The 60,948-nt window shown below is 38.9% G+C and overlaps 1 protein-coding gene across 3 annotated transcripts; it reads right to left on the bottom strand.

The window, feature by feature from the left end:
* Positions 1 to 9,779: 9,779 nt before the first annotated feature.
* On the bottom strand, positions 9,780 to 50,288 carry pmepa1 (prostate transmembrane protein, androgen induced 1). 3 transcript variants are annotated; one of them, XM_005453614.3, is made up of 6 exons: positions 49,662 to 50,288; positions 29,392 to 29,421; positions 20,823 to 20,977; positions 18,274 to 18,327; positions 17,818 to 18,176; positions 9,780 to 17,412 (listed from the first exon to the last, which is right to left on the bottom strand). In XM_005453614.3, exons 1-6 carry the CDS (start codon positions 49,756 to 49,758, stop codon positions 17,100 to 17,102), a joined length of 1,008 nt encoding a protein of 335 aa, XP_005453671.1. In that variant the 5' UTR covers positions 49,759 to 50,288; the 3' UTR covers positions 9,780 to 17,099. The 3 variants fall into 3 exon arrangements, with proteins under 3 accessions (XP_005453671.1, XP_005453672.1, XP_005453673.1); XM_005453615.3 differs by lacking the exon at positions 29,392 to 29,421 and having other exon boundaries at positions 49,662 to 50,286; XM_005453616.4 differs by lacking the exons at positions 29,392 to 29,421; positions 49,662 to 50,288 and adding an exon at positions 22,987 to 23,436.
* Positions 50,289 to 60,948: the final 10,660 nt, after the last annotated feature.

The following is a 60,948-nucleotide window of genomic DNA, read 5'->3' as shown; positions in this document are numbered from 1 at the left end:
ATCACCAAGTGCTACTCACAGGGGGGTTATCTGAACATCTGTTCTTTTTTTTCTGTTTCTGTATTGTAATAAAAAAGTTGAAATTCTGTTGCTGAAGTTATATTGATATCGTGTGTTTTATACAGTGCTGTATCCCAGACACAAACAGCTACATAATATAGCCCACTGTATACACTATAGTCAGTCTTTTGCTATGACCTCACAAAAAGTTAACTAATCCTGTTTTTAACACAGAGGTTGGTACATGCAAAATATCATGTAGACAACAAGACAATCTGTACCGCAATCAGGTCACCTGGACTGTGGCTGTGTGAGGCCACATGTTTTTGTCCCATGGTACACTGGAGCTGTTGTGTAAGATATGAAGATAATGACAGGGACTGAAGTTAATCATCACTAACTTGTTTTTGACACCATCTTTGATTGAAAGAATGTTTCTAAGAACACTCAAACCAAGAGACAAGTAACAGAAATAAATTTTCCACCAGAGGCCGGTTAACCAGTAAAGACTCATAATCAGTGACAGATCATCCAGAACAATTATTGCAAAATGTTCCACTCATCTCCACGTATGAGCACTTAGACATTAAATAAACACAAAATAGGTTACTGGGGAAAGTTTTTGTTGTAGCATTTCCAGCAACCAAAGTGAATTTGCAGGTAAACATTTTTATTCAGGCTGCAGTTCAATTGAATCGTACAGTTGCAAGAAAAAATGGTTAACGTTTACTGCTAAAAAGACCACTTCAATTCACTTTTTAAGTTAAATCAAGGCCTTATGGTGTTATTATCTGAAGAAGAAACAACAAGATAACACATGCTGCAGTTTCCATAAAGAATTCCCATTAGAGTCCCACTAACTAACTGCAGGATGATTGGATGTGAAGTCCATACAACTCCTGTAAATGTACAACAAATGTACACAGGAGACACAGGTTAACAGACACATGATTATTTACTCTTTTGGCCTACAATGTTCCTGCACCAGGACCTGGTCATAACACAAGCAGCCAAACAGCAACCTCAACAGGCAGAAATCACGACAACGCAGAAATACTAAAAACTGCCAAGTCAGTCCACGTGTTTAAATGACCAGGTTCCCTGCATTAAAAAGATTACCTGGTTTCAAAGGATAGTTTCTCACCCTTAAAAACCCCTTTCAGAATGGTAAAGTTTTTTTTGTTTTGTTTTTTTTTACCATTTTTTACCATTACTCATTCATCTGAATACTGGACTTAGAGGAATGATTGCTGATGTATGGAAGCCTGTTTCCGACACTAAAAAACAAAACAAAAACAAGTATCCATAACTCAAAATTTCGAGTTATTTTCTTGAAATTTCGTGTTAATAACTTGAAATTTCGAGTTAGCTCTGCCAATCAGTAATCTACGTGAATGAGGTCACTTTCTTGTTACCCGGAAGCATATGGCGCAGAGTAACACGCACTCAAAACCGGATCACAACAAATTGGTGCTTTCGCGAGTGCGTTTGCTGATAGTAACGCCATGTGATTCAGCTAATAACACAAGGATTTCATCATTTTTGAAGCCACGCTGAAAATAATCAGATATCTGTGCATTCATGACTGGCTGTAATACTGGTAGCTTAGCTGTAGCATTTCTACCTGAGGGCTTCAGCTTCCGGGTAACAAGGAAAGGACGTCATCCACGTAGATTACTGATTGGCAGTGCTTTTCTCAAAATTTTGAGTTAATGAGTCGAAATTTTGAGTTAATAAGTTGAAATTTCGAGAAAATAAGTCAAAATTTTGAGAAAATAAGTCAAAATTTCGAGTTATGGATCCTTTTTTTTTTTTTTTTAGTGGCGGAAATGGGCTTCCATACTGATGTATCTAACAGGCTTAGCCACCACAAATTCAAATCACTGATTGACCGCTTGACTGTGTTGGGTACCTGACTGTTCATATAGTGAACTGCCACAGGTCCAAGGTTTGTGCTCCAGTTTTGGTGAATTAAATTCTAGTGTCTGTGCATTGAACCCCTACAGGTTATGACTGCACATTGCCAACCGAGCATGCTAGTGTTAAATGGTAATTTAGCATTTTTCCCTTTCAGTGTCCAAAGCAGAATCCAAAAACAATATTTATGGGAGCTGTGCAGGACATTCACAAAAGATACCAAATGGATGTTGCATTGTAGTTGTTTTTTTGCTTTAATATTGAAGTGCAGCTTTTTAATTTTGTTTACATTAAAATCCCTTTCACACTCATTCTTATAAACCTGCCGTTTTTTTCTTTAAATTGTTTTATATTTTATTTTATATAAGGTTTAAGGAAAGTGTCCGTTTCATTACCTTACAGTGAAGTCAGCCATGTTTTTCAATTGGAAAACAGGTTCTGCACCATGCACAAAAACATTTTATGTAACTTAATTTTGGCATTAACAGGATTGTTTGTCTGATTGTGTTGTTAGCGATTCATCTTCCTTGAGACAATGATTTATTCCTTATGCTCTGCCAGGACTGGACCAGTTGTATATTCTTGTTTTTCAGCAGCCTAATCTGAGGAAATAATTACCTCACGACCACGCAGAGGCATACTTCGACTGTATGTCTCAATCTGTTTTTGTGCACAGCTCTTATCTAATGTTCTAAATTGTGTAAGCTATTTTTACATCTATAAATTCTTATCATTGTGGCCTATCTATAATGTTCCTTTTGTCCATGCTTTTATGATTTTTTTTTTTATATTTACAAGTTTATACATGTAAGGCAATGATTGATTTTGGGTCAACCATATAATACAGCTGCACAAAAAATAATGAATAAGATTTAAATGTGTTTTATTAGTACACAACACAAACAGACACATATACAAAAGGTATTTTGTTCAAATATCAACTCTGATGTAGATTGAAACTTTTGGCTTTCTCTTTGGTCTCCCTGGTTAATTAAATGTGTAAATGTGACAAATTTAAAATGCATTTCATGATAGAAATGTTCCACATAGTTTGCTGATATGTTAACCAGAAAAACGTTACGGTGCATATTAAATTTGTGGTCGGAGTTTCTTGTTGTTTAGTTTGTTACCTTTAAACCTGCAGCTTGCAAAGTTTTTGCATGGCATGAATAAATAAAGTTCTGCAAAGACACAGACTGACACAAAATTTTGCCAGGTGACACAAACAGAGGAGAATACAAAATGCTGAAAATGTGAAGTAAAAGCCAGCTGAGATTTTCCAGGAGACCACTAAAAATCTGCTAGCTTATTGTCAGTGTTTCAACTTCACTGCAGACACAAAAAGAACAAACAAAGGAAAGAGTCTGAAACTTTGCTTCACATCTGAAGGTTCACGAAGGTTCTGGGTTTCACTTTTCATTTTCTCTCCGCAAGCCAAAGACATATTATAGGCGCACTGATGGATGTGGGCAGACGAAGTTCACAGAATAAGGTGCTGTAATTATGTATGGGTAATTATGTATGTATACTGTAGTGAAAAGCACTATAAAATTTCCATTCCAAAAATTTACTAAGGAGTACTTATGTATTTATTTATTTATAGTGTGACAGGGCACGCTGTCCTGCCAGGAGAAGCTGATGTCAGTAGACTTCATGTTCAGTGCAATGAAATGTAGGGTGGTGGTTAGTGTCACAGTGATATTCACATTAATTGCTTTTCCAGGCTAATATGTCATAATGATGATCAGTTCTGTTCAGTTCACCTGCTGGACGTTTTTATCTTATTCCTCTGTGCTGCCAAGCTCCATACATGTCCAAAAACAAGACATACTGTAAATGGCTCCATTGAACTGATTGCCGGAAGCACACAAACACAGTCGTGTTTTCATATCCATTAGGGGACATCTAATTGGCATAATGCTTTCCCTAGCTGCTTACCCTAACTCTAACTCTAACTTAATTGTAACAGTGACACCAAAACCACATTATGAGTCTCAAAAATGCCTTCAAACTCGTGGGGATGTGGATTTTGTTCTCATGAACGGCTGTTGGTCCCCACAAGTATAGTAAACTTTCAATTTTGGTCCCCACAAAGATATGATAGCATAGTGCACACACACACACACACACACACACACACACACACACACGATTCGGTGATTCGGTGATTCAGTGATTCGGTGATTTAGATCTTCAGTATGTATCTTTATACTCCTGTCTTCAGTCTGCTTTGGGCTGTTACAGCATATTGAAAATATTAGGTTTTGAAAAACAGAGTTAAACTTCCCTTTTTAACCACAGGATCTGTGTATAAAATATAAATAACAATAAAAATATTTATTAATTGTCCAGTGTTAATGGATATACCAAATAGAAAACATTAAAAATGTGATAGAAACTGAGCCAGAGTGACAAAAAGACAGTTACGCAATGACAAGTAGCAGCATCAGAGGGGAGGTGAGGCCTTATCAGTTTTGTGTGTGTTCTTGTTTAGTGGCTGCACAGATGACACAGTGACATCACTGCTGGGCCACTCACCCTCTCTGTTAGACGTCAGCAGGAATGCTTCTGCGCAGTGATTGGTCAGTGCTCACAGGGAATTCCGATGACTCTACGTTTTGCTGAAAAGTCCAGTTCACATGCAACATCTGCCCACATAACCTCCCCAGCGTCATTTGTAGACTCCATCATGAAAATTTGGTTTGCTTAGATGGATGACGATAAGGTATTCAAATGCTGTGTTCTCAGTTCAACATATCATGGTTTACAGTAGTTGAGAGTTTCTTCTAGTTCCTCGCTGCTCCAATTTATTGTTAATTTTCTGTTTAATTTCAATTCATACCAATTCGTACCTTCCAGGCATTGTGTGTGAGTCATTTCTTTAACCCTCAGACCCAAGGATGTCTTTTGAGCCTCATAATTTGTGACAGCTTCAGTTCTTTTCAGTGGTCCTTTAGAGTGAATTCAGTAGTTCGTTTCTGCATTGAAGGTGTCTGTAGATGCTATCTCTCGCAACCCAGGGGGAGATATGTGCGTAAACACAGTGACTTGTTCCCTCTGGGTCGGTGAAAAGGGTTCATTGGTTCAGTTCATATATAGCAGCATCTTATTTACAAATGATGAGAAGGCAGAGCTTGAGATTGACTCGTTGACTGGTGTGGTGTGAGGAGTAATGGGGGCATTGGATTGGACCGTAATGGTGAAGATATAGCCAGCTTTCAATTTATCATTTGATCTGAACTGGGCACTTTATTAAGTATGTCTGTTAAACTCATCATTAACTCAAGTGTCTAATCAGCCATTGACATGGCAGCAACTCACTGCATTTTGGCATGTTAAGATGACCTGCTGAAGTTCAAATTGAGCATCAGAATGAGGAAGAAAAATGATTTAAGTGACTTTGAACTTGGGCTGGTCAGAGTGTTTCAGAAATTGCTGAGCTGCTATGATTTTCCCACACAGCCATCTCTAGAGTTTACAGAGAATGGTCTGAAGATGAGAAAATATTCGGTGAGCAGCAGATCTATGGATGAAAATACCTTGTTGATGCAAGAGGTCAGAGGAGAATGGTCAGCTTTGAGCTGATAGGAAGGCAACAGTAACTCAATAACCACTTGTAAAAACCAGGATACACAGAAGAGCATCTCTACACCTCGACATCAGACCTTGTAGCAAATAAGCTACAGCAGCAGAAGACCACATCACACCACTCTTGTCAGCTACAAATAGTAAATTGTGCCTATGGTTTGCACAGAATCAGCAAAACTTGACAACAGATGACTGGAAAATCTTAGCTGGTTCTGACAAGTCTCCATTTCTGCTGGGACATTTCAACTGCAGGGTCTGAATTTAGAGTAACATGAAAACATCGATCCATCATCGACTGCTGCTGCTAAGATAATGGGGAAACATTATCTTGACACATTTTGTACCTTTTAGCATTGTTTAAAGGCCACTGCCTACCTGAGTATTGTTGCATCCATGAGAGCCATCTCTGAGGCTGAGAGGTTGAAAGTCTCAGACATCTGGGGGGAGCTCAGAATAGAGCTGTTTGTCTCTTATATTGAACCAGATGAGTTGCTTTAGGCATTCAGACAACACTAAAATAGCTGGCTTAGCCTGCTGCCACCATGATGGCTTCTGATGGCATAAAGGATCCACGAAAAAAAGAGCCTTATGCTTACTTACTCTATGACTTTGAAAACCATGGCTTTTTAATTTAATCATCCTATGTTCTCTGCAAATACTGTCAAGTCTTGCTAAATACAAGTTAATGTTCATTTAGTAAATTATCACGTCAGTTACAGCAAAAAACTGTACTTTATGTCTTGACTCTCAAAAAAGTAATAAGCAGATAAATCTGCTTTGACATAAACTCTTTCATTGCTGCACACACACATTGTGCTAGAACGTTCGTGCCAAAAAAAATGGTTAAAGGCTGAAAATATCAACTTAATCTTATGAACAGCATCCAGATGATTTAATAAGCTACATTAGTCTTTTGAACATAAATGGCTTAAAGAGAGGATGTCAAGGCAAAGTTGACAACTTGAACTCCCTTCTGCTAAATTCTGCACACAGATTTTAAAGTTTCTGTTTTCAAAGTGTTAAAGTGCCTAAATAAGTTCAAATAAGTTGGTAAAAGAATAAAGTGTAGCGTTTTTCTTTTACATGTCACTGCAACTCTGCTGCTTTCCCCACCCTCGTTCAGCAAGTTGTACCACAGGGAAAAAAGAAAAAACACAGGAGAAAGATTAAAAATAAATTTATGCCACCTGTCAGAAATTGATCTTTGATTTTTATTTTAAATGACTTGCTAGAAACGAGGAAAGAAGAAAGGAGATAATAGTTTTGTGAATTCACTCAAATGATCCTTACTTGATCCCTGGAATGACTTTCAATAATCAACCCTCATTTCTTCATCACCTCATTAATTGTTCCATCTCCATTTTATGACGTATCCGTAACTCATTCAGCCTTTTTCTGCTCTCGTAGGCCATAAAACAAACTGAATAGTGTTTGTTCAGTAGGCTGACTGCCAAGTGTGTAGCAAGACCGATAGTAGAAAGAGAAAGAGAGATAGGAGAATGACTGACCCTGCAGTATGAGGTGAGAGCTGATGTAGAAACTTGGCAGGAACAGAAAAGAGTGTAATCTAGTGTAAGTTGTTGAGTCATTGGAATCTGTTCGATAACTGGTTCAGGTTCATCTGGCTGGGAGTCACTCAGTGATCAAGAGGCTGACAGCTGACAGCCACAGATCAAAGGGCAGAGCCGAGCCTTTAATGTCGACTGTGACAAGTTTAGTGCATTTTCAAGTTTACCCTCATTTTAGCCTCACCCTATCAAGTCTCAAGTCCTCCTGTGCATCTAAGTTAGGCTTTAAAACAACAAGACCAAGTGGGTCTTAATTAAATTCAGATAAATTCAAGCATCAAATCAGTCTAGGTTATTGTACTTGGCCCTGAAATCTTAGAAACATGGTGTCCAACCAAATGCTCACCCTAGATGACATTACCTTATTCGGCAGTAAAACTGTGAGGAATATTTTCTCATTAGTTTTGACCAGGATATGTCCTTCAAGGAAATATGTAGGACTGCTTTCTGTCATTAGAGCAATGTTCCAAAACTTAGAAACATCCTGTCCAAGAGTGACATTGGAAAATTGGTCCATGCACTTGTCACTTGAAGGCTGGACAATTGTAACCCTTCTATCTTGCTGTTCTAAAAGCCTTCAGTTAATCCAGAATGCCACAAGAGTACTAACAGGGCCTAACAGGAATGAATGCAGATTTAAGGTGCTTCTGCGGTGGTTTCACATTACACAATTTAAATACAATTTTTTTGAAATGTTTTTTCCAAACTTTTTTTTAACCTCCTAGGACCTGGCGTCCACATATGTGGACATCACTTTTTGGGTTATTTAGACCAAAATACTCAATTTTGCTCTACAAGGGCCTGATATCCACTTACGAGGACATTATACTGCTACTGTTCTATCAAAATTTTAAACGAATATCCTCATATGTGGCTCTGATTTTTCATAAAAACAAAAATGAGGTAAAAAAATAAATCTGGTAATTCTTTGTTTTTACATTCATTGGGCCCCAATATGCCCAAATATCAAAGAGAAATTAAAAATGCATGCCGTGGAAGAGTTCGGTCTTAGGAGGTTAAATTAATTTCAAACATGTTCAGGTGAAGCATCAAGTAAATACAGATATGTTCATGTCAAGTCTCACAGTTTTTGAGATCAAGTCTCAAAGCATGTCTTACTTGTAGACAAGCGTTTCTGAATGCGTGTTATTGCTACTTCTATTACATAAACGTCTGAATACTTGATGACATGGTAAATAATTGCAAATGTTTATAGTCTAACCATGCATGGTGGATGCCTTAAAACTGCATTCTATTGGTCAGCAAGGATCACTTTTCAGGTTGCAAAAAGATATTCCGCTGTGCAAATGATCCTCTAAGATATTGATAAGTTAAAGGTCTCAGTCACAATGACCATGTGGTTTATTATGTAGATAAGTAACATAAAGCAGGGGATGTTTTAGGGTGTGTTCGTGTGATTGAAAAGTGGCTTTGTATTTCACATCCCATTTGGTTTTAAAACATCAAGATGGTAATGACAAAAATGCTCATTTTGAGCCTTCAAGTTAATTTAGGGGCTCAAGTTAATTTGAGGAACGGATGCACATTTTCTTTGTTTACTTGTTTTGTCATGTTTTGTTTTCTTTGTAATGGAGAGTGCAAAAGGCCCGTCGGAGCCACCTCAACAGGCAAGGTGGTCTTCCGCAGGGAATTGTCATCCACCATCAGGCCTTCCTGGCATTGGTGATCCTGATACTGGTACTTTATAAAAACTGAAAACAGACAAACACATTTCCAGCCAAAACACTCAGGGCGCTTTCTGCAGCTTAATTTAAAAAGACCCAAATGAAAATGAAAGCCTTGTTGCTGTTTTTGGCATTCAGTATCCTTGCTATTAGCAAGGATACTGAATGTCAAAAACAGCAACATACCAAAGTGAGGAAACCCAACCATTAAACTGTCTTAAAACCTGCACAGACATTTTATTTACAACATATTTTCACAGTGCCATCATGCAGCAGACACAGCATGTTCAGAGTATCTCACATGTTTTTACTAACATGCAAAGTCTAAAAAACAACATTTTTATAAAAAGTCTGACACACTTCCTCCTTTCCGTGCTTTCATGTATTTTCAACAAATACAAACAACACAATCAAAAGGCCTGAGTCTCCCTGGTGGACCAGGTCAGTGAACACTGACCCCTTAAACACTAATAACTAGAGATATAGTAAATCTAACAATCATAACCATGATGTGGCCATTGAGCCTTGAACTCTAATTCAAGTACGCCATCTGCTGGATACATATTTACAGAAACTTAACGCCGCAGATGAAAATAAAATGTGTTTCCAGTGTCACACAACAATTAAAAGCTTTGATAATTTTTTCGCTAATTTGGATGCCACATGATGACAGTAGGATCATATTTGTGTTTAAATATCACAAAACCAATCATTTATATTGCAGAGTACCTTCTGTCAGACCAATGCTTCAGCCTGAATCAAAGTACAGTCAACAGATCTGCTGCATGATGCTATCACATCAACATGGAACAGGAGCTAATCTAAGGAATGTTCCCAGCAGCTTTTTGAAATGTGCATACAAACCAAATCTTGTATGTGTGCAAAGTGTCTGTGCATGCGTGTGTGTGTGGTGGATGAATGAATGAATGTGTGTCAAAGGCTCCTTTCTTGCAAAAAAGAAAAAAAAAGAAAGCCTCCAAAAATTAATAAATACAAAATAAATAAGCAGAGGAGACTCGGGTGAATTTATAAAACTTTTTATTTGTTTTTTTAAATCGAAGGCTAACTGAAATGTGTCTGATTCATGTTCTGTGACAACAACAATAAACCATTGTCTTGTGTTTGTAACAGAAAAGAAAATAACAACATAGCAAACCCAGCAACACATAGACCATCCAATATAAATTAAAATAAACTGTCTTAATACACAAATAAGCAGTTATTATCACTGAGAATAAGCAGGCCTCTATATAAGTGCATGAGCCATGCTGTGACAGATAACAGATTGAAGTTAAACCCTCAGCTCCATGTTCATTCTTTTTATGAACCTGGTGCTAAGTTTGAGTGATGGTAAAACCAGCATTGCAGAGAATAAGTCAGAGTTCCCACATTTTTATCCAACATCTGGTCCTGAGTGAAGATTTCACTCCGAAGCTGCTGATTATTTGTGTGCAGTTTTATTTTTCTGGACACAATCGCAGCATTTTATCAAGCTTTTCTAAAACATCTGGACCAGCTGCACGTAGGAATCCTTACCAGAACAAACTGGTCTATTGTACAAGCCCCACAGTTTACATGCTTGCAGGATAAAACTCAAGGACAGGTGGAAGACTTCTACAATAGTCACTGCGGTGTAAGATACAGAGGCTTATTTAAATACGAACACATAACATAACTGCGAACAAGAGTGCTTTTGTATACTTTTTCTTCGACATTGTCAGAGGTGAGGCGCCATGCAGCGCTGATTAAAAGAGCAGAGCAAGCAGAGAAAAATGCAATGATACAGAAATATGAAAGGAGAAAATGGTTTGCTTGTACGCCTTTTGCCAGTCTACTTGTGTTACTTAAATCATCCTTTCTTTTAAAACTGATCAAACATATAACAGAAATTGGAGGAAAAAAATATTTTTCCCCAAAATCTAAAAAAAAAAAAAAGTTCAAGCTTGACTGAACTTTTTTTCTTTACAGTGGTCTCGTCTTTGGAGATGTCTTAAATAATGTCACATATGAATCTGGACTGTGTGGTGTGTGATTCTTTGCAAGCAGCCAGAAATGTTAAAAGCAAATATTGCGTCTCATTAAATTTCTGAAGAAAAACATTAATTTCAGCTGTTTTTAGTTACATTTCCAAACATATAGAGCAGCAATAGCAACAGCAATGTGAAAGACACTTTTCTGTTTGTTTTCACAAATTTAGCATCTATTATGGTGATTATGGAAGTCCAGCTTTACCAGGAAAAAGAAAAGGGAAGAGAAGTTGGAATGGTAACATAAAAACAATAGAAGCAGCCACACAGGATTTGCAGATATCTGCTTTTCCACATGTTATTTTTTTGTAGTATTTTAAGGACTTTTAGTCCATTTTAGCTTAGAAACACTGAATGTTTTTTTTCCCTCCATTTTTTTTTCTTGGCCTGACTGGGCTTCCATACATCACAGCTGTAACGTGTTAAGATTTTGTGCTGTCCGAGGTTTTGCGTTGAAAGGCAACAGTAAAGGATTTTTTTTAAGTGTAAGTCTCCGATCATGCTGGACACCAGAAGGCACACATCTAGACGCTGGGTCGAGTAAGGAGACGCGATGATTAGCCGACAGAATGGGTTACGAGGACTAGGTGCTTACATGAAGATTTATACTTGAACTTATAAGTGCGTGACACAAATGTGCTCAAAAAGGTTCTGATAAAAGGGAACTTTAGCTAGCTTTAACATAAGCTCATCTCATGGGGATGATGGGGATCTGTGGCGTCGATCCCCGCACCAATCGCGCCGGTTTGCTCTTCAGACAGCTGCACACTGACAACTTTAAACTGTAAAAAAGGGCACTTAAAAGCAGAAGTACATTTTCTTATATTTACACATCCTCCCCAGAAATCTGCAGTTTTTGTGTGTTAGGTAGTTTTACACTCTCGATGTTTACAAAATGAAAAAAAAAACAAACACATTTTTTAATGATATGAACTTTTGAATTGAAGTTAAATCTTTTTGTTCTCAAGTGAATAAACATCATCAGCAACAACAACAACAACAACAACAACAACAATAAAAAAACTGACATTTAGCACACTACGTTAAAATATGACTAATATCATTAAAAAGGCAAATAGTAGGTGTATTGCAACGATCTTTGCGGTGTCACTACCAAAAACATCTATCTTCATCATCATCATCATCACCAACAACAACAATCTCATCACCATCATCTATTCATCGTCATCATCTGAGACAGTGTGGCCTGGGATGATTGACAGCCCAAACTAGCCACTCACATTTTGCCCGTCTCAGCACAGGCAGGCACACTTGTACGACATAGCAACAATAATAAACAACGAACGTTTCCATGGAGACTCAAAGAGCGCTGACCCAGTGGCAGCGAGGGCCGGTTCTGAAAGGAGCTCTGTCATTGGACAGCGGCCATCTCTAGGGAACAGGAAGAGCTCGTTCAGACAGGAAGAGGGAGAGGGAGGGGAGAGGCAATCAAGGTGTGTGAAATAAATGTTTTTGCTACCTTGTGTGGTCCGCAATAACAAAAACCTCAGTGTGTGTGCGCGTGTGTGTGTGTGTGTGTGTGTCTGTGTGTGTGTGAGGCGTTTGGTTCTTCGGTGAGTTTGTTTAGTCTGCTCTGTGTGTGTCTTTGTGTGTGTTTAGTTTTTGTCTAGACAGCTGGAGGTCTTTCCCAGGGCAAGTGGGTGTACATTAACTGCACACACGCACACACAGTGATCTCCTAACACTTTCAATATCTCCACGATGGATTAAAGCAACAAAAAATATGTGATTTGAGCACTGATTGGTTTAATATGTCTCTTTTATGTGACTCAAATCGAACTGAACTTTAAAAAAAAAACATAAATAAATAGAATTGAGAGTTAAAAAAAAGCTCACAAACACTGGTGAACAAGTACAATTGCATGTAAACACACCAGTCTTTAAGTGTAGGCAGCGCTAGGGTATTAGCAGCTGTGTATAAATGTGTGATCTGTTCTTCCTGTCAGCCTCCAAATGAGTTTTCCCTCTTTCTCCTCCTGTCTTATTTTGTATTGTCAGCCAGTCCGGGTTTTCCCCTGAAATAAGAGATTGATTCTACACATTTTTCCAACTTCCTTATGCATTTTTTAAGATCCTATCACTAATATTTGTGGTCAGAGCCTGTCCAGCCTTCTCATACCCGCTGCAAACCCTCTGGTGCAGGAAAGGAAACCATTTAAGGAAACAACTCTGTTCAAAAACAAGTATGAAAGAGAAAAATAGTTCAAATTACCTTAGGACTTAGAACCAGGCTGCTAACCTCATTACAAGACCAAAGATTATTATTATTATTATTGCTATTATTTTTTTATCGTCGTTCTTTTGGGTCAGTAGATTTGTTAATTTCTATAATATTTTTTTTTTCTTTAAATGATCTATATTAAATGCAATGCAGCAGAGGAACAATACAGAGAGCTCTAGACTTTAAAGATGACGGGAGGGCAAATCTTTTTTCTCACTTTCTGTCTTTACCTCTTGAGAGGAATTCAGTGTTTTCAGGTTTTAACTCTAAAATATAAGCATCTGTAAAGCCCAGATCCTCGATGGATCTTTAAAAGTAGTTCGCTGAGTAATGCTACAAGATGTTTTGAAGATCTTTCTAATATCATCAAAGACTTTTCTAACCAGCTAGAAGAGTCTTTTCAATCTGTTTTATGATTTGAAATGTTATAGTTTGCTGTAGAACACAAAACAAACAAGACTGCATCACTGGGATGCTAAAATGACGAGAAAGACTAGCATAAACACATCCCATCCATCTATCAAGCTGTAAACTTTTAGTTTGTATCCAGCAACTTAAAATTAGAGTTCACCCTAATATCAAATTTACACAGTTTTCTATGTTTTTTTTTTTTTGTGAGCCACTAATTTTTGAAGTTTTTGGATATATAAATGTCACCGTTCTATTTAATGGAATAGAACTGAATGGCATTTACTATGAAGAGCTCAAAGCACCAAAAATTACATTTGAAATATTCTGCAGCTATGCCTCTTTCAAAAATTGTGAAGCTGTTAATCAAAAAACATCCACCATCATTTTTGTGAGCAGTTTCATGTAGGAATTATTTTCTTCATACCAAAAGACACCCTCGCACCTGTGCAGCTACCTGATATTACAGGTCAAATGAGGGGCATGCAATTGAAGTTAACATCCATTCAATCTCCCACCAGCAAGAGCCTTTCATCACACGCACATGGTTGCTTTCTTCTGCACATGGACATGTTTCAAAATTGCAGATCAGTACGAACTAAAGAGTTCCTGCATGAAATGGCTCACTGTAAGGTTTGTGGATTTTTTTTTTATTTTTTTTTTGAATAAACAGATCACAATTTCTGGAAAGAGAAACTATTACCGTCTTTTTCACATTTTGGCACTTTAAACACCCCAAGCAGAGAGTGCCATTTCCTTACATTATATTAAAGAGAACACAGGCATCTCTGTAGCTGATTTCTCCAGAACCGGGCAATTCACACACCAGTTCAACACAATCCAGGTGGATAGGAATGACTACAAAAAAAATTGGAAAAATACATAAATTTACCTTTGGGCCAAACTGTCCCTGTAAACAAGGTTTATACTGGGGAACCAGTTCAGCAGATTGAATTCTTTTTATCACGATAGTTGATAGATGCTGCTGTGACTCATCATGGAAAGTACAGACAAAAAATGAAAGATTATAAAATGTCTTTTTTTTAGCCTTCAGACTTTCTGGTCTCTCAGGAGATCTGGCTACAGTTTGGTTCAGTCCCTGCAGAGGGCGCTGTTGCATAAAGGCTGGACACTAGAGGGCGCTGACTTTGTCTAGCTCAAGCAGCAGCTTTAAATACAAAAACTACAAATACTGATTACTTTCTAATCCAAGTAGCTCAGTCAGCTACATAATGCAACTCTATTAATTCTGCACTCTTAATGAGATGACACAAGACGGGCTGCTATTAACACTCGTGCCACTTTTCAACACTTCAGTGTGCCTAGTTTCAACAACCAGCCTTGTGCTGCATTAACGCTCAAAGAGTTTGAGTCCAAAGCTTAAAAGCATGAGTTTATAATCAAGAAAATTTAAAAAATTCTCCTAATTATAGAATATATTTTGTCAAAGCATATGTTCTGCTGGTTGTATTTAAAGTCCATATGTCTTAAAGTTCTTAAACTTCAAAATGATAAATAAAGTTGTTTTTTAATCCAGTAAATGTTAAAAGCTTTGGTCCACAACTCTTTGCATCTCTTTAAAAGTGCATCACTAGTGGTTGGAGAATCTAAATCTGAATCTAAAAACCTAAAAGGTTCTACCGTTGTGTTTAAGCTTTATTGGTTGGTTGGTCGGCGCTGGCTGACAGAAGATTGTTGTCTCTTTCCTGGTGCAATAAAGTGCTCAGAGTGGCCTGCAAGAGAGAGAAACTTAGAGAGCAGATTGTGTACATGGGTTGAAAACGTGGGAGAGATTTGATCATTCAAAGGAACCAGAGGTACGTGACCAGAAAATTTGGTCTTTCGGGTGCATGAGTGGCCAAAGTGGTGCACAGTCAGTGCATCAGATATTCAGGACCTGCTGGGCGACTGGCTTCCTTCCTGAGTAATGCACTACAAGGGGGATGTCATTGGTTTGTTTTCTCTCTTCTCATCCAATGAATAAAAATATCTGACATTCAAATAAAATAACACAACAGGATTAAAAACTAAGTCTACGACATCCTACTCTACTTAACATCTATTGTTACATTAGACTGTCTCGATTGTTCCAGACATTTGTTGTGTCTGGTTAACATGAATAAACTCTAATGTGCTTCGCTTGTTTGGTCGAGGTAGTAATAGCCAGCTTTGGGATTGGCTAATGATTCGGCCAATAGGATGAGAGAGAGTTAAGACTTTCTGATTGGACCCACAGGTTGGATGCTGACTTGTGGCTGGCTCGCGGGACTCGGACATTTGCATAAACCAAGGATTATTTATTCATTTTTATCAATGGTACAGTAACGGTTAATCCGAGTCCGTTGGGCCAAAGTCGGAACCTCCCCTTACTTTTATCATGATAGCAGCTGCTGTGCACCGCTCGGTCCGAGCTTCACTCACCATGTTCTTGCTTCTCTCTTGTTTTTATGCCCCAATAGACAGAGCTCCTTCAAAATAAAAGTCCCAGAAACGTTCCATCGGCGCATACTAAAAAATAGTGCAATTCTTCTCAGCAATTATATAAATAACTTGAAATTCGTGCTTTTCACTCTAGGTTTGCATACATGTGTGTGTATATATGCTCCATGTGTGACGTATATACACGTCAACATGTACGTTGCAAAAGGTGAAAAGTTGGCACCCCAACAGATTACTGATGTTTGTATCTTTTTTTTTTCTAAAACTAGACAACAAATTGGAAAAAAAAACTAAACAAAAGGAACACAACAAATTTACTCATAGGAATCCATCAAGTATAGAAAAATACCCATGCTTTCCCTACTTTCTGTCTCTTTTCCATCATATTGCGGATTATTCTTTTTCTGCGGTGAACAGTCTTGAACTTTGTGCAACCGTTCTTTTAAAAAAAAGAACATAAAATTTGAAAAAAAAGGAAAAAAAGAAACAAGCATTTCAGTGGCATTGCTTAGGAAATGTAAGGCAGAACTTTTAGCCTTGTGCTACAACTCACGGAATAAGCTATCACCAATTTCTTTCTACTGTGCTAAAATGTCCCAGCGATGTGGCTAAAGCCTGGTGCAGAAGTGGATTTTTGAATATGGACTAAATGGACACAAGCAGCGTGGTGGGGGGGGGATTATCACATTTTAAAAAAAGAAATCCTACAAATGGAAGAACCAAGAAGATTGTAACATTTCGCCATTTGCTTGGATAGGAATTTTCATGAATGTGTGAATAAGATAAAGAATAAGTTCAACGGAAAAAACAGACCAAGTAAATATTCATTGTGAAAGGTGATTACGCAGATCAGTCTGACAGAAGAGAGATGAGGAGGACTTGTTAAGGGAAAGAGGCATCTGCTTCCATCTCACTCCCTTCTAAATCTGCCTCTCTTTTCTGACATCAATGGTTCATCTGAAGACATGAAGCAGGAAGCTGCAGAACAGGATGTGCCAGATGTTCATGCGACTGTGATCTGCAGAAGCAACGTGGTTCCGGGTTATCTTACCCAGAGAAGCCAGTGGGGAAACTGTAAAACTGACCTGCAACATCTAAAACTAACCAGCTCTTAAACCCTTCAGAGTGGATTTTAACAACATCGTGATTTTTCTCCACTGGCCATTACTCCAGTGGTGAGCAGATGTAATCCCGGCTTTCTCACTGGAAGCAGAGAGCAGCACTGTCACACCTGCTGGGGTTTCTGGGATTTCTCCTTTGTATTCCTTGTGTTCCTGTTGTCCACGCTTCCTTGCTGTTGATGCGGAGGTCGGAGCAGGCCTTGTATGAGCGAGGCAGGTGGTGCTTGTGAGGATATCACAGTCCGATTGTTGTGACTGGAGGTTACAGATGCTGGGTGGTAGTAGTGCCCAATCACCTCGCTGTAGGCCGGAGGAGCTCCTTCCACTCGAGAGCCCTGCTTCTGATGCCTGGACAAAGCCTCCTGGGCTTCCAACACACTGATGCCTGAATGGACACTTGGAGGGGGGGCCTGCAGTCTGAGAGCAAAATAAATGAATGAATAAACAACACAGATGAAGACAAGATGACGGCAGAAAAAAATGATTTGTTGTAGGTTTTCAGCTAATCGAATTTCTGCATTCAAAACCTTATAATGCATCATAATTACTGAAAATGAAACATAATTAAACATTAAGCTGTGAAGAGAGGATGTCTAAAGCTCTTAGTCTCTTTTTCCACTTATACTCCATTTCTCCTTTATTGTGCTGTACATCTAGTCACAGTTAGTACAAAGTTAGTACAAAGAACACAAACATTTCTATAACGCCTTTTATAAGCTGGATAAGTCTCTGATAAAAATCCTTAACACAGGAATTAGTCAACACGACGACAAGTGAGTGATCCAAAACACAATAACAGACCACAGACTTGATTATTGTTACCTGGCCTGCAGATAGGAGTTGGATGGATCGAGAGGGTGGGAGTCGAACACTGTTCGGTTGGGTGGCGCTCTGACCGACTCGCGGTTCAGCTCCATCTGCTGCTCGGGGTCTCTGAGCTGCAGGGTGCAGGGCCCCTGGTACGGCGGGGGCTCCTCTCCATCTGAGAGGGAGATGGTGGGGGGAAGATCGATGAGGCTCTGAGGCAGGTAGGGATAAGTTGGCTGAAAGCGACTCGGGGCGTATGTGTGCTGGAAGCGCTGGGGCTGCAGCGGAGGATGGGAGTGGCTATGCTGTGCTTCCCGCTGTATGTAGGATGAGCTGCCCCCTCTCTCCGGGGGGTGGGTGTTATACACCTGGTGCTGTGTGAGGAGAGATATTTAATTACTGCTGTGCCTCTAACTAATGTTGGTTTAAATTAACTTTGTACTAAATCAAACTGGTTGAAGCAGAACTCACCTCATTTAGACCACTGTTTGTGCCTGTTCCCTCAGAGGACCACAGACTTCCCTCCTGTGTGCAAGAAAGTCCATTTATGTAATTAAACAATAAAAATAATTCTTCATTTTTTGCATTTTGCATCTCTATTAGCAAAGAACAGCAGTAAGTAAAAGAAAATGTTGAGAAGAAGAGCATGAGAATGTCTGCATGGTGTAAACACTCAGTAGGCAGGGAAGCAGTTCTTGTGGTTTGCGCATTAGCCACTCATCTGCTGGCTGACCTCAAACCACATTTAGCACTATTTAAAAGTATAATTTATTCATCTGATTTGTAATAGTTCAAATTTCAATAAAATTGATCTGGTTAAGACATAGATACTATAAGGGGAATATACACTGCTGCTAAATATACACTGCTGCCAATAACGATTTCAACACTGCTGTGTAATTTTTAGAGATGAGTGGTTGTAACTTCCTGTCATATATTAGTTCTTGTTTTAAACACTGTCACAAAGACTTTCCACTGCAATCGCCTTTCCCCAAACATAGAACATGAGACTTGGTACTGATACCCTTCTTATTGTTTGCTCAAACTTTACTGGATGGATGAGTGCATGCTATCTGTTAGAGGACTCCGTTTGTTTATATAAACCTGTCTATGTAAAAGTGTGAAGCTAACTATGAGCCCTGCTTCTATTAAAGTATTTTTAAATCTAGGTTATACTGCCTAATACTGTCTTCTCCAGTAAAATGTTGTACCTTTCACCCTGTGTTTTACCTTTTCCTACAGTTAAATATATGAGCCGTATTGTGTAATGTATGTGCATAATTTGACACTGTAAGCTTTTTTCACATTCAGTTAACAAAGCATAAATTTTTTCAGTGCTCATTTAAAATCAGCAGCACGTATAGTTTGGTACAACATTGCCCAACACAAGTATGACTTAAAACGTTGAAATTAAGAGTGTACATGAATCTATAATGGACTGAACAATACTTTGAGCTCAAGCTGATTTTTAGAGGGTGTCTTGATGCCTTCGGTTTCACCGCTTGTAGTGAGGAGAAGACAAAAGTAGTTCTTTGCTTCTTTAAAAAAAACTTTTCCAACTTTTGTAAAAAACATATATACTCTCTCTGGTGACAGTTTTCTTGCCTGCTTGTCTGGCTGCATGTGTGTCACCATGTCTGTTTGCTAATCCAAATTAACTAGGACACTATGACTCCCCTGAGCTTATAAGGAGCTCTATGTGTGTGTGTGTATGTGCATGTTTGTGCTTCATTCTTTACTCATATTTTAAACTGAAACTGAAGCCACACACATACACACACAGACAGTGATTCAGTGGAAGGTGATTCAGGCAGCACTAGTGAAGTCATATGTTTGAGGAAGCCTCAGGTGTAAGTCGGTGCGTGTTCTTCAAATAGACATCGGCAAGTCGTGATGGCCCTTAATGAAGAAATGAGTCAGTGCGTTAGCGTTAGCCTGCAGCACAGTTTAATCACTGTGATCACATGCGGCCAGTCGGCACGCACCTGAAACTGCTTTTATTGTGAAACTGTCTGAAACAGATGTTCACTTCCTCCAGGAAGTCTGTTTATAAAGATTAATGACTGTAACTATAAAAGGTCAGCGTGGTTGAGGGGTTTGTTATATGTTTTATCTATTTGTCTTTATAAACCATTTCGTTCATTTTTCATATATTTCTTTAACTCTCTCTCCCTACATATATCTTGTTCATAACCTTGCAAAGTCGGATAGCTTTACTGGAAAATAAAATGTCGAGACACTAACTTTATTCCATGTCTTAAACAGACTGTGCTATTTTATTTCTTCAAGTTTTAATTAATTAATTCATTTATCTTACATAATATCTGCCACCATTTACACCTTTTCATTTTCTGTTTGCTCCACATATTCAAACCAACTTTGTCTTTCTCTGACACAGAAACACGTTTATGTTTAAGCTATGTAAAGGCACCATGGAAAAATGAGCGGTGTATTGCTGCAGTAGGTAAGCAAAGTTGCCGCACACCCCACCCTGCCCACTCATCTCACCAATCTGAGCCATGGTCTGAGTAACCCTCATCACTCAGGCGACTCACACATGGACTCTATACTCAGACCGAGCCCTTTGCACTACTTTCAAGCAATTTGTTCTCCAATCTGTGCCTTTCTACTATTTTGTAAATGTTTCTTCTGCTTGTTATTTATTCCTCCTGTCTTATCATTTATATTTAATTCCTGCACAGAGAACCCATAATTTCATTGTACATGTACAATGACAATAAAGGGCTATTCTATTCTACAGTCTGGACACAAGTGCACATTTTGGTGTATTGAGGTTGAATGAAATGACTTTTTTAAAATGAAGAAAACAGTGAACTACAGGCCTTAAAATACATTTTCTCTTCTTTGCTCGGTGTGTCAGAACTGTGTTACCTTTTTAGCAGCAACATGTATGTAAACACAACTGAATAAAACGTTTTGCACACATAATGAATGAGCTACTGTAAGTGCATAGCTTGGGCAACAAATCATCATGCAGTCCTGGCATAAGTTTGACTTACGTTGGCCAGTGGCAGGTGTCTCCTGCGTGTAGGGGCGTGCCTGGAAAGAAGGGAGCGTGCTGATAGGCGGTAGTGGTTGAGAAGACAGGTGATGACCACCACCATCACCATCATGACTATTACGATCACCAGAATCTGGACGAACTCCAGCTGGGCTGCAGTGACAGAGAAACAAAGACTGATGTAAGTATGAGTCTCAAGAAAGCAGAAAACAGTCCTCTGTGGCTCTTTGTACAATAACCCTGATGATGGTACAGTCACATTAACACCGTTAGGTCATGTACGTGCCTTGCAAGGACATGAAAAGTGTATGATGCTATATTTTTGGCACTTTAAGGGATTAAAAATCGGCATACATCTGCCTATTTTGCAATATATTTGAAGATCTAATATTTCTATTTATGTATTTAAAATCCAATCATTGTCAGAGACTTTTTAGATGGCCAAAGACCTCATCCCCTGTATAGTTGCCTCACATAACATAATCACCATCCTCTTATTACGTTTTAGGGCAATTACAGCTGAGATCACAGCTCTCTAGTCTCATTCCAAGCAACTAAAAATACACATTTCAAAAGTTCAGGGCTTTCACAAAAACAAAACACTGTTGTAAATCCTTATTTAGTTATTCATCTAAAATAATAATGATAATAATAACAAAATAACTAATGGCTGGATTTGAAAAATAGTATTGTCCATTTAATCATTGGGGATGTTGGTAGTTGAGGTCAAACAACATGGAGAGAGCTAAAGTACATTAAACAGTATTGCAGCATATACCCAATAAATACTGTGTAAAATATATGAGTTCATCATCTTTTTTGGTTTTTTAGTACTTGGAGTGCTTCAACACATTAGTGGTTAAAAATGACTTCAACAAATACGAAAACACACATTTAAAGCAGGTTGGTATAATTTATGTTATTAGAAGAAAAAACAGACAAAGATATAGTCCTCATGTCAGGTCAGGGTGTTTCACACACACACACACACACACACACACACACACACACACACACACACACACACACACACACACACACAGCCAGACGAGGCCAGGCTGACAGACAGGGCCACCTTTGTTGAGAGACAGCCTGCTTTAAATACCCCTTAACCCTGCTCCACCTCCCCCATCATCAACACTGCCATTATCCACACACACAGAAACAGAGGCTTTTTTCTCACACTTTGTTTTTGTTTTGTTTTTTTCACAGGGAGCAGGCAGAGGTCAGGGCCAAGTCAGACACAAGAGCATAAAGTAACTAGCAGACAACAAACCAACTCACCCCCGCACAGCCCCTACCCACACACACTCACACTGCATTCGGTTTTTCTCACAGTCCACACCAGTTATCACAGTCTTGAGTTCCTCTTACCAGTAAACCATCACACAAGATAAAGAAGTATAGAGTCAGATGACTCCTGTATCACTGGATTCATTCACGTATTACTTTTTATCACATTTATTTATACTAGCTCACAGGCTACACTAACATATTAAAGCAAAAAAAGAAGTTTCAGAGACGTGCAGAACTCTCTGATAGAGAAGCAGAGTTCTAAATAATCAATAGAAATGAACAGCCAAACTTAAAACATATACTAGATTCTGGGAACTACACACCAGTTTTTTAACAAAAAAAAAAATCTAACATTTTATTTAAACCACGATTAAAAGCATCATTCTTCCCTTTCTATTAGGCACTTATGCTTAGCACGTATGGTCTATGTACACAAGAGGACCCCAAAGAACTCCAGGGAATGTGGTCAGAAGACCACTTAGGACAAACTTCTGTAACATTTGCAGCTGCACACTTCCTGGGATTAAAAGGATTTTCACAGCAAGATAACCCAAAGTTGGCTGAGATGATGCATTTAAATGGCATTTCACTTGACCAAATGTCCAAATTTCCAAGATTTTTAATATGCAGTGATGCACAAAACTAGTAAAGCTGCAAACTCCCACATGTAAGAAAAACTTTAATTGACAATTTAGATATATACATATATAACTATCTACAACTATCTGCAAATATGCTGATTCACATGCATTTAAAAGGAAAAATGAACTTAAAGACTAAAGCGTGCTTGCTTAAAAATAAATCAGACTAGTGCATACAAAGGAATCTGATAACATACATCTTTTCATCTCAGATAAGAAACTCACCGCACAGCTGTGTCTGAACACAGTTGTCATGGTTGTGACTCTGTGATGAAGGTTGCATAGTCTCGTCACTCAACAAGCCTCACACACACAAAAAAAGCTTGATTTCCAGAGGACAGATCGTGAAGATCTCCTACTGAGGGAAAAGTAAGAAACCAACGCTAAACCAAAACAACAAAAGTAAAAGAAAGTAAAACAAAACTTTCCAAGCTACATATCCCGTGGATGCTCCGACACCATGTGTGTCCTCACCGGCCGTCACACACACTCTGAGCCTGGAGTAAGCTTTGTCTGCAACTTTTTCTCACACACATTCCCACACTGTCCAGACACACACAGGCGCACATATCGAGGAAACAGCTGACCAGACCCTTTCTTCTGCCCTCCCTCGCCACCAAAACCCAATAGCTGTGAACAAAAGGGGTCAGTGTGAGGGAGGAGGGGAGGCAGAGAAAGAGACAGAGGGAGAGGGGAGAGAAAAAGAGGGGGAGTGGTGAGAGCGTCTGGGAGAGGAGACAGATGGGTCAGTGGGATGGAGAGAATAATGATGAGATAGAGAGAGAGAGAGACAGGGAGAGGGGAGGGGGAGCTGAGTTTGAAGTTTGAACTTCTCTGCTCATTAGGACATTCAAACACTGAGGCAATTAAACTCTTACAAGCAGAATACAATAGTTAGTACTGACTGCTTCATCATTGAAAGGATCGTTGTGGTCTGGTATGGTCTGTCATGGCACGGTATGGTGCGGTAGGGGTCAAGAACAAGAGCGCAGCTTTTTAAATATTATATGAAGAGATCGTATATGAAATGATTCCCTGCAAATGTTGTAATTCAGCCCTCTTTGACTCGCCTCCTGACTGCATTATTCCAAATCTATTTTGCTGGTGTACAGATGCAAAATATGGAAAATTGTGTCACCGTCCATAAATATCCAGACCTAAATTTAGCTGTAAGGCAACACCATCCCTCCAGGACTAAGCCCAATATGTTGTCTCCCACAAAATAACACTTTTATGCAAAATGCAGAGAAAACTAAGCGAAAGGCAAACCATGAGAATATTTAACTTCACACTAATGGAGCCCCTTTTCCCTCATATTACTTGCAAAATGTTATAAAAAATGTTTTAAAAATACCAGCCAATGTCAGGGTTGTGGGGCCTAATTACATCAGTGGATTCGTGTGGATTGGGCCCACATGTACAGTCCTGGTTTTTCAGTCCATCACAGAAGATCAGCTACTGTCACGTCTGCATCTTCTCTCTGTCTCTAAGTTCTTTGGGCAGAAATCAGAGCACCTGGATGTAACCCACACATCCACAGGGTGAACTCGGAAACCCCCGCACAGCGGGGCCCCAGCCGACCAGGTTGGTCCGAACCCAGGATCGTTCTTGGTATGAGGTGACATTGCTAACCACTGCACCACCATGCAGCCCTGTTACATAACGTCAGAGTTCCTGTTGACGTTGTGAATGCAGAAAAGACGGCTTGGAAGGTTTATAGTTACCAAAGAGGCCACTGTGCTGTGGTACGGTATGTTGCGAAGGGAAAGGAAAGGGAGGGAAAGAAAAGTTGTGGGAGTTTAGCACCAGCTGAAAGAACAAGCTGTCAGCAGGCAGTGAGCCCACACACACGCACAAACACACACACACACACACACACACAGTCTGGGTGGCTTCACACAGATGGCGAGACTGGCATCGCTGTATGTTTAAGTGCCTCTCTGTTCCTTTTTTGCCTTTGACAATAACAACAGTTCGCTTTAACAGGCAATGTGACTGTTTACAGATAATAATTTTAGTCTGTTTATGTTTGCTCATGTGGGTGTCTGTGTTCCTTTCCTCCCATGTCTGCTACAGTATGTCCCTTAATTTCTCCCTTTGATATCTTTCCGTCCTTCCTTTCAGTCCTTTTTTTTCTTCTTTCTGTTCGAGGTTTGAAGATTTCATGGCAACATTGTTCAAAAATTAAAAGTGGATTTAGTACATAAAGCCATACTGTTGCATTCTGGCACTTTTGTATTTGCGAACACCTTTTTTTATGTGCTAATTTAGTTATTTGCTTCATACTGGATATGCTATCTCAAAACTGGTCATCTTAACATTATATTTATAGCACTTATATTCACATATCTATAACTTTGTAGTGACACTGGGCTTGTTTGACTCATTTTGGTAAAAGTACATATATAGCCAAATCAGATGTAAAGTGGGCCCCAACAGCAAAACCCATGCATATTAAATTAACAATATTAATATTAAGAAGTAAACATGTCCACCTTCTCTGTTTCTTTTAGTCTAAATAAGTAAAACCACATTTATTAAACCATTCTTTACAAAACACATGAAGAGCAGACTATAAGTTACAGATTACAGTAGATCTACAAGTATTTTGGAACTACAGATTTGTTTCTTTGTTAACTTTTTTTTTTTTTACTTTTTTTACAGTTTAATAATAATAATAATAATAGTTTAGACAACTTGTAGCGATCAAAAAACATGTTTAAGCTTCCAGATATTTCCACACCCGTGTAATAATTCTGGCATCGCCACACCAGGGGTTCTGGCCCATGGACCGAATGTTTGAAAGCCGCATTTACAGCCACAAGTTTGAGCCACTTGAGTGCCTTTCGCTGACGTTTTAATGTTTGTTATCCTGTTTCCTTTCAGCTTTTGCAAATTGATGTGTCACCATTCAATGAAAAATTCCTACTATTGCTATAAAAACATGCTCTGTCAGTCCCCCCTGAACACAGAGCTCCCAAAACTGCGAGGTCAGCAGGTCGGCCAGCAGCTCTCCTCCCTTCCCTTTCTTTTCCTCTCTTATTTTGATTCCCTCTTTTCTCTCCAGTGTCAATAATGCTGCGTTTAGCTCACTCCTTCCATTCTGCATGCTAACTGGGAAATGATTATCTCAGCTGTCTGATTTTCATCCACTTATGCCGCTCATTTTAAGGTGCATAACTTTGCAGAGAGATTTTATTTTATTTTTTGCAAAATTTAGGACATGCCCCCCCCCCGTGGAGATTTAAAATGCGCAGCCATTCCACCTCATTTTCCCCATTCCCTCTTCTTCTTTTTTCTCTCTGTCATCTTATTCTTCATCCTTATTTCTCTTCTCTTTCAATCGCAGAAGCCTTTTTGGTATGCCAAAATTATTTTTAAAGCAAATGTGTTGTGCAGATGCACCGCTGAAAAACATCCTTGAGGCTAAAACATGCTCCAGCGAAGATACATAATAACACCGTTTCTGTGGTATGCTACAAAAAACAGGTTTGTTCAAACTGCAGAGGCTCCAAAATCTCAGCTACATGCTCATATGTGTGCATTCAAAGAGACAAGAAAAGAAATATAAAACAAATAGGCAAACAATGATCAAGCTTTAGTGTATTTGATTTCTTCCTGGCAGACAAAAATGTGCACCGCCGAGTATTTGTGCCAAATGCAAACAGAAAACCGCATTCATGGGTTTATTAAGCCTCAGCCCACGCTGCATTGACAATTGCTACGGTTATAAGTCAAAGAAATCCCTCTGCCCCAGATAACTTTCAAAAGACACTGCTACCCTTGTTGACTTTATCAAACTCTTTTACTTTTTGTCTTTAAATAATGGACGGTGGACTGCGATCCAAAAGAGGACTTCTCTACTCATAACATTCATTGTATTTCACACAAATGGAGTCTAAAAAAAATCTCTTATTAATTCATTAGCCATCTGGGGTGCAACTGTATTGTGCAAAAGCATTTTTATTTAATCCCTGAATAGTTAAGGTGATATTTTTCAGCTCACCTGTTTGTTCTGATCTGTAGTCCATTCAGTTTACTAAAAAAAATTGTCACATGTGTGATGGTGATTAAAAATGACTTAAATGGCTCATCCAGTTTCAAATTATCTTCAGTTGACTGACTAATTGAATCAGTGCAGGTGCTTAACCTTCAGCCAGATTAGACAAGCAACCAAAATAACTGAGAGGATTCATTTATGACCCCTTATTTTTTATGCAGGAATATTTTTTCTAATGACGCCATTTGAGTTTATGATAGCTGCTGTCTTTCTAATATATAATTGTATTGTATAATTGTTTTAATCATTTTAATGCAATAAATGCATCTTCAACTCGTCTCCATTAGTTGTTTTGGTGTTATTTGCCTCAAAGCTTCTGCAGCAGCACGTCTTACTATTCTAAGCCTATTAGCTATGCTTCATTGCTACATTGTAGCGATCAGACACTGAAAATTAGTGCACGATTTTAAAACGTGCATATATTTTCAAAGTGACAAAAAAACGAAAAGTTGAAGAAGTCAAAGTTTGACTTTATGACTGAACTTAAAACAGTTGCGAGTTACATTTCATTTTTTGTTTTTTGAATTTGATTATGCCCCAAAAATTTGCAGCATATTAAAGATAATCTCAGAAAAAGATGGTTTGTATAAAAACTGATCATCAAAATAAAGGCCTGACGTCTCTCATATCATCCTGAGTCTGATTGCACAGCTTACATCAGCTTAGAGACTAAACAGAAAGTCTGTGGTGCTTTCTGGTTTATTAGGACTGAAACAAAAACGAAAAATTGTGTCAGGTTGAATTATGCAGGATTTACAGTGTTGCACTAAAATCCAGCATATTTTTTTGAAAGATCAAAGTTCAGACCTGTGTCTTCCCAGCGCCTTATCTTCAAGGAAGAACAATTCTAAATAACCATTTACAGTTCCTTTAATTTTCCTTGTGCAACGCTAAAGAAACATTTTCACTTCTCAGAATTGTTGCATGAGAGAGACTGCTGATCGCTTCCCTCCCTCTGTGGTGTTGTCTAGACAGGAGGAGGCTGTAAGCCTGGCAGGCAGGCAGACACTCCATGGTTAATCTAAAGCAATTAGCTCATTTGTCATCCGCTGCCTGCTCTCAGTCTATCTGCCTCCTTCTCCTCCTCCTCCCGCATTCAACTAAAGGTCACGAGCGGTCATTGCCGAGTCAGATGGCTCTGAGAGTGCAGACAGAGAGAGAGTGGGGAGGGCAGGAGAATGGAGGGAGGGGTGGTAGGAGAAAGGAAGACAGGGAGGAAGAAAATATGGTGGGAAGGAAGGAGGGAGTGGAAGGGAAGAAGTTGAAGAGTGAGGAATAAAGCAGGGAATGTGAAGGGAGGCAGAAAAGAAGGCAGGACACGAAATATATTAGCAAAGGAGATGGAAAATATGAGGTTGAAAAGCTGGAAAGAGAGGAAGGAAGGCAACCAGAAAAGAAAAGGGAAAAAAATCAATGATGAAAAGAGTAGAAAGGGAGAAAGGGAAGGAGAAAAGGGCAGGAAGAGAGAGAGAAGAGCTCGCTAATTCCTCCCCCCTTTCTCAGTCCTCAGATGACTCGACAGTCTGGGTAGTCAGAAATAGCACAGACAGCTGTGTGTGTGTATGTGTGTGTGTGTGTGAGAGAGAGAGAGAGAGAGTGTGTTTGTGCAAGCTCCTATATGCGTGTGAGTGTGAGAGGCAGAGTTATAGGTCATAGGTTCACACAATTTTGCCTGCCAATTTCCATGAGAAAGGCTATAGGGGGCGATGGGTGGTGGTGGTATGTGTGTGTGTGTGTGTGTGTGTGTAAGGGAGGTTTGCACAAACACCCACACATACATACAAGAAAGACACACAAAATGATACACACTGCCTCTTCCCATTGACTTTGGAAGTCCTAGTCATGGTGCAGCCAACAAGTGTGGGAACTTTGGTCCATAAAACTCCCACTGCTTGATTCAACAGTGGGAAAATAGAGACAGAAATCTGAGTGTGTGTGTGTGTGCGTGTGTGTGTGTGTGTGTGTGTTTGAAGGGGTAAGTTATCATCCTTCCTCATCTTTCTCTAACCGTCATCCCATTTCTGATTCTCATCTTTCATTAGTCTTTGCTCTGAAAAAGGAAACTTCTCTCTGATCACGTCTTGTTTGGGACAACACACAGTCATGTGTTACCGAGCACACACACACACCCACACACACAGACTTTAGTGCGAGCAGGAACATTAGATAAGGACTTCTGCTGCAGTTTAAGTACAGGAATTTGACAGCTGATGTATTGAAATACTAGACAGTAAAGTTGTCAATAGACTGACCGACTGAAGCATTTTAAAGCCCAAAAGTGTGATGATTGCGTGTGTAACAGATGATTAACAAAATGTAAAACCAGAACTGTAAATTTACATGATCTACTTGCACAGTGTGTAATTTTACATTACCCAAAGCCTACTTTGCAAATGAGGACCAGATCCTGCTGGCTAGGGCATTGTTTTAGATGGTGGAAGAAACCGGCGCTCCCAGAGAATTACGTGCAAGTACGGAGAGAAGGTGCAAACGCGTGAAAGGCCCTGCCCGGGTTTGAACCCAGGAAGGAGTTAGAGGTAACAGCAAGTAAAATGTGCTGACATATGTACCTGAATCCATCTCAAATGGAGATTCTTTCCCTGTAAAAAAAAATGAAAAAAGAATGCATGCAAATCAGATTTTGGTACGCATAGAGGTTCACTATGTCAAACCACTGTACTGTAATAATAATAATAAAACAAATGCTCCATATACAAAACAAAACAACCATCACTGCCATTGTGATAAAGAGCATTATTTCACAATCTCCACGTAAGTAACCACCTTATCTAACTGTTCAGTGCAGACATTTTACAACAAGACAAAATAAAGTAGAATTGGAGGATATGTAATAAGCGTAAGAACTGGGTGTATAGAATAGATGAGTGCTGGAGTAGAAGAAGGACAGAGAAGCATTAGTCTAAATTTAGAGTGTTAATCCAGGGAACTCCCATGTTAAATTGCAAGTCCCATCTGGAACGCTAGCTATGCTAACTCTAGCAGAGAGTAGGTCACTGACTCTGAGTAAACTAAATATCCTGACCATGAAACACATAAAGCATCCAGCCAACTCTCACCAATACAATACAGGTGCTGTGACCTTTGACACTTTGACCTTCAGACTGTAATGACTTTTCAGAGTCCACCCTAATAACACATTTGACTCAGTTTTTTTTAAATAAGAATGATAAAATACAAAATTCTTTGTTATTTAACAAGAACCAATGAGAACTTCAATAAGACTGAATAATAATAAGGATTATTATTAGGAAAAAGTAATCGTGTTTGGATAGCATTAAAGGCTGTAGTACTGAAACTTCTCATTGAGCAGCTCGCACTAATCAGTAAGTTTGGTGCTTTCATGTTTTATGCTGTTTTCACTTAAAACAATTGCAACACAGCTGATTAAAGTTATACCAGTTCACAGCTTCTTGAAGTTTCTTGTAAAAATACTGGAAGAAGAATTACTTTCGTGACAGGTGGTGAATATACTGAGCTACAGTACTGTACATTAGCTTACTTAGATTTAAAAAAAAAAAAAAAGCAATTTCAATACCACTAATACATTTTTGTAATTGTAAATAATTTGCTTTTTGGCTTGACTTTGGTTTTACGCTCTGTGATATGTATGCATATGTCTGTTTTCTGAAGTTGGCCATGTTTTGAAGTTGCTATTTAAAAGATATAACCATGCTGTTTGTTTGACTAGCTCTCATCAGCATGTGGGCGGGATTTATTATAGTTGTCTTGTGTTTGGCATCTGTTGTCCAAAGGTTTTACAGATATAGCTCATTTTTTATCTTTAATTCTGCTATAGCAATTGCACTGTGTTTTCACCAAAATTACTACAGTAAAAATGTAAAACTGTATAAAAGACATTATCCTGACCACAATCAATCAAACACAGTTAGTTATGTTTCTGCATGTCTTAAGAATATTTGTTTTTTCTGGTTTGCAGGAGGCTGGCTGAGCTGTGGCACGATAAAGGAAATGAATAAAAATTAAATAGAATCCATGCTGTGCTGACATCAGAAACATCAGCGAAATGGAAACAAAGCACAGACAAAAGCAAACAACACACCTCGTGCTGTACTGGACACACAAAGCCATTAATGTTAACAATGGAAAAAGTGACAGTATGTAAAGTCCAGCAAGGAGACCGGAAATCATTCACTCAGTGTTCACACACACACACACACACTGCTCCTCTGTGTACTAGCTGACCTGCAGAGCATTCTGTCTGAAACATATGAAAATCAAACCTCATTATCAGCTGCTTGTCTGGCTCTGTGTGTGTGTGCGGGTGAGTGTATGTGTGTGTTGCTCATTATAATTCTAGCCAGAAGGAGCTAGACTACCCCTGTCGTCTCGCACCCCCGCACACGCAGACACGCACGCACACAGATAGACCTTCGTTCACAAACACACACCGTGTTCATTTGAATGAAAAAGAGACGAGAAAGTCGCGGGGCAGGTCACATTCGCGTGTGTGTGTTTGTAATGGAGCTGATCCAAAGTGACACTAGACATAATAATAATCATTAGCAGCGTGCAATCAGTGGCTGCGCGCACAGAGACACACATTTACAGGTCATCAGGTTAGCTAACAAAGTTACTGGTTCAATTCCCTCTGTCAGCAGTGGCAAATTTTTTGCCAAAGTGCCCTTTAGCAGTACTATCACAGCAAAATTACACCAACATTTACTGTTATATTGTCACATTTACTTTTGTGCATGATTAGGCTTTTCTGTATTCTACATCTACAAGCTTACATGGATAAAATAATTATTGTCCCTCATTCACTTTTCTTAAATTCAGCGCTCCTCTTTTCTTTGCAGCTGTGCACTTTTTGCCCTTATTTAAAAAAATCAGTTACTGGTTCAACTCTATTTCAAATAACTGAAAATGAGCCTTTGATCAACAAAATCTTTCTAGTGGGAATTAAAAAGTTGAAACACACTTTGCATGGATAAACCTGCAGAGGGCTCATTAATGGTTGGATCATTAATGATTGCCTACAGTTGCCTTTTTCTCCACATTGCTAATGCTCTCTTGCCAAGCCCACTTCAGGTCAGGACAGCTCAACTCTCCCTCACTCTCCACATCTGTGCCGAGCCACAGGCCTCACTTGGACCCACAGTCTGGGCCTGACTTCCAACATGATAACCCAGTGTTCCCACCACCTCCAGCTGCTATTCTCAAGTTTTTAGTTGAATTAAAGTTCGAGAAAGTCCCCTGTTAATAAATGGGTGTGTTTGTAAAGCCAATAGTCCTACATAACTGCGTTAAATAATCACAATTTTATTTTAGTATACATAATTATTATTTCTGCCATAAAAGAACAGTACGGATATCATGCATATTATAACTGGCATACACTAGGGGCTGAGAGTCAAGGATCAGTTTTCAATATGATATTATTACATTACATTGTTTACAGTAACATCACAATACAGTGACACCCCTCTCTTCACTTTACCCTCATTCATTTTATACGCTCCACCATAAGGAGTCTTTAAGTGACCTAAGACTGGCAGGGTAGCCCGTTTAGAGCTCCTGAATGCTTTAATAAAAACTTAAGTATTTGGCACCAGTGTGTTGATAACTTATCACAAGAGGACGTGATTCAATATGATAAATGTGCCAGTGCACGATATTTCTTTTATAGCTCCAGCTAATGACTCTTCTGAGATTATTGCTGCTTATTAACCAATCATTTGTTCTATAAAACATTAGAAAAAGAATCGCTGTCACATTTTTCTAGATTCCAGACAGCGTTGTCAAATGTCTTGCGGTGTCTGATTAACAGTTTGAAGAATAAAGAAATTCCATTAACGTAAAAACTAGCACAGATCTGTCAAATGTTTCAAGTTATTGGCCAGAAATGACTTAAATTATCCAAACAGTCGTTGATTAATTTCCTGTTATTTGATTTAAATTAATGGTAATAATGAATTTCAATGTCAAGATTTATTGTATTAAGTTGTATTAAGATGCATCCTGTATACATGGATAAGGGAATTTGGGCTGATTTTTTTTTTAAATTTTGATGAGATGTTGCTGATTATTTCAGCTACTATCAGTTTAATCTTAGTCAGTCACTTAAGTGAGCAAGAATTTGTAAGTGTGCTAAGTCACTAAATGGGTTTCTAACATCTAAGACATTTTGAGCTACGTCCAAAAGCTGAAAGAAACCAAAAGTTTGCTTTTATCTGACAAAAAAATTATAAATTATTTTACTTGCGTATCCTCAATAGAGAATTTTTTTAAACCATGCTCCAAAAACTTGTCGAAGATCCAAAAATGACTCATAACATTAAATGTACCACAATAGCCCACTAGTAGTGAATTTTTAAGCATTTAGGAGAATATAAAATAAATAAAATAAAAAAAAAAAATTAGCGGCGTTTCAGTGATAAAGGGTCACATAAGGAGGCATGAATTTAGTGTAATAAATATTCAAGGACAAACCTGTTGTGTTCTGCAGGTGTGTGTATGCCTAAGATAAGCTAAAAGCAGTTATAGAGGTAATGAGTTTGCGATCAAGCCTGCAAAACGAGGCAAATGTGTGTGTGTGTGTGTGTGTGTGTGTGTGTGTGTGTGTGTGTGTGTGAGCCAGGCATGTGGTTCCTCTCCAGCTGCCAAATCAAAACTCGCTCAGCCAGTCCTTTCATGCACACACACACACACGCGCGCACACACCTGGCTAGACAAAACAATGTCTGTCTGACCCTGTGTGCGTTTTTGTGTGTCTGCATGGGAAAATCAATTCCACATTAATAAACAATGGTTAATGAATTAAAAGCACTTGTGTCTGCGGCTACAGTGAGTGTGTGCGGAACGCAAGCCAACACTGAGAACGATGTTAATGATTTACTGTGCACGAAAATCTGTTGTGCTCAGACTGGATGCCGTGTGATTCAAGTACCAATCCCCACTAAAAGCTCTACTATTAAATATTTTGATATCAGTAATGAATTGGATGACTGAACATAATCTAAAATAGGTCACTTGTATTGATGAATTCACAAATTTTACAGCTCTTTCTTTTAAAGACTTGCTAGGAAGCTGTGTTCATAATTAATCTCTTTTAAAAACGACACACCTGACAAGTTACACACTAACAGCTGAAGAGGTGGAGGCCAAACAAAGACTTAAAATAAGGAGTAGGTTTGCTCAGAAGGCTCTTAATTCTTACTTTCATTATATATTTTTTCTCAATAATGAACTATTTTACTATTGTAGGGTCTACCTTACGATATAAAGCGTCTTGAGGCGACTGTTGTTGTGATTTGGCGCTTTACTCATTTATCTGCTCAGGATCAAAGCGACGAAGTCCAAATTCCAAACATATTTGGTCTGCTTTTAGAAATAAAAAACATAAGCAGCAAACACTGTCATTTCAAAAGCAGCAACCTGTTGAAGTTTAAGGTTTGGTGATCTGTGCTTCAAGAATAAGTCATTTGGAAAAGTTGTACCATTTTCCTTAATATCTTCTAAGACCTTTTTGTGGTTTTGAAGTGCAACCAGACTATTTGTGGTTGTATTAAAAACCAGAAAGCCTATCCTAACACACTCCTAACACAAGTTAGTAGCAATTCCCCTCCCAGGCAGTCGCTCCTTTTATTTCATTGTGGAATTGTAACAGATGCCAATACCTATGCTGATGGTGGAATAATAATGTAAATGCTACATTTGATGATCTCTGTTTACATTAACATGCTCCATTAAGGACATACTGAACCATTTGATGACTAAACACATTCTTATCCTCCCTTGACCAACACCGCCACCCTCACTCTCTTTATAAACTGTAATCCAACAACAGCAACAAGTGAACACCTGAATGCTTCCTTTATTATTCAGGTGCCGTTGAGCAAGAAACCGAAGCCTCACCTGCCTCACGAGAGCAGCCCGGTGGCTAAAACGTTCAAAAACACCTGGCTCTGAGAGTGCACTTTCTTTCTTAAAGACTCACCTCTAATCAGCTCATGTCCTTTCTTTATCCTCCACATGAATCAACACGCCTTTGCTTTTGTGCCTTTGCGTGTGTGTGTGTGTGTGTGTGTGTGTGTGCGTGTGTGTGTGCTAGAGATGAGATAACCTCTAGTTTAGACAAAACAATTTTCTGCAGAAACCCAAACACCATGACTGCAACAAAGCCACTGAAACAAAGAACTGCATGGAAAGTATAAAAAGGAAAGAATGAGCAGGAACGGGAGCGGGGGGGGGATAACGGGTGAAAATATTTCACCGTCTGAATATTTTGTGGTAGACTTGTGGAGCTCTAACGTTTATTGCAAGAGACACCTGGCAAAACCCCAACATACACGTGGAAATCTGTGCGCGAGAGAGCAAAGGTATTTTCCCTGTACTTACAGCTGACAGTGTTTTAATGCTGTTGATGTTTCTCCGTATCATCAGGGTCAGAAATGTTTACCATAAGAGGGTGTGTGTTGTGAAAGCTTAATGGATGGATGGATGGCAAACAAGCTGGGAAACTGGCTCCATGCCTCCAGAGCACAAAATGATATGGGCCTCACATTTAGGTGTGCATGCCAGCTGGCAAAGTCTCCCGTCTCCTCACTGAGGAAGGTGTGGGAAGCTAGTGGACACAATGTGAACAGCGATTGTGTTTCTGATGTAGCCAAGAATCTGTCAGCGCAGGTGTGATGGGAATTGTTTACCTTTTTTAAAGATACTAGCTATTTCAAAGTTTGTCTCCTGTAAGAAGACTCCTTCCACACTGTGGTGCATTTAGGAGACAAAAAAAAAACAACTTCTAAGAAGTTCCTTAAACCTTTCAAGTTGAATTTTCACTTCAACCTACTCCAAAAGGTCTTCTGGACTTTGTGTGGGGTAGCCATACACAAATTTAAGTCTGATGCCATGAAGCGGCTGGACACTTAGTCATGGCTAAAAATAGTAAAAGGAACAAACCTTCATCAGACATGTACATCCGATTAAGGCAACATGTTGTTTTCTTTTAAATTTCCTGTTTGCTCATTCCTACCCATCATCATCAAGTCTTGTGGTCCCCATGCTTACATGAAGAGCACAATCAAGGCCGTCACGAAGACTTTAATGGACTCAAAATTGGTATGTTTACGTAAAACAAAAACAGCTGTCAGGCTGAGACACCACAGATGCTGGAAGCTCAGTTCACAGATTTTTTTGCCACCTGTGGGCAGCAGAACTATCAAAGTCCTTCCAAAAGCAAGGCTTAAAACTCGACAGCCATCTCAACAGCTCATCTGGATAGCATTTGAAGTAGTATTATTACCTTTATGGTTGCCGAGACAAAAAAACTGCAAATACAGAAACGTGAAACAGTCAAATATTTGCTAAATCTGACCAAAAATAACATTTCAAAAAGCTTTCCTTTTCTGCTGAAGAATTCTCCTACAGTGTTTTCATTTTATATAGTTTTGATGAATGTATATAATGCAATGGCACTTTGGGGATTTTCTTCAGTGGGAAATCAGAATATTTTATCAGAAATAAAAACTGAGCAGAAATTTGGAGAAACATTAGACAGAGTCTTCATGTTAATGTGCAGGTCTGCGCCCTTATACAAATAGCATTAAGTGAAAATTTGTGCTGCAAAGGAGCCTGAATTTTGTTTTACATTGAACTCTTTTGCAAAGTGGTGAAATTTTTGAGATGGGCCAGTGCCAGCCTATGTGACCCCCTGAACACACCCTTGATCATATGATGTTAGCAAACCATTGCACCGTAATTTGCATCATTATTTATTTGGGGATATGTTTGTGTTCAAAATTCACTTTTTCCTGTGCTTGCTTTTTACAGTTTAAACATTAAATATTTAAATGCATTGAAATGCACTCTGTGAAGTCTCCAGCCATTTAAAGCTCTTTCTTTCTACAGTCTGTAGTAGTGCAGACATAGCTATAAAAAACTGACTGAAGAGCACTGAGGTTGCTTGTTTGTTTGACCAACAGTAAGTTCAATTCTATTCTATTCTCAGAGCACATTAGATTATAGGTAAACCCCTTACTCCTTATAACCCCTTTCTAAAAAAGTGAATAGATTCCACCATAAGCAGGCTTAGGTTGCATACTTTTCCCCATGATCAACTTTTCGATTTTTCCTATGATCAAAAATCTGAGGCCAACATTTACATGTTTAGCTGCTCTGTAGACCAGGAGATCTGTTTTGGGCTTTGAAAAACACCATCAAATGTGAACAAAAGGCCACAGTGGAAAGGAAAAGATGTGTTTTCTGACTGAGGCAGCTTAGTGGGGATGTAGACTTGGCTACAGTGCAAGAGCATGATTGTAATATAACTTTGTTTTGATGTGCATGTGGGCTTTTATTTTCTCACCTTTTAGCCCTAAAACCATTAGAATCACATCCTTAATGTGCATCTGAAGCGGAGTACAGGGGTGTCTGTGTGCTTTTCTAGCCTGCTGCTCTGTCTAGACACACTGCAATCCACTCAGTGTGCGCGTGTGTAAATGTATGTGCGTTTGTGACAGTCAGAGAGTGAGGGGGTTATTTGGCGTTTAGGTGGAGCTTGGTTTGTGTCTATGTGTTTGAATGGTTGAATATGTAATGATAATTATTAGCAATATAAACAGCTAGGAGGAGTCACAGTGACATTCTGTGCGTGTGTGTTTGAGGATGCAAATGACGTGGTCCCAGCTGTTTCCTGTGAGCCAGAGGGCAAAGGAGGCAGACGCAGTTCTCTCTGGAAGTCTGAGTGTGTGTGCGCACAGGGGTCAAGCCCACGGTCATGAGCGTCTGTGTTGCGTGGGTGGGGGGAATGGGAGTGTATGTGTGTGCTTTGTACACTGAAGTGTCCATTGTCTAGACTCTGTCTCGCAGTCAGGGCAGCTGATTGGTTGACAAATCATCGTAAATGTCACACGAAAAGTCTTTGTGTGAAATCTACGTCATGGATTGCTTCCGAACAAAATGTAAGGTATATCCACACAAAAGGCCAAATTACGTATGGGGTGACTTATGTAACTCAAATTCTTCTGCACATTTGGTGAAAATCGTCTGTGCTTTCGTCTTTTTTGTAAGATGCTCTCCAGTAGTTCACAATCATCCAAGTCCAAGTTTAGTCTTGACTCTTTCATGAACCAAATACAGCCCAATTTAATCTCAAGTGGGCTAGATCAGTGAATCAAGGAAAAATAGCAATGAAAAAAACACTGTCTAAATTTTTCCATTTGTTTTAGAAGACAGTCTGACTTCGTAAGAGCCATTCATTTCAAATCTGAGATGTCCTCAGAAAAGTATGTGGAATCCCAATAATATGTGTCTGTCTTCCATATTCACTCAGGCTACTGTCACCACAAAGAAATGCTACTGTCATAAATCAAAGAAACTGTTAAGCCAGCCTACCTGGCTTAACAGCTTTGCTTTGGTGTGGTAGGGCAGGCCACATGTAAGGTCTTTGTCAGTAAGAAGGCTGTAAAACTGGTGATGATTCAGACATCTGGCTTGAATGGTACAGTATGAATGACTTTCACGACATGATTTATTCTTAGACACTGTCAGCGCAGTGCTTCCTTTTTCAAAAACACAGAGAAAAGTTCAAAAGTTAAGACCTGCTTCACTGAAATTTTCAGACATTGAAAAACCATCCAGTGGGTTGTTTTGGATCTTCTGGCTGGCTGGGCATTTGACACTCATGGTCTAGACTTCTAAACTTAAATTTTAAGCAATAGTTTCATTGAACACTGCAGTTTGGAATATTTTCTTAGACTAGGATGTCAAAAAATGTGTGTTTAAAACACTCGTTTGTTCTCTTTTTTTTTCAGCATGCAGATTTTTCATTTTTGGAGCCTCCTCCAACCCTATGCTGAGACTTGGCTATCTGTATTGATCTGTGGCTTCCTGCAGTCAGCGTCAATATGTCCAGTTGCTATATTTACTGGTAGCTTTGTCAGCAGGTGGAGAGAAACAAATCAATCAGTTATCAAAGGTCTCATAAATATATCTGCACTTTAAAAAAAACAAACAAGGAACATAAAATTGAATTCATTAACATAATAAAGTTAGTGAGGAGAAAAAGTTAGTATGAGAGAAATATTATGGGAGAAGGCGTACACAAACAACCAAAACCAACCCCCTCCGCTGTGACAATGAACCTTTCACCCCTCCTCCTCCCTGCCTTCTCCTGACCTGACCCTTGACCTTTGCCCTTAAAGATACTCAGACTGTTTCACTTCATCCACTGCCTCCCAGCAGATGCAGCACGGCATTGGTTTCAAATGCAAAAATGCCACCATTGACACAGCAAGCATTTGCATACATCTGAATATCCGAATGTCTAATGAAAATCTGCAAACTGAATTACTCATGGAGGCCTGTGACATAACATAAACATAATCTTGATATTTCTTCCCACAACGTCTGAAATCACTCAACTACTTTCATGTTTCTTCAAGTTAGGTTAATGTGAAAAAGCAGATGGTCCACAGGAGAGTCACTAACCTTTTAAGGCAAAAATATTGTTAAATGTTAATTAAACAAGATGACTCATAAACTACAGTTTTGATGACTTTCATTCTGAGTATCACTCTAATTCATTTAACCTTAGAGATTCCATATTAATGCCATAGGGGTGCAATTCTAAATGACTAAATAAACATTGATCTTAAGTATGAACAGATTCAATTGGAGAAACTTTGTAATTGAGAAAACAAAGGAACACAATTCACCAATTTACTTATGAAACTACTGACTTGTCACTCAGAATAGTCTCTACATGACATCACTTTTAAATTCCATGTAGACATCCAATCGTACGCATACAGAGGTGACAAAAACACAAACTCTTAAATATATAAAATAATAATAATTTAAATTTTCTTTTCAGCAGACAAGCCTGCGTTCATGATCTGTTCCACATTAGCAGGTGACACCACGCTCTTAAAAGACCAGACAGACAAATTATGACTCAGACTAATTAACAAAAGCCAAGGGACACTTTAATTTCTTCTTAACACGTAATCAGACATTAACGTGAGCAACTTCCTCTGTCCCAGACTAATTAATAAGAAAACAGTCTTTTTTTAAACTACATTGACACACAACAATTGAAGTATTTAGACCAGACAGTCATAAAGGTTTATTTTTCGTCCTCAGCCTAATTAATGAAAAACAAGAGACAATCTTTTCCACATTACTGTGTGCGAGTCTATGCCTACAGCGGGCAGACAGTCATTGCCTTTATTTATAGAGCCGGCCTCTTGGACCTCAGACAGTCTCTGTATGGATTTATTCACCCTGAGAGACAGACATATAGGGCTGGCTCTGACTTCAGACTAATTAATGGGACAATATGGGTCCAGCAGCCTACAAGAGGCTCAGCTGAATGCTGACTGGTATGCAGATAATATGCAAAAAGCACACACTCACACAAACACAAACTCCCCGAAGTGCCGCTGACCCAGACCCCCTAGACACACACACACACTGCATGCATCTACATATATGCATGATGAGAACATGCTGATGACTTTTTCGAGCTGTGTGTGTGTTGTTGTTGGTGTCTAGACCGAAACAATGAACAGCTGAGAGGCTGAATAAAAAGGAACGAAAGAAGGATTTCAACAAAGAATGAAGGAAAAAACACTTTAACTCTGCAACTGTGGATTATTTAATCCAGTAATTGTTGAATTAATAATGTTTTTTGTCTACTTAGTCAAAATTCATTTTTTTAAGAAAAGAAAACTAATTTAAAAGTAAAACCTGACTATGTTTACTTTAAAAATATGTATTTGTGTATATATACACAAATATACACAAATACGACCCTGTGCAAGCAAAAGCTTTTTTTTTGGTGACTGTTAATTTACCTACGGATGATATATATGTTTAACGTGACGTGAAACAAACGGAAACAGAGACCAACGTTCCCACAGGGGGATGCTGAAATAAACATAAAATATATGATATAAACCAACCAATATATAAATCAAATTATTTTACAGTTTTTTAATGTTTTATTCAGACTGGTCCACCCATTAAAGAGGAGACGGGGTACACATATATACATTATAATAAGGTTACAGCATCATATTTTCACATTTAAAATAATGGAAAAAAGGCACATTTGGACATTTCTTGCATTAGAAATTAAGTATGCAGGTTGATACTCATCTTCTAGTGGCAACTCTTGCTATCTTCTCTAAGAAAAGTTGTTTCTAATTTTTTAAAAGTTCTCTGGTTCTCCAAAGAACCATCACCAACTAAGGAACCTCTACTTAAGCAGGTTTTTAAATTAAAAAAGGCTCGGTATTAGTATTTACTTTGCAAAATATAAGTTGTATATCTACTGTGAAAAGACTGTCAAAGTATAACTGATCTAAGGTTAAAGCTGCCTAATAGCTATATATACTTGCAGCTCGGGAGGTAGAGCAGGTAGTCTACTAATATAAGGGTCAGTGGTTTGATCACCATCTCCTCAAGTCCTTGGGTAAGATACTAAGCCCCAAATTGCCCCTGATGCATCCATTGATGGTGTGAGTGTGATAGGTAAGTGTTTAAAGTGATAGAAATGAATGATGTTTGAATGGGTAAATGTGGTTTGTAGTGTTTTAGGGCTTTGAGTGCTCAGCAAGAGTAGACAAGCACTATAAAACACCAGTCCATTTACCTCCCATAGATTTCAATCCAGACTTCATTGAGAGCAATGCGTCTCTCTAACATCTCTGAAAACCTTCATTTAACTTTGTCAGTAACTGATATTGTTGTTGGGTCACATACATTTTGCTCTGACTGAATTTTCAAGGATAGTGTGATGGAAACCTGAAAGATTTTAAAACGACAAAGACTTTTTCTGCTTCTTGGGAACAAAAAAGGAACTAAATAAGAAAAGAAAAACAATACAAAAAAAAATTGATAAAGGGCATCAGCTATTCCTCAAATGATTAAATATCGTAAATATTAAATACACAAATTTGGTTGATCTCTATTAAAAACCACTAATGAAAATGAATCAATTTGACATATCCACCACTAGAATTTTAAAAAATGCACAAAACTGAATACAAGACAGGAGGTGAAATGGAAAAATCAAGGATGAAACAAGCAAGGAGGTGAGAAACCTTGGAAAGAGGCAATTTCTCACCAATTCGCAGTAAATAGGAAATGTTATTCTTTGTGCCCTTAAGCAAGACACTGAACCCAGTTACTCAGGAGTCGTGCGTTATTGGAAACTGAACAAAGAGGAAGCAGATGTGCCAACTTTCTGTGGTAATTCTTTTGAAGACAAATTACTATCTGTATATCGTACACGGGATTAAAGCGATTCTGTTTCTGGGACGATGCCAGCTGTCAGTCACAGAAAAATGAAACACAAAAGGCAGAATTTGATCCACGCCGACCCATCGTCTTTAACTGCGAGAAAAGTCCAATAAGGAATGTTATTTTTTATATTGTTTTTTCTTTCTCAATGCCCCCTCAACTGACTGCTCACACAGAAATACACAGTCACACAGGGAGGAAATTAACAGACAAACGCAGACTAACACATGTGCACGCGTGCGCACACATGCACACTCACACTGAGGACTGAGACAGCCAGACAGAGCGGTTTACATAATAAGTCTAGGAGGCCAGCCAGAACAGACTCAGTCATTTAATTTCCATGATTCACTGAGTGAGTGAGAAAGGAAGAAAGAATTTAACTCTATTTTCAGCACTTTCTCGTGAATTTGCTGAAACCCTTTCCCTGAAATAATACAGTGTTTAATTATTCTGAAGAATTAATCAGTCAACAGCCCCCAAACACTGTGCCAATATAAAGGCGACAGATGTGTCAAAAGGAGCGTTATGCGTCATTCCTGTGTAGCTACCACAGTTTACAGTAAAACAATCAAAGACAGAGTTCCATGCAGGTTGCCTCAGGATATACTTTTGTGCCAAAAATAATCTGTCAAAAGCTCTTTTTCCTGTTTTTTAATACACATCATGTCTTGGGTCACATGGAAGCTGCAGCCCAAACAGGATGTGGGAGAGATTTTATTTTGACGGCGTGACACATGATAGTGACAGAATGACAGGATGAATTTTAGATGTGAGATTGTCACGCTATACATAAAACTTACATGTATTTTTGTCGCCTTTGTACAGACGTTTAATATATGTGGGTCATGTGGTGAACTTTCACCGACAGTAGGTGATTCGTGCAATTATCCAAACTAAGATCAGGAGAGAGTAATGTTCTCGTCACAGAATTACGAGTGAAAACTGGATTCTTTTGGTTGTGGTTAAGGTTAATCAGAGTCATCACTTTTACTGGTTTACAACACAAACTTCATATAATTAATTCCTTAAGCAAAACTATGCTGTCTAAAATGCAGGAAAGTGTAAATCGATAAACTAGTTAGGCTAGTCTAGTGAAATTATCTCCCTCTTCCGTATCATTTTAATGTGAAATTCTCTGGACTAATGTTTTATTTAAGTGGACCTATTAGGCTCCTTGTTTTCTGCCATACAACTGTCTTACAAGCATTTTCAATTAAACTGTTCAAGGAATCCCTGTCAGCAAAAGTTCTGGCTTTAAACTGCTCAAAACACTCTGTTTCAGTTATCCATTCCACTCATGGCTCTGTATGATGTCACTGAAAGTGAAAATGTCATATACATTGAAGTCCCATTCACCTGCTGGCCATATCTTTCATATACGATTGGGCAATCAGAGAGTTGGGTTTAAGAAAAGGGAAAAAGCTAAAACCAAGAATGATAATGTAATTTGTTTAGAAAATCTATTCATCTATCTCCTTCCCTGCCGTCTCCTCCAACAGGTCACAGCAGATGGCTGCCCTTCCCTGAGCCTGGTTGTTCCTGTTAAAAGGGAGTTTCTTCTTCTCACTGTCGCCAAGTGTTTGCTCATAAGGGGACGTCTGATTGTTCTGGGGTTTCTCTCTGCTATCGTAGGCTCTTTACCTTTCAATATCAAGCACCTAAGGGCAGCTGTTGTTGTGATTTAATGCTACATAAATACAATTGAACTGGATTGAAAAGAATGTTATATTAAAAATATGGAGATGAAAATGAGTATAGAGGGCTTATAAATCATATTGCTCTGAGTCTGATCTAGTGTGTAGAAATGTATAACTGTAAATAAAGGAACAAATATGTCTTGATGATTTTCAGATTGTATATTACTTATGTTGCCACCCTTGCAGTTAGTAGAGGGAACAAATATTGAAAGCTGAAGCCTGTTAGTATTACACGTTGTCAGTGTTTCATTACCAGATTTAGTAGAGGTAATTCACTGCTAAATGCAAGAACAAAACATCAAGAACTGTCTTTAATGAACCTGCTAACAGCCAAGAAGTCACCAGCAAACCATGTTAGCTTGTATTTCAGCAACATGCTAAACAAGCATAGTTTCAGAAAGCAGAAGATGTCATCTTGCAAATTGACTGTCTTTCATGCATTTCAACTCCTCTTATCTCCGACCAGATGAACAACAATTCCTTATGAAGGGTCATTGGGAATTTAACCCTAACACTAAACAGTTCACTGGCGATCTGGTGGATGCTAAGAGGTTAAACTACAATGTGATCAAATAAGGGTTGTTGCAAGGATCAACCTTGTGACTGAACGTGATGCCCAGTCACATTGTGTCCTTCCTCCTGCAAACGTTGGCGTCATCCTCCTCTCCACTCAGGAACTCTATGACTGTTTTTCTCAAATTCATGAACCAAAAAACCCACACTCCTACCCTCCAGCTGAACTCACACATACTTCGACACACACTATTGATAACATTTATGTTGGCTATAGAGTCAGACTGAGGACGTGTTGATGTTAAGGCAGCCAGACATGTAGTAACAAATGAATAGCGAAACTGAGCTACTGGTAGGAAATGATTCTTACAAGCTGATACCAGCGATGACTTCACTCCCCCTCTCCACATACACACGGCTAGTCTGTGAGTAATGCTGATGTCATGTGCTTTGACTACCAATGTCTGCTGCTCAGAACAGATGTGTTTTTGCATATGTGTGTGTGTGTGTGTGTGTGTGACTGCACAGGTACACGAAACCCTACAATTACAACTTGTGAGACGAAGGAAGGATGTGTATGAGAGGAAGAGAGACAGATAATCTGAGGTGACTCAGAGGATCTGCAGCTCTTTCACAAATCTCAGATGAATGTTTTTATCTAAATTCAATGACTTAAAAGTGTTTAAATGCTTCAAATCCAGCTTTGAAGGTACACGGTATGGGATGCCAAATTGGTTTGAGATGCATTATGTCTTTAGAACTCAGCTAGGAGAGCTGCTTTTCATTTAATTTCATTTCCAGTGGTCCCCTCAAAGTGTCTATAAGAAATACTATTTTAATTATCTGCTAGTTAGATGCACCATTTGTGTTGGTTGATGCAAAATTAACACAACCATGTTAATGTCTTTTATAAATCTCAGAAAGAGATATAAAAACTTGGACAGATAAAACTGAAACTTTCTGATTTATACCGCTCAAGTGAAATGACTAAGGATGTTTTTTTTGTTTTTTTAGAGGTGAACTGAACCAGGCAGCGTTAATATATGCAGCAACAGATATGTCAGATGTCTGCTATGAAATCTGTGCTTTCTTCTTCAGATCTATTTTTAAGATCTTCAGAGGTAAAAAATTTAGGGAACCCCTCCTTCTTCTATCATGTCATCCTTTGATCACCGCATCAAGTGCATAACGTGGATTATCTTTTACTTTGTTCTACTGTGCTTTTCATCTTTCCTGTCACACTCCGGTGCTTACTGCCCAGTACAGCTGAACGAGCTTAAATGTGATCTCGTTTTTTGTTTTTTAATAAAAGCCAATGCATCGTTAGTTTCAGTCTGTCAACTCCTACACAATCTAAAATTCACCAGAATGTCTTTTGTTCCGTTCTTTTTTCCTCTTATTTCTCCTTCACTTCCTCTGTCGTTTTCTTTTACAGACACCTTATTTGCTTTTTCCAAAGTTTTGACATTTTCTTCTTGCTAACTTCTCTCTCCGCTGTCTCTCTAGTCTGCTCAGTACTCTTCACTGTCTGCCTCTTTGGTTTATCTGTTTCCCTCCTCCTGTCCTCCAGACTAAACATCACGTCTGTTTTCAGACAGAAAAATTGAGTGTGCGCCTCTGTCTGCATTCTTATCTTGCCTCTCTGTTACAAGTTGAGGCAACTATGGTTATCACATCGCTTGATTGCCATAACCCCTATCAACATTACTACATGCTTACATGGACTTACTTTCTTAGAATTCTAGTTGGGAGATTTCGATCGCAGACTGGTTCTAAGAATAAAAAAATCCTATTTATATTACCAAAACATTTCATGTGACTTACAGCTGTTGCATTTCTACAGCTTGGATCGGCAATGCAGTGCTTTGTCAAGTTGTGCACCAACCCAAACTGGTGATTGAGCATTTTACTGTGCTTGTCATGCTAGCTGCCATATTTTGCTGATATTTACAATAGTCTGCTTATACTTCTTGCACTTTACGTTTTTATCTTCTTAAACAATAAACAATGCTATATCAAGTAATACCTGCTAAAGAACTGCTAGCTAGCTGGCACTGGACAATGAACCAGCACTGAAATCTACCATCACACATTACATTTTGTACTAAAACTTGCTGTTTGGAGTGTTTCATATATGTCTAACTATAATAACAGCCAGAAAGTTGAGGGAACACATCATGTCATCTTAGCTATGTAGCATGAGAGCTAGCTGGAAGGGGATATGTCATTAGAGTGTCTAGCTGCCTGTCAGGCATGCATTGTGGAATAACTTAGTGGTTTGTGCGTTAAGAATAAATTGTAAATATCTGCAAAGTGCAGCATATGAAGCAAATGTAATTTCTTGGTAAGTGCACAACTTTCTACACTATACTGCTGAAATCTATACATCACAAAAGTGACTCCATTGAGGCCACTGACACACTGACCTTTCTAACTGTTACAAGTATACCGTTTGTATGCTTTCAAGGCATTGCACATAAGTTTATTTATCATGCATTTACAGAATCAAAGTGTATTCAATGTGCATTATTGTTGGGAAACCTGGTCTGACAGCATCTGATTGGGACTTATGTCATCTCAACGTGGCAGCATGGAAAAATGACAGGTGACCCCATCATGAACCATTTCTGCACAAAATACATTAGTCACCATTCTCCATTATCATTGCTTCTAAATTTTAAATGAGAAAAACACAAAACTTGTTAAAATATTGCTTCAACCATCCAGAAAAATCAGTTTCAGGAGAAATTAAGCCTTTTTATTAATGCTTCAGTTTAGGTCTCTCACACATTGCTCAAAAGGCTTTTCAGTTTTTAAAAGACAGCAAATCACATCATCATCTAATCGCTCATTTAGATTAAGCTCTGCAGATGTGATTGCGAATAAATATCTTTTAGTTTTGATCCATTTGTCAGATCAAATAAGACTTCTAATAACGTCACGTCTGGCTTTTTATCACTATTTCTGGCACTTTAAAGGATGTATGATTTATCTACCAAATAAAAACTAAAAGTAATCATTTTTACAATTGTTACAAATACATCTTCCCAATTATGAAGGTGAACTTGCAAATGCTTAATCATTTCATCAATAACCATTTCACTGATGTGATTTATACTTTGTCTGGTTCTTCACTATAACTCGTTTTTATTGTCTGTTGATGCAGATGTTGTCTGTGGCTTCTGTCTGTGTGTCAGCAGGATTACACAAGCCGAATTTGATGAAACCTGATGGAGAGGTGGAACATAAGCAAAGATGGAGGCTGTTCAGTTTTGGTACAGATGCAGAACATTTTCTTTGAAACTGACTTTGGTGGAGATAAGCACTCTGTGTGTAGCTTGCTTGTTTAAACCTGCAAAACTGCAAAGATTTGTTTGCCCTAGATCTTAAATGTTTAATTCGTCATACATGACAAGATTTGGATAGGTGGTGAAACAAAAGACATTAAAGGTGCTGTGGAAAAGGAAAAGGCCATCTATCTGAAACTGCTGCTGGAGCCTCAAACATGATTAAGAGAGATATATCGCTTTACTTGTGACAATCATTGTGACAATATAGGGTAAGGGTAAGTAAATAACGCCCAATACAGACTTGGTGACTGGTCCATGACTATCTGGTAATCACTGGTTGTGAGGGAAAAATCAGTATTCCCAGCCTTCTTAGCTACCAATTTCACCTAGCGAGAGCCAGAAACCTCCAAGAACCAATGCCATCCACTTGGGAAAAAAACATTTTCCCTCAGCAACTGACAGTTGGATCACATCCAATATGGCAGACCAATATTGAGCAACATGTGCATGACGTCACATTAAAAAACCTCAATAGGCTTAAATTGTTTGCAGTGCCTGTGTGTGCACTGTCTTCTCCAACAACCAGAACTCTGTCTGAAGCTGTCTGAGTGACACACACATGCACACACACAGCTTTCATGTCTTAAATGACCTCACAACATCATGATTTGCAGTTTTAATAGTAGGTGTCCCCGGCTGGAAAAGAACCCCATAACTTCACTCAAGTACTTTACTGAAGCACAGATTGCACTCCAGTGTACTCTATATTTTCTGTGCAAATACTGTACTTTGTGATCCATGGCATTTCTTTTAAAGGCTTAGTTACATATTTTGAAGATTTAAAAACTATAGATCTACTAGTATATTCTTCTGTATTATCATAGATACAGCTGCAAAATTAAACTGAGAGACATACTCATGCATCAGGAACTATGATGCAGTATTATCATGTCTGCGATTTGTTTTATTTAAATATCCTGGGATTGTACGTTTTACTCAACCAAAAAGATCTAAATCACCGCTGTCAAACATGAAGCAGGTGAGTCAGACCCTGCTAGGCGAAGGGTCCCATGGACAGGGCAGTTAAGTCATTAATAACTCCAATATCACGACGCAATAGTAAAAACACATTTTATATATATATCGACACAGACAGAGACCGCTGCTGCTTTACTGTCTTGCTAGACCAAACAGCACACAAAGATTCAGACATAAAGTATACGCCAATATAAACACACGCAGTGGAACATAGGGATTTCCCGGATACGGCCACACACATAAACTCACGCGCGCACACACTCGCACGCGCGCGCACGCAGACGGGCGGCTAGACAGCCGTCTGGCTTTGCTCGAATGACGAAGCGACGACAAAACTTCCAACTCCCCTGCTTTGTCACCGATCAAACCCAGGTATTCCTATGATATCAGCTTCCAGTGTCCCCCCAATGTAACGTCCTGACAGTTTCGTCGCACTTTAAGTCTTATTTTTACCGTCAAAATCCAAAATGAAGGAGCAGGTTTTCTCTGAAACCCAAGTCAGCTGAGCGTTAAGTTCAAAAGCAGACAGAAAACGCCAACGGCTCAGAAAGTCGACCGAAAAAAACACAGCAACCCGAAACTGTCAAAGTTAGCTGACATGGCGAAGAAAACGGCTCGAAACAGCCATGATGTGATATAAATTAAACCAAACAGAAGAGCTTTTTCATTCCGAGTCTTCAGGAAGAGATGGAAAGCTTGCGGTTTTTGGTTTAAGTTCAAAATGAGGCGTTATTAATCACAAACGTTAGAAAAGGAGAAAGGGTAACGTAATATTCACCACAGTTAATAATTGCAGGGAGTACGATGAAACATATTAAAACTAACAGCAGATTCTAAACTGACTCATAACGAAACACTGAACTCCAGTCGTTTAAATAAAAGAAATAATGTGTAAAGAGCAGAGGGACACAGACACTCATCCGAGTACCTGCCGCGAAGCTTCGCAGACGCATTTTTAAGACACTTGAAAGGAAAAAGTGAGCGAGGTAGAGGCAGAAAAAAGTCATTACTCACTGATTTCCATGCTCTGGAGGGAGGTGTAGCGCTTGCAGTTACAAGTACAGGAGACATTGGCGGCGGTGGCGTTTAAAACACCCATCAAGTTTAACATTTAAATGCTCCTAAAATCAGACATAAATACTCCGGGACAGAGAGGACGAGTGGAGGAGGAGAGGCGACCGGAAGAGAGAGGAGACTAAAAAAAAATAAAATAAAAATCTCACAACAAACTCCCCTCCAAAAAAATCCTCCTTTTTTCTCTGCTCTCTCTCCAACCTCCTCTCCTTTCCCTCCGGTCCTCCTCCTGTCTCGGTTCTCTCCTCCTCCTCTCTGAGGTTTCTCCTCCTCTTCCACGAAAATCTATCTATCTATCTATCTATCTATCTATCGGCGTGCCGCTGAAGTATCGCTGCAGCCTTTAAATGTAGTTTCAACGTTGTAAAAATGTACTTGAGCTACTTTCAGTCCCTTACAACAAATCAGCTTTAGAGGATCCGCGTTTTGCGCCGAGTGACCGGCGACTAAACTGCTGAGGGAGTCTGTCTGGTCCTGTCTGTTTCTCCCCCCTCTCTCTCTCCTCTCTCTCTCAGTCTGTCTCTAGGGATTTCTCTCGCTCTCCCTCGCTCTCTCCCTCGCTCTGGCTCATCTGCCAGGTCGTACAGGCAGGGAGGAAATCACAGATAAAGCAAAGATCACACATTTGCCTCCCTCAGAGAGGCAAACCTTGCAGGATCACATGACCCTTATTACATATTATTAATACTGTAATCATTAAACATCTTTTTTTTTAACTGATCCATTTTATTGTCATTTTTATGTGGTCTACATGTACCAAGGGGTTCTATTTTGTACATTTATGCGCGTCATTGTCATGATTTTTAATCATAAAGATATTTCTCACCATGAATATGTCGACTTCTCTTACAACTTTAAAAATATATATATATATATATATGTATTAAGATAATGGAAATTTATGTACGCTATGTAAATGAAAGTTGTGCTTTTTCAACATTATATGCTTTGCTTTTATTGTCACTTGTTAGAAGAGTTGCCCAAGCAGTAATTTGACATACACAGCTGCAACAATCTAAATATTCTTGAGTATAAAAAATATCTGCAAGATTTCTTTTTTCTTAAATCAGAATCACGGCAGCAACGAAGGATAAAAAAAGAGAAAACAGCTTGACTGTGATGGATTCCTTGTAATTTGTTCTTCATTAAAATATTACACAGTCACTTGTTCATCTATATTTCATTATGACAATGAGCAGAAACTAACAGACCAGGATGATTGTCTAAATAAATGTGATTTTGTTCATATTTTAAACTGCTTTCATTAAGAACACTGACTTATGAGGAACAACAAGAAGACACCCATTCAAATAACTTTAAGTCACATAGGTTGGCCACTTAAATAATGTTGCATGGAACTTTTTTTTCTTTCATTTTTCATTATGGAAGTGCAGGTATCAAGGAAGAAATTTTGCTACTAAAAATATGCAGAAAACATGTCCAAGGTTTTCATTCTCAGCAGGTTAGACTATTGGGTGCTTTTGCATGCAAATACAGCAGCCTGAGTCCTCACTAACACCAAACAGGTAGAACATATTAGTCAAGTCTGTGATCCTTAAATCATCACGCCGCTTTCTGCATTTCAAAGGCTAGATTTTAAAATCCAGTTACTAGTTTACAAAGCACTAAATGGACTCAGGCCCAGATGCATCTTGATTTTGCTTGTGCCTTAGAGGATATTATGTTTCTTGAACCCTCTGGCCATCAGGATCCTAGCATCAAAACAAAACAAAAGCGAAGCTGCTTCTAGTTTTCATACTGCTCGGCAGTGGAATAAACTTCCAGAACACCTGAGAAAACTGGGAGTTTAAAACTTTACCATTTGGGAATAAATGAGAATAGGATCATGTCTGCTATCATCTAAACTTTTTTATTTTTTCTGCAGTTTTCTGATTTTATTGCGGGTTTTTTATTATTTGCTTCTACAAAGAACTTTTAATTGCTTTGTGTCTGAATGGAGCAATACAGATAAACCTGCCTTACAAATATGTACAATATGTTTAAAAAATGTACCAGCAAATTACTTAATATGTACTCTTGAGGATTGTGCATACACATTTGTGCTCCCAGATTACATCATTTGTGCTTTTGAATTAAATCATGTGTACAAATGACTAATTTGTGCTCTCAGATGTGTGCAGCATGCGTCCCCTGAGTCAAGTGACACAATTCTAAAACCGTGCACCAATTTATGGTCACAGATAATAAGCAGAGTGCCAATTATTCAAGCTACTGAAGTTGCATAATTTGTCCTACTGAATTACTGATTTGTGTTTGCAAATTCACAGAATATAAGATTCAATGCACACCGACAAAAACAAACAACTTGAAGTCCAATTACCAGATTTTTTAACAGACTTAAATATGTGTCAATATGTGACTAAAGCTCCACTTAGCATACATGGTAGTCTGTGAATTATGCACTGATGAAGACTGTGATGCAGATGAAATCTCCTTGAAATTGATTCCACTGCCATACCTGTGTTGTCTTGTTATCCTTATTTTAAACTGATCTAAAGTTAAACTGTCCTGACACTAAATGAAGGTAAAACTGCCTTATGTCGAGTAAGACGTGATGTGTCAAGACGTGATTAATGCCTTTCATGGTACAGGTGTGACATACAGTAGCAGGTAACTTACATGTGTATCTGAACTCAAGCTAAACGACTAAGTAAATGACTGAGGATAGATCAGTAAACTGGTTTAAATGAACAGAGTAAATCCTCAGTTTATACAGTTTACATTCAGTGTTTACAGCAGAACTTTGTAAAAAAAAAAAAAAAAAAAAGATAGAAGTATTACAGTTACCAGCAATATAAGCATTTCGACATGAAAACCCTTTAATTTTAAAAGAATCATAAGCACATTTTGAGGATTTATAACAGGCCTAATCACTTACATATCCACTTTTAATTTTATCAGCTGATGCCTCAAGAAATGTAATATAATTTTGGATAAATAACAGTTTTCCATGCATGTTATTAAAATAGAAAAACATGATATGATATAGTAATTTCAATAACAGATAAAAGTAGGAATATTCATTATCCATTATTTTTGTCTTTTTTCCAGCTTTTTTAGATAGCGTGTGATTGTAGGACAAACTTCATTTTAAAAGCAGTGAGTTAGCCCTCAATGTCAAACCACAGCAGCTGAAATTCAAAAGATTCTGAAGCAGCTTTCCAGCCTTTCTTGTGTCTGCTTGTTTTTCTACCCTCATTCTGTTGCTCTCGCTAATGAAAGAGGCAAAATACTGGTAAAATGAACTTCAGTAAAGCTGTAAATGACAAATACACAAACCCACACCATTTAAAGCTGCTTTTTTTAACACTGTGTTGCCAAAATTTGAGCTCACCTAACTGACATGCAGGCAAAATACCATTAGGAATATGATTTTACTGCATGTGCATCCATATACACACACACACACACATATATATACATAACCTTTATAATATTCATCATCCCAAAAGTCCAATAAGAACTGATTCAAAATGTTGAATATTAGTGTTGCAGCAGATCGACAGAGCCAGACAGCATTACGTCAGCCCCCATGACTGACAGGCCCCAGGGACCAATGAGGCTAGACTGTAACAGCATGTCTCATCTGAGTCAACTGCGTCTAATTACGCCTGCTGAAGTTTATAGCTGCATGTTAAAGTGGTTTTATTGCCCAGCTGGACTCCCCAAAGCCCTAATCGTGTAGACAGAAAAAACTTAATCACCCAAAATACATTGCTCAATATGTACAGAGGGGAAAAAACTGAAGGAGGGAAAAAATGCAGCAAAAAATATATAGATTAAAACATGTTACAGTTTCCTGTGAATATGAGCAGTGAGATGAACAGAGCAGGAGGCAGCATTTTTCCAAAGCTCTGAAACGGAAAACAGGTGGTAAAATGCTGGAAATGTTGAATGATTTAAGTTTTCTACTTCTTGATAGAAAATGGCACTGAAGATGTATTTGTAGATGAGATCATAGCTAACTTAATAATGGGTCAGCTCAGCCAAATTAGAGAAACTATCTCAATTTATAATAGATAATCAAGGTAAAGTAAAAAAGGAAATATACAAAATTTCAATACCTCAAACACCCCAAAGGAGTGCCCCTTTCATTGTAATTTGTGTAAACTGATTTTTAACATGTTTACCATGATATGATATGGGACTGTATTCAATTAAACAGTCTCACTATCCTTTGTGCCATACTGACACTGAAAAGCAACTTTTAGCCAAACTTAAATTAGATAATAAACTAAAACCAGGTCAGCCTATCCATCTAATTAAATCAAATCTGATAGGATTACAGAGCATCACTGTCCAGCCAATAAACAAGATGTGCCATGTTAAAAAGTGTGTAGGGCCTCTGCTGCCCCCTGCTGAAGACCAGCGGCAAGGCTGCACAGAGACGGGACTAAATCATGTTGTATGAATGGATAGAGTAAAGCAATTTTACTCAAATTTTTAATCTGTTTGTACTGATATAACAGTACAAATAATCTGCATAAAGACAGATTATTTGTACTGTTTCATTCAAATTAAACCTTAGTGTTGTTGCTACCATAACTATCCTAGAGTCTATCCCAGTTGTCTTAGGGCGAGAGGCAGGGTACACCCTGGACAGGTCGCCAGTCTGTCACAGGGCTAACACATAGACACAGACAACCAGTCGCACTCACATTCACTCCTGCATTCACACCTAAGGGCAATTTAGAGTTTCCAATTAACCTATCCCCAATAACTCCATGTCTTTGGGCAGGGAGAACGTGCAAACTCCAAATAGAAAGACCCCGGCCTGATGGTGGATCTTCTTGCTGTGAGGCAAGACAGTACTAACAATAAATCTGACAAATATCAGGTAGCTGACTGTGTATTTTAGAGAGCGAGTGCTATTGTGTGAATATGTTTTCACTGTCTGACCTAAAGTGGACTGAAAATTAAGTACCTGTAAGTGTTCAATGAGTTCATTTATTTTTATTATGAGATAATTCCCAAACACTTTTTCAAAATGGCAGCAAGTTTCAAAAGTAACAACACAGCATCCAGCACACAGACATCAACATTAAAAAGCCAGGTGGCAATTTGGGAAAGCCCAAATATAGTCACAAAACATTTGTCAGTATTAAGAAAGACAAAATGGCATAGACACATGGAAGATTATTAAAGAAGCTATTTGCATTAGCTGAGAAGTGCTTTGAGCTCTTAATTTAACTTCCCTCTACAAACTGTCTTGCAACAAGATGCAACCTAAATCATAAAGCTTTTTTTACCATCTCTCTTAGTATAACAGCAATTGACAGTATAATTGCGTCTTGGCATCTAAAACTAGGACTGGAAAATGAGCTCTGTGAAATAAAAGATATGAAAGAAATTTGTCGCAGTGGCTTATAAATAAAAATCTGCCAGTGACATGCTGGTTGTTTACTGGAAGTCTCCTAGCCCAATACGCAGCTCCTGTTTTTGTCTGTGTTTCCTGTCGAAGGCCCTGACACATGCAGCAGACTGAGACAGTGATAATCGAGCTGGCGGTGAGTCAATTTACCGTCTGAGGGGGCTGAGTCACCAAAACGGACAACAGGTGTGGTCATTTTTCCTGTCTCTCTCTTTTTCTCTCTTTATTGTAGCTTTTCTTTGAAGACTGAAGTGGGTGAATCATTTGGTTAAGGACTTGCTCTTTTCCTGCTCGCCTGACTCTCTCTAAAGAGTGAGTGTATCTATTTATCACTGGTGCTCAGACAGAAAATGGCACTGTATTAAAGGCAGGGGCTGCACTGGTAGGGGCATGTTGTTTCAGTGACTGGCGAGAAGATGAAATACAATCCAGGAAGGTTAGCTTGAGTAACACATCCTTGGGGTTGGCTTATCTAATGAAAAAAACACTGCACACTGCAGCACACTTTTTTCTTTACTGTTACAGAGGTTTACAAGTTTTTATGGCAGCATTTATTTAATCCGCCTTGGCTACTGTGAGATATGCAGTAGAATGAGATTTTATGTTTAAAGAGATGTATTTGCTGTTTGCACACAGTTGCACACTGATATGGACACCTTAATCTGGGTTGTCAAGATGGACGAAGGAGGTAAAAACCATAAGCCTTTGGGATTATCACAAACGAGATTGCATGTAAACTGGTTTGTGCTTCAAGTTCAGCCTTCTCATTCCTGAGGTGTCAACTAATGCAGCTTTGTCAAACCTCATGTTCTTAGGCTTTGAGTAACATAACAAGTCTGTCACTCCCAGCATGGAGGGTTACTATTATGAAAGTGGGGGCAGAATGCCTAATGGGAAATGAACCATGGTCTCATGACTGATATTCTTGCAAACATCTATACCTATACCACCACCACCACCACCACTTCAACATCTTAATGTGGACCATGCAGTTATCTAAACTAGAACAACTCAGTGCCCAATTTTGCCTAGTCTAGCACATCAGGGATCTAGTGCTAAAAGATGCCTTGTGTATTATGGTTTGCTGCAGCCAGCATTTGAGACAACTGCTGGCTGAGTCCTATGATTCCATAGCATAAAAATGTGTTGTGCAAGTCAGTTTTGATTTTTTTTTTTATCCTTGAATCAGTCATAAACCAGTGTACCCCTGCCAGTCCCAAATGGGGAGTGTTGAGTCAGGAAAGACATACAGCATAAACTCCAGCATGCAGATTATAATGAATGCGATTTCCATATGGCTCAGTCAAGACCCAGGTTAGCAACAACCAACTCAGTCACCAACAACCACAGAGAAGGAGAAGTCATTTTCTGAGGCATACAGATAGAAGGAAAGGCATGAATGTGGGGCTGAGAGTATGACCTTGTAGGTGAGATGTAAGGACTATGACTGGATAAAGAGTGAGGGTTGGCTAATATGATAGAAAGAAGAAACTTATTGATTTATTGTGTGGGCAGGAGACCAAGGTGAAAGGTAACCAAGGCCTGAAGCACTGGAGGTGGATTCAAGTTGTGCTATGATGGTGTAGACAGGAAGAGAAATGGGGTGGGGGTAATCTTGAAGGAAGTCTATGTGAAAAATCCTATTGAGGTGAAAGGAGTGTCAAGTGGCAACATGAGTTTGAAGCTGGATATCAAAGCAGCGATATTGAATGTTGTCAGTGCATATGGCACACAAGTTGAATGTCAGTTAGAAGAGACAAAGGAATTCTGGAGTGAATTGGATGTTGTGAAGAATGTCTCTCCAAGGAGTAGAGAGTGGTCACTGAAGCACACTTCAGTACAGTACAGTTCGGTACATGTAGATGGAGGGAACAAAGGCTATGAGGAGGTGCTGGGTAAGTATGGTGTTAATGAGAGAAATGCAGAAGGACAGATGGTTGGGGATTTTACCAAAATGTTGGAAATAGCTGTCGTGAAAATGTACTTCAAAAAGAAGGAGGAACATAGGGTGACGTATAAGAGTGTAGAAAGTTGGAAACAGGTGAACTACATCTTACGCAGAAGGTGCCATTGGAAAGACAGGAGAGTGTGAGGTGGTGGCAGTGGAGAATGCAGCTGGGCAGCAACAAGTAGACGACTTTGGAAATCAGGAGGAGGAAATGAATGAAGATAGAGGATTAAATGGTGAAGTTAAAGGAGAATGAATGTTGTACTGACTTCACAGAGTTTTAGACAGGCTTTGGGTGATAATCCCAGATGACTGGGAAAGCACAGCTGAAGTGGTAAACTACCAAGAATCTACCAAGAAAACACTGGCAGAGGAAAGAAGAAAAGGAGACTTGGTGGTGAAATGACGAAGTACAGGTAAGTATTCAACGGAAGTGCTTGGCAAAGAAAAAGTTGGATAGTCTGAAAGAGGGAGAAGAAAAAGACTTACACTGATTGACTGGTCAGAGAGACTGAGCTGGAAAGGACGTGCAATGGGTCAGGGTGATTAAGGATAGAGATGAAGATGTACTAACAAATGGAAAGAGCCTGTTGAGACAATAGAAGGAGTACTTTGAGGAGCTAATGAATTAAGAAAATGGGAGAAAGATTAGGACAGGAAAGTTAGTGAATAAAGAAGTCCGGAGGGTTAATAATGAGGAAGTAAGGCAAACTGTGAAGAGGATGAAGGCTGGAAAAGCAGTTACCTGCAAAGGTATGGCGATGTATAGAAGAGAGGATAGTATCATTTGAACCACATTTTGTAACAGAAGTAAGAAGTGGATGTATGAGGAATGAAGACGTGTACTGGTATAGATTTTCAAGAACTAGGGTGATGTGCAGAGCTGCAGTAACTACAGAGGGATAAAGCTGATGAACCATTCCATGAATGTACGGAAAAGAGTTGTTAGAGGTAGGTTAAGGTAGGGTTACATCAGGAATTGACTCATAGCTCGTTCTTGTTTGCACTGGTGAGGAATAAGTTGACAAATTAGTTCAGGCAGAAGTCTTGGTGGAATATGAAGTTTGCAGATTAAATTGTGATCTGTAGTTAGATTAGGGAGCAGTTAGAGGAGAACCTGAAGAAGTGGAATCATACTCTGAGGAGAAGAGGAATGAAAGACAGTAGAAGACAGCAGAACGCGTGAATGAGAGGGAGACAAGTGACCAAGAGGTATCTCTGCTGCTGAGGATAAATTCATCTAAGTCACCAGCCTCAGAAATCACAAGTTAACAGCACCTCAGATTAGAGCCCAGATCAATACCACACAGAGTTCCAGTAGCAGACACAGCTCTACATCAACTGTTCAGAGGAGACTGCATGAATAAGGCCTTTATGGCCAAATAGCTGCTAAGAAACCACTACTATGGAAAAGCAACAAGCAGAAGAGATTTGTTTGGGCCAAGAAACATAAGGAATGGACATTAGACCAGTGGAAATCTATGCTTTGGTCTGATGAGTACAAATTTGACATCCACCCGCTGTGTCTTTGTGCAACGCAGAACAGGTGAACGGATCTACATGAATGGTTCCCACCACGAAGCATGGAGGAGGAGGTGTGATTGTGTGGGGGTGGTTTGGTGGTGACACTGTTGAGAATTTATTCAAAATAGAAGGCAGCGGGTCGTCACAAAGGCACACTGAGCCACAGCATCATTTAGCCACATGCCATCCTATCCAGTTTGCGTTTAGTTGGACCTTCATTTATTTTTCAACAGGACAATGACCCCAAACACACCTCCAGGCTGTGTAAGGGCTACAAATGGCCTGGTCTTCACAGTTGCCTGACCTAACTCCAATCAAGATGGTTTGGGATGAGATGGACCGCAGAGTGAAGGCAAAAGGGCCAACAAGTGCTCAGCATCTCTGGGAACTCCTTCAAGACTATAGGAAAACCATTTCAGGTGACTAACTTATTAAGCTCATCGAGAGAATGCCAAGAGTGTGCAAAGAAGTAATCAAATAATCATAATTCCATATGTGTTCATTCATAGTTTTTATTGCCTTCAGTGAGAATCTACAATGTAAATAGACATGAAAATAAAGAAAAATCATTAACTGAGAAGGTGTGTCCAAACATACACTTGGCCCTGTGGGTGGTCTTTATCCTTCTAGCTTGGATCCATTTGGTAATGGTGTTCCATTAGTACATGATCAGTTGTGGCCATCTTCCTGATTTACACATGGATCTTTGTTCTTTCATCCTGAACAGTGGTTGTGACAGTCATTAGTTCTCTGCCACCTTTCTTCTGCTTAGCATACATCCTAGGGGTGCTGGAGTTGGGGTTTCACTCCAAGTCTCACTATATAACTGATATTGAGACAAGGAGCTTCCTTGTCCCGATATCAGTGCCTTCTAAGTCCTCCTTTCGCCACCTGATTATCCCAGTGGGATAATTGACAGCCAGCAGGGCAAGGCTGTTGACTACCTTGATGTTGTTCTTCCCATTCAACTGACTTAGTACGTGCAGTGCATATTCTCTGCAGGTATTTGGTGCTTGTGGCTTTCCTAATGGCCTATTCATGGTTCCCAATTGCCTGTGGGTTTCCCAGGTACTTGTAGCTGTCCTCAATGTCTCCAATGTTGCCTGAAGGTAGTCCTTCTTCATTATTCCACCTACTTTGTGCAATGTACCAGTACCACTTGCAAGAAAAGAGCCCCAGAGCATGATGCTACCACTAACATGGTTAACAGTTGATAGTGTTCTTTGGTGGGAAGGCCTATTTCACCTTCTCAGTCCATGAAAATGTCAAATTCTCTTCACTTAACTCTGGACAGTGGAATTATTGTTTCAACGATTTCCAGCAATTTTCTTTTTCCAGACCTAGGCAAAGCGGTGAAACATCCAAACAATTTTAAATACAATTGTTTAACTGATGACTGTGGAATCTGCAGTTGTATAGAAATGGTTCCAGCAGACCTCCCCAGCTTTTGTAAAACTGCAGTTCTCCTGCTTAGACTTTCACTGAATTTCTTGGACTTTCCCATTGTTCTGATTATTGGTGTTTTAATATTGGGAAAGAGAAACTGCCAGCTGTAGTCAATCATGAATGAGAAGTTAGTGATAAGCATCAGCCCTGTTAAGGTTGATAATTATCATTTCCATCAAACGATGAAGCATCCTTTCATTCCTAACATATTGCCCAGTCCATATCAGTATGGACTTTTTTCCCATTAAAATCTGATGTGTTCCTTAATTATTTGTTGAGCAGTGTATCCGGGTTTGTATGTATATTTTTGACCATGTTTGGCTTAGTGAAAAGCCAAAATATAGTCAAACTTGTGCACCCAATTCTTGATTTTTAATGTTATTAAAGATGTATTCTATACAATCATTCCACCCTGGAAAAAGGAGAGTTCAAAGGAATCTTTAAAAGCTTCAAAATACCATGACATTCATGACCATAATGAGTGTATGTTAGCTTTTGACCACAACTGTATATTCCCATTGACTCTGTTCTGTCATTTAATCCTTTTTGGCAAACCCGCTGCATTTTTTTCATCCCGACTGCTATGAAGGCATGTTCAGGCAATGTATGTGTCAGGGAGCTATCACCACCCAGATTAAATTATTGTAGAGCAATTGCAGAAGGGTGGCTGCTCTTCAGTGGTTACACAGCAAAAACATCATAATGCTCACCCCCAAAGAAATTTGGATTCCTCTTTATCAACAAATGTTTAGAGAAGTGCTATTCTGGAAATTACCTTTTAACTGACTAATGTTCAGTACAAAACCTCTGCTATTGTTTATATATGAGGCATGTGAATAAGTGCCAATATTTAATATTTATACTATTCATATTATTTATATAATTAAATCCAGTTAAAAAAAATTGTAGACTTACTT

The sequence above is a fragment of the Oreochromis niloticus genome, linkage group LG5 (assembly GCF_001858045.2).
Source record: "Oreochromis niloticus isolate F11D_XX linkage group LG5, O_niloticus_UMD_NMBU, whole genome shotgun sequence".
Taxonomy (NCBI): Eukaryota; Metazoa; Chordata; class Actinopteri; order Cichliformes; family Cichlidae; genus Oreochromis; species Oreochromis niloticus.
Note: the sequence above shows the minus strand (reverse complement) of the source record. Positions and strands in the feature narration are given on the sequence as shown.

Coding starts and splice junctions, on each gene's coding strand:
- pmepa1 (XM_005453614.3), bottom strand. CDS start 49,758: ATGTTAAACTTGATGGGTGTTTTAAACGCCACCGCCGCCAATGTCTCC. Junction 18,328..20,822: donor GACACCTGCCACTGGCCAAC/GTAAGTCAAACT, acceptor TCTTGCACACAG/GAGGGAAGTCTGTGGTCCTC. Junction 17,413..17,817: donor AACTCCTATCTGCAGGCCAG/GTAACAATAATC, acceptor TTTTGCTCTCAG/ACTGCAGGCCCCCCCTCCAA.